This window comes from Quercus robur, chromosome 10 (assembly GCF_932294415.1).
Source record: "Quercus robur chromosome 10, dhQueRobu3.1, whole genome shotgun sequence".
Classification (NCBI taxonomy): Eukaryota; Viridiplantae; Streptophyta; class Magnoliopsida; order Fagales; family Fagaceae; genus Quercus; species Quercus robur.
Genome location: NC_065543.1, coordinates 32,297,880 through 32,369,968, shown reverse-complemented (window position 1 = coordinate 32,369,968; position 72,089 = coordinate 32,297,880). Strand labels below are relative to the sequence as shown.

General features: G+C 35.1%; 5 protein-coding genes and 1 non-coding gene across 8 annotated transcripts; 3 read left to right on the top strand and 3 right to left on the bottom strand.

Annotated features, from left to right (window-relative positions):
- The first annotated feature begins 12,980 nt into the window (after nt 1-12,980).
- LOC126703024 (reticulon-like protein B9) lies at nt 12,981-29,186 on the top strand. 3 transcript variants are annotated; one of them, XR_007647916.1, is made up of 7 exons: nt 12,981-13,165; nt 14,017-14,197; nt 14,670-14,811; nt 14,905-14,974; nt 15,079-15,273; nt 15,532-15,568; nt 29,054-29,186. XR_007647916.1 is itself a non-coding variant. In XM_050401922.1 (6 exons), the coding sequence occupies exons 1-5, from the start codon at nt 13,063-13,065 to the stop codon at nt 15,246-15,248; spliced, it is 666 nt and encodes a 221-aa protein (XP_050257879.1). In that variant the 5' UTR covers nt 12,981-13,062; the 3' UTR covers nt 15,249-15,273; nt 15,532-15,703. The 3 variants fall into 3 exon arrangements, 2 of the variants coding, with proteins under 2 accessions (XP_050257879.1, XP_050257878.1); XM_050401922.1 differs by lacking the exon at nt 29,054-29,186 and having other exon boundaries at nt 15,532-15,703; XM_050401921.1 differs by lacking the exon at nt 29,054-29,186 and having other exon boundaries at nt 15,079-15,703.
- Nucleotides 29,187-37,911: 8,725 nt separating this feature from the next.
- Nucleotides 37,912-37,992, top strand: TRNAL-CAG (transfer RNA leucine (anticodon CAG)). Its single transcript has one exon. It is a non-coding gene; the product is annotated as a tRNA-Leu (tRNA).
- Nucleotides 37,993-45,262: 7,270 nt separating this feature from the next.
- Nucleotides 45,263-46,180, bottom strand: LOC126702977 (uncharacterized). Its single transcript, XM_050401860.1, has one exon. It carries the CDS (start codon nt 45,971-45,973, stop codon nt 45,485-45,487), a length of 489 nt encoding a protein of 162 aa, XP_050257817.1. The 5' UTR covers nt 45,974-46,180; the 3' UTR covers nt 45,263-45,484.
- A 7,324-nt stretch (nt 46,181-53,504) lies between these two features.
- LOC126702058 (uncharacterized) lies at nt 53,505-59,120 on the bottom strand. The gene is made up of 4 exons (XM_050400669.1): nt 58,715-59,120; nt 57,713-58,108; nt 54,565-54,979; nt 53,505-53,874 (listed from the first exon to the last, which is right to left on the bottom strand). The coding sequence occupies exons 1-4, from the start codon at nt 58,974-58,976 to the stop codon at nt 53,667-53,669; spliced, it is 1,281 nt and encodes a 426-aa protein (XP_050256626.1). The 5' UTR covers nt 58,977-59,120; the 3' UTR covers nt 53,505-53,666.
- Nucleotides 59,121-66,259: 7,139 nt separating this feature from the next.
- Nucleotides 66,260-66,877, top strand: LOC126704068 (uncharacterized). Its single transcript, XM_050403105.1, has one exon. It carries the CDS (start codon nt 66,260-66,262, stop codon nt 66,875-66,877), a length of 618 nt encoding a protein of 205 aa, XP_050259062.1.
- A 246-nt stretch (nt 66,878-67,123) lies between these two features.
- Nucleotides 67,124-68,610, bottom strand: LOC126703156 (uncharacterized). The gene is made up of 2 exons (XM_050402084.1): nt 68,304-68,610; nt 67,124-67,606 (listed from the first exon to the last, which is right to left on the bottom strand). Exons 1-2 carry the CDS (start codon nt 68,509-68,511, stop codon nt 67,287-67,289), a joined length of 528 nt encoding a protein of 175 aa, XP_050258041.1. The 5' UTR covers nt 68,512-68,610; the 3' UTR covers nt 67,124-67,286.
- Nucleotides 68,611-72,089: the final 3,479 nt, after the last annotated feature.

Sequence of the window (72,089 nt, the reverse complement as noted above, 5' to 3'; positions counted from 1 at the left end):
GCAACGCGCGGGTTCGCAGCTAGTCTTAGATAAAAAATGAATCTTATGGTCTACAATGTTTCTTTATTACAAATTTGTCCATAGTATTAGCAAGAAAATAAAATATAAACTATTAGTTCATTTGGCATATAGTTTCATAATACAATGAACATACTAATTATTATTGCTAAGTGAAATCTTGGAAATCATTCATTGTTTTCAAAGACAATAAACATATTAATTGTTATCGCTAAGTGAACTTTAATTATTATTGCTCAAAATTCTTTTATCTATTAGTTTGTTTTAACTATTTACAATTCTTGTATTTAACAATTCAACTTAACTTTGACAACTATTGTTATTTGTAATTGTATTAAGCTTGTTTGGGTCTTGATTATAAGTCAACTTATTACTTCATATTTTTTCCTACTATTTGCGGGTCTCATATGAGTTTTTACTTATTTTATACTTCTAGGAAAAAGTTAGATAAATTATTCCCAAATAGATACTAAGAAATTTTTTGTTGTGTTAACATCTGCTTTTGTCCTCACTCAATCACTCTTGGCCTGTCTCACACGCCCTGTCCTCACTCAACAAATAAAAAACTAAAAGCACTTCAAATTCAACAACTAATTTTTATTTTCAAGATTTTAGATTAAATTGGCCTGTTGTTTGGCGCTTTTTTTTTTTTTTTTTTTTTAAATTTTAATGCCAAGACATCTAGGATTATATTTAAGATTATTTTAGTTGTGCTTACAAAAAAATTAGGATTAAAGTGTTCAAAATTTTATTTTAAAGGATCAAAACAATTAAAAATTTTATAATATATTATATATTTTTTTGGCCAAGTTAGGGGTTCATTTGAACCCCCTAACCTATGGCTAGCGCCGCCCATGGCTTAAACTCAGTAAATCGATCCTTAGACCAAGGTAAAATTTGCCCGAGTGTGCCTATTTCTAGGGGTGTTCACGGCAACCCGTAAACCGACCCACCCGCCCAAATCGTCTGGACCAATCCAAAAACCGGCCGACCCGACGTCGGTGATGGTCGGAGACGGGTCTCCGCCCCTAAAAACCGACTGACGCAGGTCGGATGGCGGGTTTTCTTCTTCAAAACCCGATACACCCGATCCGACCGAGGAAACCCATGAAAGAATGCTGGAGTTATGTAGATCCGTTCAGATTCATCAATATTCCGGTGAAGGTTTGGTAGTTTTTGGGTTGATCCGGTGAAGATCTAGGTTTTATTCCTTAGATCCGGCGGTGAGATGAAGATTGTGCTTCGATTTTCACTTTAGATCCAGAGATAGAGATGATTTTTTCGCTCAAATCTGAGTTGATGTGGTTTTTGCTTCGATTTTTGCTTAGATCTAGTGATTTTCGCTCAAATCTGGGTTTAATGTGGTGATTTTGAGCTTCGATCCGGCGAAGATTTGGTGCTTGTGCTTCGATTTTCACTTAGATCCAGTGATAGAGATAAATTTTTCGCTTAAATCTGAGCTTCATGTGATGTTTTTGCTTCGATTTTTGCTTAGATCCGTGATTTTCACTCAAATCTGGGTTTGATGGGTTGATTTTCAGCTTCGATCCGACGAAAATCCGATGATTGTAAGTCAGTACGAGGCCGACCGACCCGACCGTTGTCCACCGGCGTCCGATCCGACTCAACCCGAGGTCGTCTGCGGTCGGCGGCGGGTCGTTCAGCCATTCACCCGATGGAAGCGGGTCGGTTGCGGGTTGGGCATAAACCCGACCCGGACCGACCCGTGGACACCCCTACTTGTTTCTTTGTCCAAGTCTCGCTGAAGGCATTATTGTTGTGCCTAGAACGGTCAAAATGCCATGTCACATCTTTCTCAAAAAAAAAAAAAAAAAAAGCCATGTCACATTTTTTGCGTCATTTCATATCGATTTGTGTAGTGTTTGTAAGTAATGAAATTAATGTTGCATTTTTTTAACCAAAAAAAAAAAAGAAGAAGTTAATGTGGCATTTCCAAATCGTCCAATAAAAGGGTATAAAAAGTGTTTAAAAAAGAAAAATCGGTGTTCAACGGAAATATATATATATATATATATATTTTTTTTTTTTGAGAAATTTTTAACTCATACCAAAAGAACATATAACATTTTTCATATTATAGAGCCTTTCCACGTTTTCAATGAACCACAAGAAACAAACTCTACACTAAATGCAAACAGAAAAAATTGGATTCTAGATCCTAGTCCTACAATGCAAACAGAAAAAATTGGATTAACCTTGAAAGTAAGGCTTACCACATGTTGATATATTTCATATTCACGCCTATAATTTTAATATTGTCAATTAAATAAATCCTTCAACTTCCAACTTGTTTCCAATGTAACCCTTTCGTCTATCTCCATCCACTTTGCCTTGTTAATTGCTACAAAATGACTTGGTTTTAAAAAAAAAAAAATTAGCTTTCAAAACTATAAAAGTGCAAGAAACTTAAATTTAAACATTAGTGAAACTCTACAATTCATTTTCTAAAAAAAAAAAAATCAAACAAATTAAATTTGAGACAAGTTAATAATTTTCTAGCACTTTACCAATTCCACTTCATCCTATTCCTAGGCGTGGAGTGGTCTTCTCATATATTTGACACCTACTTCACTCTCTTTGTCACCTTCTTCACCAAAATCTGTCAAATTGTCTTTACCTCTCAACCATACATTGTCTCTACCTCCCATAACTAGAAAAAACTTAAGTGCTCTGAGAGCAATGCTCCCTCCTCTCACATGAGGGGTGGGCCCCACGCATGGGTCTCACCATGGGGCCCACCCCTTATGTGAGAGAAGGGAGCATTGCTCCCAGAGCATATAAGAGTTACCCCCCATAACCACACACCTTCATGCTCTAAAACATCATTGGTGAGAATCATTCAAGTTTAGGAATTAGCAAAATTTAAAAAAAATAAAATAAAATAATCATACAAGTTTAGGACTCTCACCATCATCTTCTTTGGCCTTATCCCAGATCTTCTTCTTCTTCTTCTTTTTCCTAAATGAATTTTAGAATTCAAAAAATGTTAAAATTAGTTTAAACTTTAAAGTTAGTTTCTTACATTTTTCTGGTATTAGAATCTAAAAAATGAGTAAAACTACACCGTTTTGTTCTGGTTAACGGCACAGACTGGATGGAGGTGAATGAAATGGCTATATTGGAAACAAGTTATAAGTTGAGGAGCTCAATTGGAAAAACTGAAGCTATAGGGATGGAAATGAAAATAATCCAAACTTATAGGATGTTATTTATAATTTAGCCATAACAATCAACTGGTTAAGTGCATTACATGTGACCAATCTCACAAATGACAAAATTGAGAAGAGACGGACAATTTTGTCAATTTTTGACTTTGAGGTTTAATAGCTCTAAATTGAGAATATTGAAAATCTATTTGAACTGACAACAACTCCAAGAGTTATTATTCTTATTATCTATATATATATATATATATATATAAAACTGAAGCCTTTGCTGGCACCACAATTTTCTACGTCAGCACAATATTTAAAAAATAAATAAATAAATAAAAATTATAACTCCTCAAAACCCTAACAACCTTACCCCTCTCTCAACTTAAGAAATATAAAGCCACGATTTCTGCAAACTCTCTCTCTCTCCAGATATAGGAAGCCCTAAAGCATTCAAGATCTACAATGCACAGTATAGATTTTAGCTTATAAAGTTTAGCTTTTGTAAGGTTAGTTTTGTTTATATATTAATTAATACATAGTACTTTGTTCACCATTGAATACTCATATAATCAATTTCCAATTCAGTGTTCAAGAATTAAACCAAAATTCTAACTGCGCTATCATAAAATATTATTATTAGTATGAATTTTATGGAGTTGCGGTGTTCAAGAATTAAACCAAAATTCTTTTAAATTATCTATAATATTTTGTCCTCTGAAAATTAAAACTCTCTCTCTCTCCAGATGTAGGAAGCCCTAAACGCACGGTATAGCATTCAAGATCTACAACTCACGATATAGATTTTAGCTTATAAAGTTCAGTTTTTGTAAGGTTAGTTTGTTTATATATTTAGTCCTTACGTTTAGGTTTAGGTTCAGGTTTAGGTTTTAAGAGATTTATATATTACTACTATGTGGCTAAATTTCCCGTGACATCAGTTTTATGTTTTTAACCAAATACATTAGAAAAGCAAGAGAAGGCGCATAAATATTTAGTCCTTACGTTTAGGTTTAGGTTTAGGTTTAGGTTTTAAGAGATTTATATATTACTACTATGTGGCTGAATTTCCCGTGACATCAGTTTTATGTTTTTTTTTTTTTTAATTTGTTTAATGTAAGGTTAGTTTGTTTACATCAGTTCTTTATCTCAAAGATAAGACTTTTATTTCTACTGCAAAAACTATTTAGGTATGTATCCCTTGCAAGCACACATGAACTTAAATTGTCTTTTAATATATGCATGCTTTATTATTTTCTAATAGTTTTCCCGTGCATCGCACGGGTTAGCGACTAGTTATTATTATTATTATTATTTCTAACAAGCTAAAGTAAAATTTCCGCAAACAGTGGGATTTGCAACTAGTTTAGGCTTTTGGAGTAATTATTAGATACTTTTGGAGTTACTTACATCAATGGTAAGTCCTATTGAACATATATGTATATATATATATATATATATAAAAGTAGAGATCTTATGTGAAAGAGCATAAAGTTTTGTCATGTGGTACTCTCTTTGATAAGGAATTTGTTCACATAAATACTTTACTCAAATGTCACATCAGAGATAAGGACTAATTGAAATTAAAAGATAATTCCTATAGGATGTTATTTATAATTTAGCCATAACAATCAACTGGTTAAGTGCATTACATGTGACCAATCTCACAAATGACAAAATTGAGAAGAGACGGACAATTTTGTCAATTTTTGACTTTGAGGGTTAATAGATATAGAAAATCTATTTGAACTGACAACAACTCCAAGAGGTTTTTTTTTTTTTTTTTTTTTTTTTTTTTTTTTTTTTTTTTTTTTTTTTTTTTTTCTAACACGCTAAAGTAAAATTTCTGCAAATAGTGGGATTTGCAAGTAGTTTGGGCTTTTTGAGTAATTATTAGATACTTTCAGAGTAACTTACATTAATGGTAAGTCTTACTAATCATCAATATATATATATGTGTGTGTGTGTGTGTGTGTGTGTGTGTGTAAGTAGAGATTTCATGTAGAAGAGCATAAAATTCTGTCATATGGTACTCTCTTTGATAAGGAATTTGTTCACATAAATACTATACTCAAATGTCACATTAGAGATAAAATTGAAATTAAAAGATAATTCCTATAAAAAAAATTAAAAGATAAAAACTCTTTATTTTCTTTAGATTCATTGTATTAGGACATTTCTCAAGTGCCACATTATATATAAGGACTAAATAAAATTTAGAAGATAAAGACTCTTTATTTTCTTGGGTTTATTGTTTCAAGACCTTCCTCCCTCTCGTAAAGCATAAAACTTTTCGTGTTTCCACTCACCAATTTCACCTCTTGCACTTCTGCCACTTTATATACACCTACCCATAATCTCTCATCTTTATGCCATAGTTTAGGTGCTTTTTTATTTTGTTTTAGCCCTCATAATTTCTTGGTTTTTTTTGTCATTTTTTACTACTATTTAGTGTAATATTGGTATGAGCCTTAACCATAAAAGTAAAAAATGATGATTATTTTGGATTTTTCTTTGTTTTAAATCAAGATTATCTCAGCTTTAGTTGCAACCTCAAGTTTAGTTGCAGCTATTCAAGAATAGTGTGCAAACGGTGTACAAACCACAATCATATTGTTAGTTCTCTCCATCAAAGCTACAATCAAGTAGTTCTTCACATAATTTTTATGTTCTTTCTCATGTATCTTTAACATGTAGCACTTACCCGCCTGTATCTTTTTTATTACATTTGTTAGTGCTATTAATTATAGTTATTGTGGTTTGTTAGGATTAGTTTCATATTATTTAATTTGGTGGTACAATTTTGATATACGATAGTTAGTTAATTAGTGTGCCCTACTTCTCTATACAAAGATAAAGCTCATGTTTAAAATTAATAATACAAGATTAGCTCTCTCAATTTTAGCTTATACTTTTCTTGAATTTTAGAATTCTCCCTTTTTTTTTTCTTTTTTTTTATATATATTAAAGGATATAAAGGCCATGTTAGAGCCAATTAAATATTGATAGATGGAAGTATATTTAGCTAATTTTTCTTTGTTTGATTACGTTCTCTTTAATTTTGTACACAAATAATTTTGATTCATTTAGATTATTAACAAAGTATTTGAGTAGATGTGGTAAACAAGCGAGTCTAGTCGAACTCAGGTCGAGTGAATCGGGTTGTGGGTTGGGTCGAGTTGACCCGTATTTTTCACTTGAATTTTTTTTTTAAAGAAAACAACATGTATTTGCCATTTGGAAAGTCATGCAACAAATTACTTGATGTAAAATACATTATTTTGAATTTACCACTCATATCAAGAATGAGCACAGTTAACAAATTAATGCATGTTCAATAATTTTAAAATTATACAAATCCTAACATTACTAACCAAAACAAAATAGCACAAAGGATAAGTAAAACAAATATATAAGTTTTATTTCAACACAATATCAACATCCCAAAACATAACCAAAAAGAAAAAAGAAAAAAAAGACAAATGCCTTATTGTATAACTAATTTGACAAAGAATGAAAACATATAAGAAATTTACAATCTTGAAAACTAATTTTATAATCTATTATCAACTGTGGTTAGCACTCTATTTCAATTTGAGTATATACATTAAAGTCTGATTATTTACTTATTTATATATGGTCTTTTTTATGAATATCATATCATTATTAAGTAACACAAACTCTAAGAAATATTACAATTTATTTTGAAAAACCATTTTATTTTGGACATGAATTGTTAAAAAGCAACACATATTCCAAGAAATATCATAATTTATTTTGAAAAGCCATTTATTTTGGGCAAGAATTGCTAAAAAATAGGCCTAAGAATTCATAATTTATGCTAATTTCATTAATAGTATGGCTTCACTCTTTTAACACTTATGAATATGTCTCATACATGTTGTGGTGGTCCGTTCCCAACAACCTTGGGCTTTTAACCTATACCCCCAATTTACTTGTACCCTGGGTTGGGCTTATCCCATAATGGGAGGTCCAAGAAGCAGTTATTGATGTCACTGATGGATTTTTAGTGTTACTTTGACACCAAACTACCTTAATTTTGGCTCAGCCAGGAAGGGTACTAAGTAGCCTAGCTCTTTCTTTGAAATCTGAACAAGATTTCCTTCTCCCTAGGATTTATGTTTCCTCACTACTCTCGTGTCTCACTTCCCAAAATTTTTCAACCCCTTCTTCCTACCTCTCATCCCCTATTTATATCCCTCTCCCAGCAGTGGGGTCATCATGATAAGGGGATATTCCATATGTCAGTGGATCCCTTCGTATCATATCACTGGTTAGAGGGGACCCACTTCCTGCTATTTATGTGACCTCTTAGTAACTCTTGTCTGGCGCTAGTTATTGCTCGACAGACAGATTCTCTCAAGGCATTATCTCTTGATCACGACATGTCTTGGGGTAATTAATTCATATGTTCAACCAGCTCCAAACAGTTCGGCTAGTGGGTTGAGATGGGCTAAGACTATCCAATGAGTGGGCTTGCAAATTAGGGCTAGCCTATTATTCTTGATCTCTACAATAGTCCCCCATGATCCCAATTCCAGATCATGGGAGTTTGCCCATTTAGTTAGAAATGATACCTCCATAAAGGCCTTTAAGGCCAAATATGATATTCCCCCCGATGTATTCATTGAATACTATCTGGAGGGGAATACAGAGGGTCAAAGAGTGCCGAGGGTGATCTTTATTCCCCTTATGTTCATCCTAGAGGGTGGGGTTAGGTTCCCTTTAGACTTCTTGTTGCTAGGAACCCTTAGGTTTTACGGGCTCAACCTCGACTAGTATCTGCCCAACTTTTATAGGGTGGTCAGCAGCGTTAGTCGATTAAATTGGCTCTACATCCTAAGACTCACCCACCATGACATAAACTTCCTCTATAGTTGTTGTGGTAGCCTTAAAAACGGCTACTACCTTAAAGTCCAGGACCCCCAAATAAGGTTGATTTCTTACCTTCCGGACTCTAATAAGAATTCCTAATGGGAATTCATAAAGGTGAGCAGGAACTGGCTTATTGATAAGCTTTCTTGCCCGACTTTTCCTCATAGGGTAGGTTGGTAACCCCAAAGTTTTATTTATTTTTTTCTTTTAAAAAAAACTTGCTATATTTTATAATTTGTTTTACTAACAGTTTTTCCTCGGCTTGCCATTGCAGATTCTAGGCATACGAAGTCGAACCTTGGCTTTGTTGAAGTTCAGGATCTAAATAGGATCCTACATTTTGAGGTGTTCATACACACCTATGGGCAGCTCTGAGATTTTCATCTTATTCTCAACAACACCCCCTCCTACACTGGGTTTCAAGATCCAAAAGACTCACTCTGAGCAAAGCACCCCCTGTTGTCATACATAGATGTACGACTGAAAGGGGTACCTGCTTGAAATCTTGAAGAACGAGGCTCAACAAAGAGGCCTTTATAAAAGAAGGGCCGAATACCCAAAGCCATTCAACGATGGTTCGAGGGACCTAGTTTTCCAAGCAAAAGTCTGGCATACTCCCATGAACGAGCCTGAGGAAGTTCAAGCTGCGAAGGTGATGGTCTAGTGAAGGGACGTTCAATTGTCAGATTATTTCTCGAGAGCCCAAGTTCTCGTAGGGCGAGCACCTCCTCTTCGACCTACAATGGTGGCCCTCGTCCATGGACAAAAAAGGCCTCTTGCTGACAGCCTAAGGGGCCAGGCCGAAGCTCAACTTGTAGGGTGTAATGCTCCTACCACCCCCGTTATAACCAATCCACCAGTCTCCTAGGCAAGCATCCCCACTCAAGGGTTGGCTGACCCTACGCCAACTGTCGGGACAGAGGGGGCCTCATCCCCTACCCCCACCCTTTGGGCTACCACTATTCCTTCACACTAGGTGAAGAGCCCATTCCTGCCACAGTGTTCATACGAACGTGGAGGAAGGGCGCAGGTGGGTGGTAGCTGAAAGCCTTGGGAATGCCTTAATGCTGCTCGAGGACATGCATTTCGGGGAGGAAATTGCAGATAAGGATATTGTCCTTAACCTTAAGTGGCACTCTATAGCGGTAACTGTTTTTCTTCGGCCACTTTTCAATAACTTAATATATATTTTCTTTTAGCCTTAATACTAACGTGTTCTTCCTTAGATTACAGGCCGCACAAGCATTGCATTTGCTCGAAGATCAACTGAAGAAAGCTAATGAAGAGGTAGATGGCGAGAAGGCCTTACAGCAAGTCATGGAGTCCACCCTTCAAGAAAAGACCCAAGATGTTACTCAGGCTAAGAAGAAGCTGGCTGCCACCGAGAGGATACGAGACTCTACCGATCAGAAGGTGGAGATCTTGAAGAGGAAGGTTAAGGAATCTAACACCAAGCTGGCTTAGACTTTGAGTGTTATCACAGCCAGAGACGAAGAGCTTGCGGCCACCAAGAAGAGTTTGGAGTAGGCCAAGCAAGTTAACTATGATATCAGCTTTGATGATGCCAAGTTTTTCACCGCCAAGATCATAAGGAAGGCTAGGCTGGCAAGGTATTTGGAGGGATGGCCATAAACCTCCCTCTGACCTCCCCATTCAGGGACCTGTCCTAAGTTCCTCTACTCGAGGATGTTTGCACAATCAGTGCATAGAATTATTTACTTGCTTTTTACCCCAATGACATGATACTTAATTGTTGATAAAAAGAAAACGTCGAGTGTTTGCACGACACTCGGCCATTAAATACTTACACAACTTCCCCCCTCTTTTTAATTTACGTAAGTTTTTACCCAATTGGTGACTGAAATTATGCCGAGGTCAGGCTTCTGTCCTAAGTCAAGTTTCTACCTAGTTGGTGACCGGAGTCAGACCGAGGCAAGGTTTTTGTCCTTAGTTAGGTTTCCGTCTAGTCGGTGACTGAGGTCAGGCCGAGGCTAGGTTTTTGTCCTTAATTATCTTATACCTTTTGTCTTTATATCCGAAACTCATCTCACATTTCACGACCTACTAACTATACACTTATACAAGGTGAAACATGAATGATCACCCTCGGAGCTGCCCGTCGATGTGTACGAAAACCTCAAAATATAGGATCCTATTCGAATCCCGAACTTCAACAAAGCAAGGTTCGGCTTTGTATGCCTGGAATCTGCAATGGCAAGCCGAGGAAAAATAGTTAGTAAAACAAAATATAAAATATAGCAAGTTTAAAAAAAATGCAAAAAATAAAACTTTAGGGTTACCAACCTACCCTTCGAGGAGAAACGGGCAAGTGAACTCATCGACAAGCCAATTCTTGCTCACCTTTATGAATTCCCCTTGGGAATTCTTGTTAGAGTACGGGAGGTAAGAAATTAGCCTTATTCGGGGGTCCCGGACTTTGAGGTAGTAACCGTTCTTAAGGTTACCACATTAAACTATAGAGGAAGTTCATGTCATGATGGGTGAGTCTTAAGTTGTAAAGCCTATTTACTTAACTAACGTAGCTGATCACCCTATAAAAGTTGGGTAGACACTGGTCGGGGCTGGGCCCATAAATTCTAAGGGTTCTTAGTAACAAAAGGTCTAAAGGGAACCTAACCCCACCTTCTAGGATGGCCATAAAGGGAATATAGATCTCCCTTAGCACTTTCTGATGCTCTATATTCCCCCCGGACAATATTCAATGAATACATCTTAGGGGAATATTGTATTTGATCTTAAAGGCCTCTGCGACGGTATCATTTCTAACTAAATGGGAAAACACTATAGTAGGAATAATGCAAAAAAAGGAGGTTAGAAGACTTACGAGGGAGAAGGACATTCTCAGGTAGAGGAGTACTCTCGGGAAGATGGAGGCTTAGGACTTGGGAAATTCTAGTATGAAGTTTGAAAATGAGAAATGAAATAGAGAAAGTAATTCAGAGAAACCCAAGCACTATTTATAGGGGAGGAATAATTAATGCTTCAGGCGGGAAAATTACCAACCACTCTTGCCTTTCAATCCACGTGCACCTCGGTAACTAAATGGTTAGGCAATCTTGACCATTGATCTTAACAATTGGCCCAATGCATGCGAGAAAGGCAAGTTGTCAAATCTGGCGCATTTATTACCTAACATTTGTCATTCCTAAGAGGCAACACTTACATCATGGGGGGCTATTGTATGGACCCAGAATAGTAGGGCGGCCCCGAATTGCAGGCCCACTCATTGGATAGTCTTAGCTCATCTCAACCCACTAGCCGAACTGTTTGGAGTTGGCTAAATATATGAATTAAGTTCCCCAAGACATGCCATGATCAAGAGATAATGTCTTAGGGGAATCCACCTGCCAAGCAATAACTGGCATCAAGCATGAGTTACTAGGAGGTCATGTCAACAGTAGGAAGTGGGTTCATTCTAACCAGTGATATAATACGGAGGGGCCCACTGACATATGGAATATCCTCTCATCATGACAACCCCATTGAGAGAGGGATATAAATAGGGGAGGAGAGGTAGGAAGAAAGGGTTGGAAAATTTTGGAAAGCTGGACAATAGAGTAGTGAGGAAACATACATCTCAAAGAGAAGGAAATTCCGTTCAGATTTTAGGGAAAGGGCTCAAATGCTTAGTACCCTTCTCAACTGAGCTAAGATCAAGGTAGTTTGGTGTCAAAGTTACACTAAAACTCTATCAACGACATCAATAATAGCTTCTTGGACCTCCAATTGTGGGATAAGCCCAACCCAGAGTACAAGTCAATTGGGGATCCAGGCACAAAAGTCCAAAGTTGTTGGGTACGAACCACACATGTCTATAATTTTAAATATATATTTTTAACTCTTCTGTAATTAGATCATCTTGGCATGTACTTTGTTATTTGATATATAAAAATCTTTACTCATTACAAAACACTTCAACCATTCATCTTTCAATTCATTTGTATGTTGTTATGTAAAGGTATAAATTGTTTCCTTAAAGCTCACAACAAACTATTAAACAAATATTGTCTTAATTTTATTATTTTTTTACACACAAAAAAAAGTTTTAAAAATGGTTCGGGTCAAGGGTTAGGTTGAATTGACCCACAAAAAATGAGTTGGGTCATGGGTCAATCCATTTTTTCCTTCAAGTCAAAAAATTTAGGGTCAGGGTTGGGTCAGCAAATTTAGACCCGTTTTGCCATGTATATGTTTGAGATAGGGGTCTTGGGATTTGGTGGTGAGAATAAAGTAGTTGAGAAAGTGTTCGGTTTTAGAAATAAAGTCTACTTTTTATCTAAATGTTATTTTATTATTTTAAATATTAAATTTATAATATGGTATAGACTCCTAAAAATTTCTAACAACTATGCAATTACAATCTCACACACACACACACAAGTCAGAAACTACTTCTAAGATAAGGAAAAATTATAAAATATGAATTATAAAAATTAAGTTTCAAAGTATTCAACAATATTATAGGAAACATCATAAATACTACATAACAAAATGATTATTATATATGGGTCTTAAAAAATTAAAAATTATTTTCAACAGAAATTATCAAGCATCGCACATCGCTTGAGAAATCATCTAGTTAAATTAATGGTGGATCTATCATGTATGTGAGAAAAGTGAGCACCACGTCACTATACTCTAGGAATACTAATGATTTTCCAAACTTTAGAGTATTTCTCTTATGTCATACCGGTTAGTAGGTTTCATATTTGCAGTAGATCGCATGTATTTGTACAACTCTTAATGAACCAATTAGTGACTTAAACAGAATAAGAACAAAAACTCTTTCTTAATTAGTAGCGGGCATCCAAAGCAACCTCCAAAGCCAAACGCCAAGCCATTCCTTACTTTACCATAGCTTTCTTAACTATCAAGCGTAGAACCCCCTCAGCTTCTATATAACTCGGAGAAAATATTATCATCAGCACATAGACACAAACTTCTGAAAATAACCATGACAGGTCATGGTTCATCATATTCTGAATACGATACATCACGTTCAGCAAAGCTGTTTGGACGTGGAAGGCCAATACATGAAGTTCTCGGAGGAGGAAAAGGTACTGTCTATTATTTATAGTCAATCTGGTGAAGTTGGCTTTCCCTCTTTGTTTCATGAAGAAAATTAGTATCAAAAGTTTTGGCATTTTAAATTATGCACCATGCATTATGTTTTGACAACTAGCAGTAGCAGTGGTGAACATGACTGACTTGCAATGTTGTGAAGAAAGTTAAATGTGAATAGTATTCTATTCAGCTTTAAGTTATATTGATCATAAATATCCAAGGATTGCCATCTGGTAACAGATCTCAAATCTATTTTGCCATGTAAGTTTAGATTGCATATGAATCATAATCATAACCGTTAATTAGGAGTAAAGCTCAGGTAGTTGATGAGATTTTGACACATAATTGTCAAAGATACTTTGTTAATTAAATGCTCTATTTTATTTTTGTGACTTTTATCTAAGAAGAATTTGTAAAGGTGAAGCTTGTGTCCAGTGCCTTGTTGCAATGGACACAACACGATTCAGACACATGTCTAGTCTTAAATATGTGTCCACATCGTAGTGTGTTCAATTCAAAAAATATTGGACATAAGCCATATCCAATTTGTAAAATCTCGTATATGATAAATTACCAATGTCTTAAAAGTTTAAAATATTAATAAATGATTAATTTAATCAGTTAACCAATATTATTCTATTGTATAAGAATATGAACAAATGTTTTCAATTTATCTGAGTCAGAAGAACATATTTTAGCGCAATATAATCCTATTTAATTGTGTTTTCCAATGAATTGCTATGACATACTGCTGCTAACTAAATCTTTCCTATGATTACATATATAGCTTCATCTAGTTAGCATCATTGTCATGATCCTAATAAACTAGAAATTGAATTTGCAGTCGCAGATGTGTTGTTATGGAAGAATTGGAAAGTATCAGGTGCACTTTTGATTGGAATGACATTCATATGGTTTCTTTTTGAAGTTGTCAAGTACAATTTCATTACCCTTCTCTGTCATATCTCCATCACCACATTGCTCGTTTTCTTCATATGGTCCAACAGTGCAGATCTTTTCAAATGGTACTTTGTTTTTTCGCTAACTAGATAACTTATATGCTAACACTGTTTTACAGCTACTGCATTTGTAAACGGATTTTGTATGAGCATAGTAACACTAGTTAAATATCATCACCAGTATTTGTGATGAATCTTGGTACGGAGATATATATATTTTTGAATTAAAAACCCGTAAAAAATTCACTAGGCATGCCACAAATGGAGTTCGAATTACGTTGATGATTAAACCAATGCACACACTTCACCCTAAAAATCAAAGATATAATTTCACATTCATAAGTATAGTTCAATATTGAGCTACGTCATATATTTCAAATTCAAGAATTTTCCATTGAGGTGTTTGACTTTGACAAAGAAAAAAAAAAAAAAAAAAAAAAAAAACTAAAGAAGCTAATTGCATAGGATGAACATTTTTTTTTCTTGAGAAAATTTATCCAACGCATTTCCTTTATCTTAACTATTAAATTTTCTTCAGGAATCCTCCCAATATCCCAGAAAATATCTTGCATGAGTCTGAAATGAGAGAAATAGCTTCCACCTTCCACAAAAGATTCAACCAGTTTTTGTCGAAGTTCCTAGAGATTGCATACGGAAGAGAGATACCACTCTTCCTTTTGGTATATAAATAAACCATTTTTCCTCTATTAGACTGAAATTCAACATAATTAAGTACTCCTATATATATAAGGTCTCCCTTTATAAATTTTCAGGCAATTGTTTCTCTCTATGCATTATCAGTGGTTGGAAACTATTTCAGCTTCCTGAATCTCCTTTATTTGGGTAAGAATTTGTCACTTTTTTTCTTCTTTGTCCATGATGTTACATAATTAATTCGAGCTACGAACTAAATTGGTCTTTCTATTTGCTGTATTGTGGGCACGAAGGCATTCTTAGCATGGAAACACTGCCATTTCTGTATGATCGATATGAGGACCATGTTGATTATTTCGTCGGCGAAGTGATCCAAGACTTGAAGAGGAAGTACAAAACGATTGATTCGAAGTTCCTGAACAAAATTCCAAGAGGGCCCGTGAAAGAAAAGAAAATCAGATAAAGATTGTGACCGCACAAACGATCATGTATATAATCACTTATATTCTTCTTATAGGAGTCGCACATTCTTAAGAAAAAAGAAATCTAGTCAAAATAAACAGTCATGATCATAACTTTTGAAAGTTTGTATCATGAAAGTGGGGAAATTCTATAGTTACTTGTAAATAATAATATTATGGTAAAGATAAAAGAAGTATAAGGCCTTCAAATTTATGTCAGCTCTAGAAAGGACCAACATGTTCTTCAGTTTTAATTAATTATGAGTTAACTTCTGTGGATTATAGGTGTAGGATGAAGATGGTTCAAAGGAGGATATATAAGGTGAAAGACTTTTCATGGAGAGAGGATCGGAAAAATAAAAAGAGAACACTGTAGCAATCTAAATTGTCTCTGTATTCAACTGTGATCAATACATATAATTGTAGCCTCCTTGGATTGAAAGTCTATTGACATCAATACCTCTTATTTGTACTTGATTGTCACTTAATTCCATATTAGCCGTTGTTCAACTCATTAGGGCCTAATTCTTTGACCCACTATCTACAAATTTATTGTATTGAGCTCATTGGGCCGAGATCCCATATACTTTAGGTTTGGGCCACAAATCGGGACTCTACAATTGGCGTCGTCTGTGGAAAGAACTTGTGTGATAGTGAAAACAACGGTCAACGATGGCAAATTCAAGTTCACATTAGGCAGAATCCATAGCATCTCAACGTGAAAATCCTTTCGCCAACCTTGAGCGTAGGAGAGATCAGGAGGGCAGCATGCACGTTACGCACACAAGCAAAAGCCACTCTCGAGTTGGGAGTCACGTCTCTCAAGAACAACACAATAAAGCCATGCAAAGGGAAATCAACCAGCTTAAGAAGAAGTTACACCATGCACAATGAAAACGATCTCCCACCTCGTCTGATTCCTTCCCTGATGATAAGAAGGATAGCGATTATCAATGTAGATCAAGGACTCCCCCTAGCGAATTCTTCTCATATGAAGAAGAGCATCATAGTGAACACCGATGCAAAAGCCCCATTCACAGAGGATTGAGAAATGATGTGATAAGCAAGGCTTTGAACCAGATTGCCAAGTCGCCATTCACGCGTAGGATCAAAAGGGTAGCTCCTCCTCAATGTTTCCATCAGCCAACATTCACCATCTATAATGGACGAACAAACCTGATGGAGCATGTGAGCCATTTCAATCAGAAAATGGCTATCTATTCTAAAGACGGAACCTTGATGTGCAAAGTGTTCCCATCTAGTTTGGAACCCGTGACGATGAGATGGTTTGATGGCTTGAGGACGGGTTCAATAAATTCCTTCAAGGAGCTCACTCAGGCTTTTGGTTCCTGTTTTATCACATGTACTAGGGTCTCTCGGCCCTTAGACTCCTTACTGTCTTTGTCCATGCGAGAAGAGGAGATCTTGAAAACATACTCGGACATGTATTGGGAGATGTATAATGAGATAGAGGATAACTTTAAGGATGTCGCCATCGGTACCTTCAAGAGTGGCCTCCTAGCCAAGCATGGTTTAAAGAAGTCCCTAATAGGAAAACCAGTCACCAGCCTGCACCAGCTTATAGACTGTATTGACAAGTATAAAAGGGTTGAGGAAGATCAACAACTGGTTAAAGGAAAGGTTAAGATTATCCCTCAAGAGAAGAGGGATTTCAGGTCGGACTGATTCAATAACAACCGGCCTCGAAGAGATTTTGCTAGACATTCAGGGTTTACCAACACCCAGATCGTTAATGCAGTATTCTGAGAACCGGTGCATCAGGTTCTAGAGAAGATTAAGAACGAGCCATTCTTCAAATGACCAAACAAGATGGTCGGAAACACCTTGAGACGTAATCAAAGTCTTTATTGCCAATATCATCAGGATCAGGGGCACACTACAGAAGACTACAGGAATCTGTGGGATCATTTGGACCAGCTGGTCCGAGAAGGAAAATTAAAGCACCTGCTGCACCATTCTAGTGGCCAAGTAGGGCAGACAAGTTCGGATCCACGGAGAGATTCTTCTTCAAGACCTCCTTTGGGAACGATCAATGTCATCTTTGCTGCCCCCGATAGGATTGGTTCTTGTCCCTCCAGAGTAATGTTTGTGACTCGGCTATCAACCAAAGACATCAATTCAGAACCAGAAAAAGCCAGAATAGAAGCCTCGTTAGTCCTGGGCTTCTCGGCCGATGATAAGATCGGATCTATCCAACCCCATGACGATGCTTTGGTGGTCACACTCAGGATGGGGGGGTACGATGTGAGAAGAGTGTTGGTAGATCAAGGAAGTGCTATCGAGATAATATACCCCGACTTATACAAGGAGTTGAATTTGAAACCTGAGAACTTAACAGCGTACGATTCCCCACTAGTAAGTTTTGAGGGGAAGACAGTTACTCCAAGAGGTCAGATTAGACTGCCCATACAAACCGGTTCGAATGTGGTGGAAGTGGACTTCATTATGGTGGATGCTTATTCACCTTATACGGCTATTGTAGCTAGGCCTTAGCTTCATGACTTAGAAGCCGTTTCTTCTACCCTTCACCAAAAGGTGAAATATCTGTCCAACGGCCAAGTTAAAGAGATTGTAGGGAATCAATCCATGGCTAGGCAGTGCATGGTGGCTGCCATCTTACATAGGCCCAATGCGAAGTCCTCAGCCTCTGCTGAAAGAAACTTATAGCAATCAAGAACTTCGGTATTGCCCAATAATGGATTAACCAAGGAAGCAAAGTGTGTGGATCTAGAAAAGGTTGTTGTTGGTGATGATCCGGAGAAGTTCTTTCAGGTCGGCTCCCAACTGCCTCCCCAAGAGAGACAAAAGATAATCGAATTCCTGAGAAAAAACGTAGATGTATTCGCGTGGAATGCTTATGAAGCCCCGGGGGTGGATCCAAGTTTTATTTGTCACCATTTGAATGTTAATCCATCTGTTACCCCAAAAAAACAACCTCCTCGGCATTCGTCCAGAGAACATTCTGATGCTGTCAAAGACGAGGTGACAAAGCTTAAGTAGGCGGGGGCTATCAAAGAGGTTTTTTATCTTGAATGACTAGCCAATACTGTGGTAGTAAGAAAAAAGAACGGAAAATGGTGAGTGTGTGTGGATCTCACGGATTTAAATAAGGCTTGTCCGAAAGATCCCTTTCCTATGCCTCAAATAGACCAACTAGTAGATGCTACCGTAGGCCATCCTCGGATGAGCTTTTTAGATGCTTTTCAAGGATACCATCAAATACCACTAGCACTAGAGGACCAGGAAAAGACAGTTTTTGTTACTCCCACTAGAAACTACCACTACAAGGTAATGCCCTTCGGCTTGAAAAATGCAGGATCCACCTATCAAAGAATGATGACTAAGATGTTTGAACCTCAATTGGGCAAGAATATTGAAGTCTATATAGACGACATGGTAGTAAAGAATAAGGTGGTGTCCGAGCATGTAGGAGACCTCGAAAATATTTTTGAAATACTGAGAGAACACAAGTTGCGCCTCAATGCCTCCAAATGTTCTTTTGGTGTGGGATTAGGAAAATTCCTGGGCTATATGGTAACCTACCGTGGAATTGAAGTTAATCCCGACCAGGTTAAGGCAGTAAACAATTTACAACCACCTCGGAATCCCAAAAAAGTTCAGAAACTAACCGGAATGACTGTTGCTTTAAACCGCTTTATTTCTCAATTCGCAAACATATGCAGAATTTTCTTCCTATTGATGAATAAATGGAAGAGATTTGAATGGATTGAAGAGTGTGCTTTGGCATTTCAGCAACTTAAAGAATATCTATCTCGGCCACCTATCATATCCAGTCCTGGGACGGATGAAGTCTTGTTTTCATATATTGCGGTGAGTTTGGTATTGATACGAGTTGACAATGGAGTACAACGGCCAGTCTATTATGTAAGCAAATCACTGCATGAGGCCGAGATTCACTATCTACCGTTGGAGAAGGCCATCCTAGCAGTAGTGCATGGTACAAGAAAGCTTCCCCATTACTTTCAAGCACATACAGTCGTCATCCTAACTCAACTTCCACTCAAAACTGTACTTCGAAGTGCTGATTACATGGGGAGGATTGCAAAGTGAGGCACAGTTCTAGGGGCTTTTGACATCAAATACATGTCCCGTACCTCTGTCAAGGGTCAGGTACTGGGAGACCTCATGGTTGAGTTCACTGAACCCCCGTTAAAAGAAACATCAACAAAATAGAACATGGATGGAAAATCGGTTGGCACAATCTCCCTGCAAGGACCTTTATTCTGGAAGGTATACGTTGATGGTGCGGCAAATCAAAGGGGCTCTAAAGTGGAGCTAGTTCTAATCTCGCCCGAAAAGCTCACCATAGAAAAGTCACTAAGATTGGGCTTCTCAACCACAAATAATGAAACTGAATATGAAGCCTTGCTGGAGGGAATGTCTATGGTTCAAAAAATTGGAGGAAAGGCAGTACAGATGTTCTCAGACTCGAGGTTGGTCGTCGGCCAGGTGAAAGGTGATCTAGAAACAAGAGACGAGAGGATGCAAGGATATTTAAGTCAAGTTAGACGTCTGCAATCAGGATTTGAATCCTTCACTCTTTTGCACGTCCCCAGGAGTGGAAATACACACGCCGATTCCCTAACCACATTGGCAACCTCCTCGGTGCAGAGCCTACCTCGGGTTATCCTTATAGAAGACTTGTGTAAACCCACGGAGGTCAAGGGACCAGTGGTTCATGTTCACCAAATTAGGGTAGGGCCAAGTTGGATGGATTCCATAGTACTATATCTGAGAGAAGACATCTTGTCGGAAGACAAATCAGAGGCTGAAAAGATAAGGAGAAAAGCACCTCGTTTCTGGCTATCCGAGGACCAAAAATTGTACAAGCGCTCTTTTTCTGGGCCATATCTACTCTGCGTTCACCCCGAAGCAACAGAGCTACTCCTTGAGGCGCTGCATGAAGGAATTTGTGGAAGCCACACGAGGCAGATCTTTGTCTCACAGAGCCATCACTCAGGGCTACCGGTGGCCAAATATGCAGAAAGAAACACAAGAGTAAGTGAAGAAGTGTGATCAGTGTTAGAGATTTGCACCCAGTGGCAGAGCCACATACAAAGGTGGGGGGGCCAAGGCCCCCCCAAAATTTAAAAAAATTATTTTATAGTATGTATATTATTTACATTTTTAAAAATGTAGCATGTAAAAATTGAAATTGGCCCCCCCAAATTTTGAGTTATTTCAATGGTGCTCTTAAAAGAAAAAGGAATTGTATTAAAATCAAATAATTTAAGAGGTTTAACAAATTAAATTATGTAGAAAATGATAAAATTTTGTACATGTCTAATAGAAGAAATACATGACTTTTATATACTCATTAAAATTTAGAAAATGATAAATTCTCTTAGTAAATTAATTTATATACATGTGTGTGTAGAAGTTTGTCTTAACTAATATATTAGCATTACAACTTGACCCCCCCCAAACCAAAATTTCTGGCTCCGCCCCTGTTTGCACCAAACATACACTAGCCAGGAGGAGTTCTGAACCCCCTGTCTAGCCCCTGGCCTTTTGCTCAATGGGGCTTAGATATAGTTGGCCCTTTCCTCAAAGTAGCAGGGAACAAGAGGTATTTGTTGGTTGGCACTAACTATTTCACTAAATGAGTTGAAGCTAAACTTTTAGCAAATATCAGAGATGTGGATGCAAAGAAATTTATTTGGAAAAACATTGTTACCTGGTTCGGGGTTCCTCATTCCCTCATCTCGAATAATGGTCTTCAGTTTGACAGTAAGTCCTTCAAGAGATATTGCTGTGAATTGGGAATTACGAACAAATATTCTACTCTGGCTTATCCTCAGGGAAATGGACAAGCCGAGGCTATTAATAAGGTCATAGTTAGTGGACTCAAGAAAAGGTTAGATGATGCGAAGGGAAAATGGGTGGAAGAACTGTCACATGTCTTGTGGACGTATTGAACCACGCCTCGCAGATCAACAAGGGAAATCCCCTTTTCGATGACTTATGGAGCCGAGGCTGTTATTCCCTTAGAGACAGGCTTCCTGACACTAAAGACGAGCTCGTTCAGTCCAAGTAGTAACAATACTTGCTAGAAAGGAGCTTGGATCTTATCGAAGAAAGAAGAGAAAGTGCAATGGTCCAATTGGCATACTACCAACACAAACTCAATCAAGGTTATGATGCCAAGGTAAAGTTAAGGCCATTAGTGCCTGGTGACTTGGTATTGAGGAAAGTTCTGGGCACTGCAAAGAACCCAACATGGGGAAAGATAGGACCCAATTGGGAAAGACCATATCGCATCACCTTTGTGGCTGGTATAGGGGCCTATTTCCTTAAAGACTTAGATAAACGTGTAATATCACGCCCTTGGAATGTAAACAACTTGAAAAGGTATTATTATTAATGAAAATTTCCTTTATCAATAAATTCTCTTGTTGTGTAAAAACATTGTGCTTTATGTTACTCAATCTGTTCAAGTATTAAACAGAACCTAGGTCCTGCATGGCTCCTCGGACCACAGGCTTAGAGGAAATTAATTACTTTTGGCATCTGCTCAAGTATTAAACAAAACCTAAATCCTGCATGGCTCCTCGGACCACAAACTTAGGGGAAATTAATTACTTTTCATATCTATTCTAAGAGATGGGTTCAAGTTACACCTAGTGTAACTCTTTAGAGTTACACCTTTTTAAAACCATTAGATTTAAGTAGATCCAACGGTTAAAAAAAACCCTCATTATTATAAATATTTTTATTAGAATCTCATTAATTACCTTCATTTATTGCATTCTAAACCTATCTCTAAGCCCAACAAAATACATAATATATTTTTATTACTCTCTCTCTCCCTCCGTTTGTCTCTTTCTCTCCGTTTGTTTCTCCGTATCTCTTTGAAATATTACGTTATGTTTGATTGCAATTTTTTCCTTTTGATGTGATTTCTTTTGGGACTGTATGTAATCTATGGATTCATTTGCCGAGTTCTGTTTTGGATACTAGAGGAAATTAAAGCAATTTAATGGGTCTGTGTCTTTGAGCAAAATTCAAATACCATGGGAAGTAAGGCACCAGGTTGGGGTGAGCAATGGAGCGCAGAAGGTTATGGTGGCAATGATGATGATGACAAGCTCATGAACAAGGTAGGAAACAGCAGTGACAGCAAGATGGGAGATATGAAAGCAGCAGCATCGGCAGGACTCAGCAAGGCCAAGGCAGCTGCATCAGTGAGCGCCCAAAAGGTTAAGAGCGGAACCTTGGTGGGATTCAAATGGGTCAAGAATCAGTACCAGAAAAAGGTCTCTAAATGAACAAAGATTTGCTCCTCTGATTGGATGAATGAAAATTTGTATTTGTTCCAAAAAAAATAACCAAGAGCATTTTACATGAAACTTTATACATACAAGGTGGACAATGTGAACAGCTCTCTTTGTTGGCTTGGTAGTCAGTTGCTCACTTTTCTTATCCCAAGCCCGAAGGTGGACAATTTGATTTAGTTTTGCTGTTCCTCACCCCCTATAATATATTAATATTGTTGTGCTTTGTGATGTACATTCTGAAGATTTTGTAAAATCCTTTTAGTGACATAATGCCATGGCAGTGCTAGCAAGCTCTACCATAGTAGCAGATAGCTCCTACAGGATAGCGATGGCAGAATTAAGACTATGATCTCAGTTTCGACTCAAAATTTCAATCATAGATGACTATTTCTGTCTCCCAGAATGGTCTGTATAACAGAGGAGTCCATAAATTTATTGGAACTTTTCGTAATAATCTCACAAGAAAACACTTTTTAGTTTTTAATAGTAAGGGTTACCATTAGACCATAGAAAAATAGAGAACAATACACATTACAACATCTCTAAACACGAGACAATCACCAAACTAAGAATTGTTGTCAAATCCCTCTAGGGGGTCTGGGAAGACATATTTTGCAATAGTAAAGCTACTACGTTTGGCAAATACATTTGCTTCTCACGCAAATGTGAAGACAGATTTTGCATAGTAAAACAACCACGGTTGACAAGTACATTTGCTTCTCACGCAAATCTGCTTCCCATGCAAGCCAATTATGCAGAGGATCAGGCCTTCCCCACTCAACTTCACAATATTGATACATGTATTAATATCACCTCCAAATCGACATGCAAATCCACATGTTTAAGTGTGAAGTTGTGACTGATGTGCTTAATTTTTTTATTCAGCAAGTACTCATGGTGGTCTCATGTATAATTGCTTAAAATCCAAGCCCAGGATAACGCTAAAGCATATTGTGAAGTTAAGTGTGGGTGTATCAATAGGAAGACTAGTCGCTGACCACAGCTTGTAAAATTCTATCATTAGATGTGCCATTATTTATTAACGATGCCAATAACAATTCTGCACCAGGTCTAACTTCTAAAACTATTATCTCAAACTAGATGACTAGATGGAGGCCATCCTTTACCAGTGGCGCTCAAGAAACCAGGCCATGTGCCATTATCATCCCTGTTTTGCTTTCAACCCTCCACTTATATCAATTGATTCAATGCCTCCTCCCACATCCCCTTTTTTTTCCCACATACCCATCGGTGTTGAGCTTATGCGAACCCTAGAACTCTAAAATACAGAGTCAAGCGTGCACACATCCATAAAGCTGCACAAACAATTCGTTTACTTAAAATAGTCATTCACCCTAACCATAAAAGAGGTAGTCAAACTGGCAAAATTAGACATTGATCCAAACCATCTGGAATTTAAAAAAAAACATAATACTAAACAGTTGACGAACTAAAAAATATAGTCATTGATCCAAACCATAGTGTTTTGCCTAGAACATCAATCTAATGAACTATAGAGAATTTACATCTAATCTAATTCCATCATTTTCTTAGTTTTATTTGCAACTCCTATTCACATAGATGCAGCTTAATCACGATTCAGCAAATCCCAAAGGTGTTCTCGCCACTGTAGGTCATATACAGGAAACCATCTTCTTCCTTATTTTCCTCATAAATTGCAGACATCATAGCCGCTGCAATAAATTGAAACCATCTTCTTCCTTTTTTTCCTGCCGGCAAACTGTGGAGGTGGAACAATGGTGGAGGAGCAATGGAGGAGGACATAGAGAGAGAAACGTAGAGAGAGAGAGAGAGAGAGAGAGAGAGACAAACGGAGAGGAAGAGAAACGTAGAGAGAGAGATAGGTTTAGAATGCAATAAATAAAGGTAATTAATGAGATTCTAATAAAAATGTTTGTAATAATGAAGGTTTTTTTAACCATTAGATCTACTTAAATCTAATGGTTAAAAAAAGGTGTAACTCTTTAGAGTTACACCAGGTGTAACTTGAACCCATCTCCTATTCTAGTATTAAACAAAACCTAAATCTTGCATGACTCATCGGACCACAGACTCAGGGGAAATTAATTACTTTTGACATCTGTTCAAGTATTAAACAGAACCTAAGTCCTGCATGGCTCCTCGGACCACAGGCTTAGGGGAAATTAATTACTTTTGACATCTGTTCAAGTATTAAACGGAACCTAAGTTCTGCATGACTCCTCAAACCACAGACTTAAGGGAAATTAATTACTTTTGACATCCGTCCAAGTATTAAACAGAACCTAAATCCTGCATGGTTCCTCGGACCACAGGCTTAGGGGAAATTAACTATTTCTGATATCTGTTCAAATATTAAACAGATCCTAAGATATGTCAGATCTCTCAGACCACATATTTTGGTGAAATTAATACTCAAAGGCATGTACATAAGTGTTTAAACAAAACCTAAGGTCAAAACAGATCCAAGGCAAATTTAAACTTATGTTTATTTATATAAGTTATGAGCAATATACAGATTGTCTGCCTCTTTTATATTCCTTCACATGATATAAGTCTATTAATATCAATCTTCATTACATAAGATTCAATTCACAAGAAACACACTTAATTCACAAATTTGCTCCTGGCACTTAATCAATTTACTTATACTATTAAGCAGCGTATAATTGTTGGCTTTTATTGAAGGCACAGTAACAGCAATTCAATACTATGTATAAAAATAATAAAATTCAAATTACATAAGGCAAAAGAATAAAGGATGAAATGAAGAACATTCTCATTAAGTGATAAAGAAAGTACATTGAATACATTGACATAATGTCATTTAAAAAAAAAAAAAAAAAAACTTAAATTACTACAAAAGGAATTAGAAAAGGAATCCTAAGGGTTAAGCTTTAGTAGGAGGATCTTCCTTCTGGCTTGGTTGAGAAGTAGGAGCATCCTTGGCCTTGGGGTCAACTTCCTGAGTCTCGGCCTTTGCTTCCTTCGCCTTAACTGCATCTTTAGCCTTGGCAGAAGGCTTTTTCCCCTTGTCTTTGCCTTTGCCTTTCTCCCCTTCAGCCCCCTGGCCTTGGTCACCAGCCTGGCTGGATCCCTTTGAAATTTTAGGAAGAGGGAAGGCATCTGGTATAGCCAAAAGCTGCTCAGAAGATTCTGAGGCGGGGGCAGGAGGAGAGGAGGTAGCAGTCAGGACTTCACGGATCTCCGGATGGTAATAGACACTTTCGGGCAACCTCCAAACAGAGTTGGCAGGGACTCTTGCAACAATCAGGGCCCTATCCCATGTCATGTTGCAATAGTCCCTGCACACCTCTTAAAGCTCCTCGGCAAGCCTTACTTGCGTCTCCTCCACACCAAGCTGGTACGAAGCCTTTTTTCAGCCTCAGTTGCTTCCCTGGCCAGTTAAGCTTCCTACTTGGCTTTCTGCAACTCAACCTTAAGATCTATGACCAATTGCCTTTATGTGGCTAGATCTATTTCGGTCAAGTGTAGTTTTTAGCTCTGATCCTCAGCCTCCCTTTCAGCGGTTTTCAAGCCAGCCTCAGCACTTGAATGAGCTTGGTCCGCCACTTTAAGTTTCTCGGACAACTCAATTTACTCCTGCCTAGTAGCCCCCAATGATTTCTCAACATCGGCACGAGTGAAGGCCTCAGCATCGACCTGTTTACGAGCGTCACGATACCACTCCTCGGTCACAAAAACTTGTTGAGTAATCTGCCCAAAGACCACAAAAAATAATATGAGTTAAAAACAAAAGTATGATTTAGCATCTAAGTTCATAAATGGATAGATAGTTTACCATAGCAAGGTCCCTCTTCAGGGACAGGAAGAGGTAATTTTGTGTAAAGCGCCTGTAAGCGTCCATATCCTTGGGAAGGAGTAGAGGCTGCTCCAGGGCTTCAGTTATATATCCCACTCGAACCCTTTGAAATTCCCGGACAGAGGCAATCCAAGGAATGGGAGCCCCGTCCACTTCCAGCCGAGGACTCCATGTGCATTATGTCATGCGCACATCAGCCCTATTTTGTTCTTCTCGGCTATCCACGGACTAGGATCTCCTGTCTCAAGTATCAGGGACCATCTTTTGTTGTTTCATTCCCTTCCGAGGACCTACCTCGCTTTCCTCAAGCGTCTTGAGAGGCCTTTTCTTCTTCAAGTCAGGATTAGGCTTCAGGCCGAGGTCGATGGGGATCTGGGGAGGAGGAGGGGGAAGATTGGAGGGAACTTGGGACTTAGGGGCTCCTTTTGATGTTGACTCCTTGCCCCTGGAAGCCATGAGCTCTCTTAAACTCTTATTGCCCTTGTTTAGCGCCATATTGTCTTCCTTTTCTTCGTAGGAACTATTTGGGCGGGCGATCATTAGAATTGGAGTATGAACACCAGAATTCCTATCTGATTCACCCTCAGCATCTGAGATGTTGATTAGAGGAGCCCTCGGATTAGTTTCTTCCTCAAAATGGAATTTGTCTATCTCCTCCTCTAGCGTTAAACGAGACGAGGCAATCCCCTCTTCAGGTATGGCCGCTACTTCAGGAACAATTTGTGGAAATGGCAATGCAACTGGTGGAAGGTTCTGTGGAACTGGCAATGTAATCGGGGGAAGGTCCCTCCGAGCCAAAAATCTTGGCTTGGAGACACCAATCCGAGCCAATCTTGAACTTCCAGCCCTTATTGCTTGGCCTACGTCCTGGAAGTAGCGGGACAGGGGCTCATAGTCCAAGATTAGATGAGCAGCCCGCAGCAATCTGTCTTCACTCAAAAAAATCTCTGACCTCATAAGATAATTGAGAGCATAAACGTTAGTAAAACTGAGCCTCAGAGCAATGTGGTTTTTATCTACAGAAACATCTGAGAAGGAGATCATGGTTAGATCGACAAAAAATTATCACCAAAAGAAGATGAAATGTCAAAAGAAAAAAGAATAAAACTAAAATGGCTAAATCCCATTCCAAAGGGACTGATCCTAAAGGTACCCCACCTGGATCTCCTGCCCGAGTTGGATAATGAAGACCGCCACTCCACTCCCCTGAAACAATCAGGTAATCATCCTTCATGCCCTTATTAGACTTGGGGAGACAGGATATCAGCCTGACGACCTCGGACCTGGACTTAAGGTAGTATCCCGCACCGGTGAGCTTGTGGCACTCACACATGTGAACCACATTGTGCCACGTGAGCCTTAAGCCCAGCTGCTCATTCAGAATATCTACGCAGCCCAAGACCCTAAATAGGTTAGGGGCGCACTAGTAAGGGGTTAATTTATGATTAATCAAATAGTCCCAGATTATCCTACTCATGGGAAGCGTCATTCCTCCCTCTATGAAAGCAATCATAGGAATGACGACTTGACCCACGTCCCTATCAGTAAGTACTCAATCCGGAGGACAATATTCTAAAACCACCCCCTATGGGATATGGTACTTAGCCCTAAAACCCTCCATATCGGCCGGTGAGTCTACTAAGTGTTGAACCTACCCATCTAAATAAACAGAAATGCAGAGGAGAAAGGCTGAGAAGAAAAAGGATAATATAAAGAAATAAAGACTTACGAGAACACATATGTTAATCTCTAAAACTTTCAGAGATTTTTTGAAGACTTCTTACAGGAAATAGTTATAGAGACTTAAGAGTTTAATGCGTTTTGAAAGACGGGGCGCTGGAATTCTTTGAAGCTCTTGAAGATTTGTGAAGAAAAGAGAAAAATGGGTTCCCTCTAGGCTTTATATAGAGGGAGAAGATGAGTGGGAGTACTCCCGCTCAAAATACTAGGAAAAATGTCAGTCATTGGATTGGCGTTTCACCATTGGATGTGAGGGACATAAAGCCGCCTGGAGTAATTAATAACGCCCCGTGGACTACGAAGTGTCAGTGACAATTATGAGGCATGTAAAACCGCATTCTCACACGTGTAAATCAAAAAATCAGTTGATCTTATCACTTAAAAATCAAAATCCCACTTTTTCTCCTCGGATGGGAGGGAAAAATCGGAGTTCTAAAGAGCTATTGTAGGGACAAGGGCCCAAAGTTGTATATTGGGCATTGGGCCTTGTCCGAGAATATTGATAGGTCCAAGGAGGAGCAAGTAGTTGTTAAACGTTCCTAATTAAAGTCTCAAAGATGGGGAACAAGTAAGAGGTTGTCCAAGGAGGAATTCCTCCTCGGATATGATGAATGTAGTTCATAATATGTACTCCATCTGTTAGCGTAATCCTCCAAGAAGCTCCAATGATAGAGACACGCTTCATGAACATACGAGAAGGAAGAAAACCTAAAAATATCTAAGGGAAAGCTGTCACCACTACATTAAATGCACTGCAGCTACTATTCTGGCCACATTTATGTGGAGAAGACCTCTGAACAATACTACCTTGGCTACCACAACTCACAGAAAACCAGAGGGGGTGTTTGATGGGACAAGTACTTAAGTAAGGGCTCGGATGATCAACAGGTGTAGGGCGAAGATGGTCCAAAGGAGGATATATAAGGTGAAAGACTCTTCATAGAGAGAGGATCGGAAAAATAGAGAGAACACTGTAGCAATCTAAATTGTTTCTGTATTCAACTGTGATCTATACATATAATTGTGACCTCCTTGGACTGAAAGTCTATTGACATCAATACCTCTTATTTGTGCTTGATTGTCACTTAATTCCATATTAGCCGTTGTTCAACTCATTAAGTCTTAGTTCTTTGACTCACTCTCTACAAATTTATTGTATTGGGCTCATTGAGACAAGATCCCATATACTTTGGGTTTGGGCCACAAATCGGGACTCTACAACAATCATAGCACACAGACTTGCATGCAAAACCAATAAATTGAATTATACTTCTTCTTTTTTTTGAGAAGGAAATTGAATTATACTTAAACCTGACAATACTATAAGTCTGTAAATCCATTAAAATCCTAGTTTATGACAAATCCATAAAATAAAATTCTTCTATAGGTATAGATAGTGAGAAAGGAGGTGAGATTCGAATTACAAATATAAAACTCCATTAATTTAAAGATATTATTACTACTAATCTATCACTTGAATCTCAAAACCATTTAATATGTGACATACTAGAATTGGTATACAGATTCTTCTACACTGAGTGTCAAGTAAATTTGAAGTGGGTATCACTTAATCGTGCAGAAGATTCACATAGATACAGAAACTGCAGTTGTGACTCTGATTGGAGACAAGATTCACGCATAACAATGAAGCTAGGTTATGAAAAAAAAAATCAACAAAAATTACAAGGATGCAGAACTTTTTGTAGTTTATCTAGTAAAGGCCAAAGTCAATTTCTCATTGCCCTCCACAATCTACTTAATTGTTGTGCGACTGCAACCCAAATAATGTTAATTTTCAATTCTATTATTGTTTTCTTTTGCAGAAAGCCAACTAAAGGAGGACTCCACTTAGGCCCAATAATTACATTTTTAATCCCTAATGGGACACTAATGTGGAGATTCTATTGGACTAGTACCAACCTCCCCAAGTCAAATTTCTCAAAAAATAAAAACCTCCCCTAGTCAAAAAGTTGGAGAAGTAGTCCAAAATCATTGTGCTATTGAAACTCTGGGAGCCAATTTGATAATTGTAGGTGCTGACTAGACCCTTTAACCAAGACAAACGATCATGAATCGACCGTTGGGTCAATTTAAAATGTCACCCTCTACGTCATGTTAGATTCCACCCATGTGGTCATAAACATTGTATTGCAATTAATGAGTAATGAAAATGTTAATAAAAAAAAAAAAATATATATATATATATATATATATATTTAAAGAGAACAAAAGTCCAAATCTCTCCTTTTTTTTTTTTTTTTTTTATGTTGTGGGGGGGGGGGGGGGATTCATTCTATAATAATTGAATTTTTTTTCTTTTTAAGAAAAAGAAAAGTTTCCAACTTGACTGAATGTTTTATTTGAATCGTTTGAGTATTCAATTTTAAGTCATTCATTAAATAATAACTGCAGTACTCGTTTTCAGAATCAGTTTTAGAGAAAAACATGTACATTTTTTACTTTGAAACCTTAAAGGAACAGTACACATATCCAAAGATAGAGTTCTACTTTTCTTCGTTCTCAAAGAAATTCATAAACTCTATATTTGAATGAACTTTACATTTATCAAAAGTTTTGAAACTCAAGTGACATTTTTTATTGGTTTTAAGGGAGATGTCTTGTATTTAAATCATTCTTTCATTTATAGAATTTAAAAAAAAAAAAAAAAAAAAAAATTGAGGCCTACGTTTTCTACAAAATTAGATTGAATAAATTTTAGTCTCTTTAATATATTTACATATTTATCTATAAAATTAATGCTACTCATTTAAAATTAGCTATTGAAAAAAATAAAAAAATAAAAAAAAAAACTAAATTTTTATTTTGACTATTTGCTACATCAAAAATTTTTATTTAAGAGATATTAACAAAGATTAAATTAACACGACATTAAAAGGTTATGAATTAAATTAACGCAATTAAAATATTAGTAGCCAAATTAAAATATGGCACAAAGAATAAATATCAAATACGTAATTTATCAATAATTGATTAATTAATCCAACGAACTAATACACTAGTCTTTTGACAGTTGGATACTCAAAAACAGTATTGATTATTATGTTTTACGACAAAAAAGAGTGGGATATATATGAATATATGCCCATTTATTAAAGTTTGTAGTGATACTGTTGACCCACTATATTCCTTCATGTTAAAACTCGTGGCTTTGCCTGCCAATTCTAATGCAAGCAAAGAGAATCACATAGAGTCTTAGAAAGAGATCTAGAGAGAGAGAGAGAGAGATCACACTTGAGTGTTTTAAAGGACTATAGGACATATAATTGTTGTAAAAAACATTGACCTTGGAGCTTCTATAAGTAGCCCAAGGGGTGAAAGATGCTCACCCTTGAAGAAAATTAAGCCACTTTACTCAAAAACGTCACAAAGAAAAGAGAGGAAGTAAATGGTGAGGGAACCTAGAGAGGCTATCAACTTGGATGGAGGTATTGGTGATATTAGTCATGCTTGGCTAATCTTCTGGGTTGCTTTGGTTACCATTTCTGTAATCTCAGTCATAATCTTCTCTTGTGCTGATGGTGTATCCAAGGACAAAACTTCTACCGGCGACACCAACTTATATGGTGGTGGATGTGCTGCTGGATGTGGTACAGTTTGTGGTGGAGGATGTGGTGCATGACTTCTTCCTTTTCTTTCACTGGTTCTAAGTTCTAACACAAAACCATGAAAAAGAGAAGTTGGGCACGATCCAAATTTAGCTAGAGCTTAGAAGAGAGACTAGGATGCCTAAGTACTAATCTATATTATTGACTGTCATAGTTAAGCCAATTTGAATCCAACAATAATTGTTCTAATTGGAGAAGCTTCTTAATTTCTCTAAGCCATGCTTTTGTGTTATCTTATTAGAGAATTAGATTCCATTTAATCATGCAGCTTCTATTTCTTTTTGTTGTTAATATATTCTTCTTTTCTATATGTCCTATCTAGCCATGAGTATAACACATGGCCCTTGCATATTCTCTCCGTTTGTGGTTGAATTACAAATCCAATTAATCCGCTTTTCACAACAGAGAAACCCCCAGTACAGTAGTGCTAGATGACCTAAAGTTCATTGGCAAAAAAACTCTAATTCCTTCTTGCATGAAATGACAAAAATTAGTTATTTCAAGATCTTAAACACATGCTACACATCTAGAAGCACTTTTTAGCTTCATCTGCCGGTACTTGATTGAATTGGTGTTGGATTTCATTTCATATTCCATATGCATCAGTACTCTATTGCATTATTTTTCATGTCCTTTCAATTATATATATATATATATATGTGTGTGTGTGTGTGTGTGGTGCAAGTGGAGCACAAACCAGGCATGGAAATTGGACCATAATGATTACATTATACTCATCCAGCGTGTTCATGTTATAGAAGATGTTGGTTCCCAACTAATATTATCACTAATATTATCAATCCAAGTAACAATCACACACAAGAACACATATATTTACATGGAAAACACTTTTTCTTTGAAGGGAAAAATCATGGGACAAACTCCGAATCAATTTTACTATTATTAAATCAATTACAATATTTCTTGTGTATGTCTCACGGCTAAAGAAAAATCTCTATTATTTTTATTTGCTCTCACATACACTTTCTTTGTGTTTCACAGCTAAAAAAAATATCATTATTTTTCTTTAATCCCACACACACTCTCTTTATGTCTCACGGCTAAATAAAAACTTTTTTTTTCTCACACACTAATTATTTATCTTAAAGGCGGTAACACTTTGCTCTCTCCTCTCTAACTTTCTTCTCTTCTTCTTTTTCCTTTCCACATAGTTCTCCTTAACTATCTTTTAGAAGACGGCATCACGGCAACACTTTACTCTCTTCTCTCTAACTTTCTTCTCTTTGTCTTTCTCTTTTCAACATCAAACAAAGCCCCACAAATTCTCCTTGATTTGTGTGCATGTTTCTCTCCTTGCGTTATCTCCCAAGCAAAAATCTATTTTTCCTCTCTTTTGGTTTCTCGCTCTATATTCTCTCTCCCCATTGGGAGGACCTTTGGACCAAAGTCATCAAATTCTTTGTAGCATTGTTTATTTATAAGAATTTTTTTCTATTCACTTTTTAATAAAGAATATACTTTCCTTTCACACAAAGGAAACCAAATTAATTTTTCCTTTTTCAACTAGGAAAACTAATTGACTTTCCAAGTCACAATTGGAATTTAAGACAATTTCCCAACAATCTCTACTTGACTCAAATTCTATCAATTGTTTTCAACTATCTTCTTTCCTCTTGGGATAGCTCTACCATAATCAAAGCAATCTCTTATCTTCCATCTTAATTCACACAAAAAAGAAGCATCCACTAAATCAGCCAAGGTTTGATACCACTATAATTGGGTCCCGAATAATATTATATATCACCAATATTATCAATCCAAATAATAATCACATACAAGAACACGTATATTTACGTGGAAAACTCTTTACTATTTATTGTAGAATCGCTATAAAAGATCGAACTAACAACTGATCATCAAAAAATTTCAATTAAAAGGAAAAAATGACAATATGTGTTTCGAACATCGATCTGATTAGTCACAACTGAGATTACATGTTACAGCTTGCAGAGACCAAAGAAAAAATACCATGCACCTGTGGAAACTTTAAGCTGGTTTCCAAAGCAGCATAAAGCGCAAGAGAAAAATGACATATTTCCACTAGCACTAACAGTCAACGATCCATGCATGTTTTTTGCAGAAAGAATAACTGAATATACTAATTAATTGAAAAGTTTCTTCTTTTTAAGTTTATATATATATAGGTCAAAATCACAATCTCTTTCAGAATTAGGCACATTTCCTTTAAGGTAAAGAAGGATAAGGAAGTGGTCAGTTTGGATGGTTGGAATGCCATAAACTTTACCAGTACGAAAATTCCCCCCCCTTGTTGTGCAACTGCAATATAAAAGTACAGATATTTATTTCTCAGAGGGACAGATATTTCATTTTTAGGTTCATATATATATATATATATATATATATAATATAAATCGGATTCTCAAAGTATAAAGCAAAGACATGAATCATGATTACAGTCACAGAGACAATTTAGCAAGAGATTGATGGGATTGACAACTTGTGTGGCAGTGGTAGAGAAAAGATCAAATTATTTATTTCTCTAGGGTCTTTAGCTAAAAATTTTAAATATCGAAAATTGTAATTTGTTAATAGTTTAAACTCGGTTCTTTGGAAAAATAAAAAATAAAAAATTTAACTCAGAAGAATTGAAATTCTTGAAAGTTGACATCTATGTTATTCAAATATACTTGAATATTGAATTCATATTATATTAAAGATAACACTATATTTTAAAAATGTGAATTATAATTATTTAAAATAATCTTATACACATAATTTTTCTTTTGATGCATTACTTAAACCTCAGCATTACCTTTCTCAAAAAAAAAAAAAAAAAAAAAAAAAAAAAAAAAAAAAAAAACACCTCAGCATTACGTTATAACATAGGACCACCCAGGCACTAATAAAACTTGTCACCACCCAATTATACATATTATTTATTAACTAAAGAAATACATATAGAATTTGAATTTACACTTAAACTTTTGTCCCTTGAAGCCTACGGTTGTATTTATTTTGGCCCTTGAAGTTTTAAAACTTTCTTTTTGATAATCTTGAGAATATGTTTTAATTGAATTTCGAATAGTGGATTTGTTTAGAGTTGATCCCATGGTTTTTCCTTCTAAGAAGAAAGAGTTGTGTTCTTGTGTGTAGTTAATATCCTAGCTTAAAAATTCTGACCATAATAGTTTTGTAAAATTGATATATCCTTTGTGGAATTTCTTAATTCACATAAGATTATATTGTGGCCCAATAATTACTTTATTAAGGGTTTATAATACCAATACAAACTACAACTATATATGCTGATGATGTACAAAAAATTGTCAGTGAGTTGATAGTCCAAATGAAGAGCTCTAGAAAATCTAAAATGGTGAACATACTCTCAGAAAGCATTAATGTGGGGTCGGCTTATTAGCCGATAACCCTCCGATGATTAAGTTAGTACCTCACAAAAGCTCAAAGAGCTCTAGAAGAATAAGAATAAGGGAATTTCACTCATCATACCTTGGAATGAAGGAGGTCTAGTGTTTATATAGTAGTTTAGAGCTAATCACGTTCCAATGATTTTAACCACTTTTCTTATAGGAAGTGCAATGGGAGGAATGGAATTAATGACTAGAGAGTTCAATTCCCATATTCACCTTATATGGGTTGGTGGGAGGATCTTTTGGCATATATAGTACACAAGAGTTTCCATATCTATGTAGATGTGGTGTACGTTTGGCATGATTAATTTTGCTAACTTATTTTATTATTTGGCTTATTTTTGGTACTATTTATGAGACCAACTGTACTATTTCAGCTAACTTTTACCTTTATTTATAATATTTTCAGAAAAAATTTTCAGTCCCAACAAAATAAGTGGATTCCAGACCTGTAGAGTGGAAGGCACGCATTTGCACTGAAAAACACTAGGGTGCCACCGAACTACTAAGATGTCGTTGGTTGGTTGGGGTGTCTTCGAACAACTAACTTGAGTTAGCCTCTTTTTGCCTTGTAGAAATATTCTTCATAAATTATGATAGGATTTAACAATGTTTTAAAAACCGAACCATTTAAAGAACTAGGAAATCAAGAGGTTTAAGTTTTTTATGGTTGGACCAAGTTGAACCCTAATGATGTCAAAATTGATTTAATAATAGTTAAAATACAAATAAAAGTATTAAATTACTAAAAAATATCTAAAAAAATTTAAACAACTTTCAAACGAATTATTCCTCAAAAAAAAAAAAAAAACTTTCAAATGAATTTCCACAACTTAAAGTATAAACAAGTATTTAAAAAAAAAAAATTGTGTTCAGTACTCTTTCAAATAAAAATCATTATATTAATAATGAAATAAAACTCTATTCAACAAATGGACATTCTCATCATCACATGTAAAAACATAATTCTTGAATCACTAATTAAATTATCAAATAATAGATTTAGATGTAATTTATAATATAATATAAAATAAGATATATATATATATATAAGGGAAAACTATCATTCCTCTAAAATTAAAATAAATATAATATAGGTTCCATAAAAGACATATTCAGGTTGCTTACCTTAGTGTTTCTCCAAAAAAAAAAAAAAAAAGTTGCTTACCTTAGTGGTTGGTGTGTCGTATTGAGAAACCTAACCCAATCTACATTGTATTGTGCTTAAAATTTGCCATGCCTTGTATAAGTTGTGCTTTCAAATTTATTTAATAAATTTTTAAAATTCACATATATAATATGCCTAAATAATATTTCAAAATGAGTTAAAAAAAAATTATTAACCCAAAATCGAATCGACTCAAGGCTCAAAATAAAATTTCAACCCAATCCAACCCATCAAGATATGGAAAATGAATTCAAAATGTCAAATTGGATTGATTCATCAGAGTTGTGAGTTTGATCCATACCCCTACATTTATAATTTGACCAGAAGGATCAACAATACCGTTTTATGTCTACAATGGCGGGTTGTTTTGAAGCAAAAGGATTCCCATTTTTGTCATTGTTTTTGGTATGAAGTTTGGGTCTTACTCTCTTACAGCGAAAGATTACAATTTAAGCCACATCTATCACATTAATAAGAACTAATTTTTATTGGGTACTATTCAGTATTCACTTAATCCAAATCCAAGTCATAAGATTTATGATTTATCACAACAACAGGCTCTAGTTATACTGAACTAGCTATTGACTTATGACAATCTTACAGCAAATTAACCTCTTTCTTACTTATGTTTTTTATTATTTATTTTTTTTAAAGTTCTGGCCATGCCAACCTTATTCTTTCCATCTCTATTTCTTTTCTTTTCTTTTTTCAAGTGCTAATGTTAATTTCTATGACATAGAAATAGAAGTTAGAAGCCTAGAACAGTGAGTTTGAGGTTACACGGTAACACCTCATGTAGCTGAAATCCCAAGTTTGAGCCTCATGGATTCAACCCATAACTCAAGTTTATTTAAACAGGTGGGACACTGTGCCTTATAATGTCTAGAAGTTTGGGGAATAGTGAATAGCATAGTTTTCAAAATCATATATCGAATCCACAGTTGAACTGTCAAATTTGTGAACCAAACAATATTTTGGTTCACTATGAAATAAATGTCTAACTTGCCAAAAGAAAACCGATTAAACCATGAAAAACTGACGGTTTATCATAAAAATATCAAACCACATAGTTTCATTCTAACCATTTTGGTTATTCAATATATATTGAGTTATTTTTATTTTTATCATTATAATCATATTGTTCTTCAATTTGGAACTTTTTTATTTATGAACTTTTAAGTTTTATTTGCTTTTAAACTTGAAGTAATCAAAAAAATCAATTCAATTGTCATAGTTTTAGTCATTATATTCAATGGTTGAACCAATGACCCAAATTATTGAATTGATGAACCATTAAACCATTTTCTTGATGATTTAATACTCGGTTTGGCTCTGATAATTATAGTAAATAGTCTCATCCCATCCATTTATAAAGTAATTCTTGTTGCCCACAAAACATAAGGATCTTTTTCACCAACCCTAATTGTAACAACAGAATTTAACTAAAAAAAATTGTCGCAATAAAATTTGCTTAAAAAATGAACACTTGTTTTATTATAAATTCCACTTTATTTATTAAAAGAAAATGGCGTTTACTTGAAGGATAGTTATAAAAAATGTAGAATGAAATATCAACGAAGTCAAGATGGCCGAGTTGGTCTAAGGCGCCAGTTTCAGGTACTGGTCCGAAAGGGCATGGGTTCGAATCCCATTCTTGACAAACTTTTTTTCCTATTTAGAATTTATTTACGTTTCCATTTCGGTGTCAGAGAAAAATATGTTATTGACAATTTGAGTTTGACACTTTCTGTGAGCCAGCTTCTTGGATCACCGAGCAATGAAAATGAGATTTCTAGTCTAATTACCTTTTTCCTTTACCCAGTAATTGAGGTTCAGCCCAACAAGAAATTGATGACATGGGTGTAAGCCCCAACTCCAAAGGAATCACAAAAGGTAGCCCAAATTGCAATGTTATGAATTAAAAAAATTTGGAGTATAACAAAAATCTCAGCCCAAGAATAAGGATAGCATGACGGATATTCTCCTTAAAACACTCGTTATTGAATGCCTGTTAAGCTGTTTGGTTTCAGCCCATTATGCTACTGGTAATATCAGATGCTGGGGGGTCCGAAACTTACCTACGCCAAAAGTTTTTTTTTTTTTTTTTTTTTTGAGAAAGAAGCTGACTTATTTTATTAACTTGAAACAATTATATCCAAATCTAAAATTGAAACAATATGCGATGGGACATCTTCCATCCATACTTGAAAATCTGGTATGCGTAATGCATTTTTCGCCAGACTATGAGCAACTCTATTGCCGTTTCTCTTAACATGAGAATACAACAATTGTTCAAAACTATTAGCAACCCTTTTCACATCGTCTACCAGCAAACCTATTGGAGATAGGCTACACTCTGTTGACTTCAAAGCTTTAATCTGATTGAGAGAATCTCCTTCAAGAGTAGCTCTTCGAAAACCCAATTCACGCGCAAATGTCACTGCCTTCAAAGCAACCAGCACCTCAACCTCGTCAGGCTTGTAAGCTTGATGAACTTTTTCTGAACAAGAAGCCAACACAGCTCCATTATTATCCCGAATTACCACTAATTCCACCACTTGAAATTGATTTCCCTTGTAATATTTTTTCAAGGCATTAATTGGATTAACTCCAATTGTACGTGCTAGCTGGCTGGTAGACTCCAAATCGGGTGTAACAATCCTTGCCAATAATAATGGAGCCTACGCCAAAAGTTAATTAGTGTTTTAACATAAAAATAAAGAGCAATCATTATAAAGCGAATATTTTAAGTTTAAATTCTATTGTATACAGGGACAGAATCAGAACTTGGAATTAAGAAAGCGGCTCTGTTGCTCGCTCAGTGCAGTGGCTCTGGCTTTTGGTTCCACTGCTTAACCACTAAAGATTTTTGTTTAAAATTTTTCAAAGGGCCATGTTGTTGTTTTGGGTAAAATAGGTTTGTAGGGACACGATTTTTAACAACCCACAGATGACGTTGAGCACGTATGTAAAGGGCCCGAACAATATGATTTGTAAAGAATGGGTTTGAAAGGCTAGCCCTTAATCGCCAAGCAGCAGTCTGGTTCTGATTGTATGGGAACTCATACAAAAGTGGGTTTGGCCGGAATAGCTAGGCTTTACATCGATATAACTTTAAGGGTCTGGTTCCTTGGATCTGGTCTCAAGAGCCTCCTTTTTGTCTCAGCTTTCTTTCCCTTTTATACTAGTATTCCCCTCCCGTTCTTCACCTACGTGTCCATTTTTCCTTGTTTGGGGCAGTTACTCGTCTTATCAATCCATACGTCAGAGTGGTTAGGAAAAGTTGGATAGCATGGTATGAGTATGGGCTTGTCAAGTGCTGGGCTCCGCATTAGAGTGTTGGCAGCTTTCTCCCTTGTACTGCTCTTGTACCGAATTTGTCCTTTTCTTCAGGCGTTTTTGTGAGATGTTGGACATGAGGTCGTCCTCGGCCACATCCTTGGGCCTTCAAGGAGCTTTCATTGAGCGTCCTCAGCAGCAGGGCTTATCGGACTGGGCTTTGGGCCCTTAACACTAAGTGGGCTGGGACCTCAGATTTCGGGCCCCACAAGGTTAATTGGGCTTAAATTTTTTTAGCTTTATTATTGGTAATTTTTGTTGTTGGGCTAATTTTTTTGGGCTTGTATATTTTGTTTTAGTTTTATTCTATTAATTTTTTTGGCCTTTAAAATGTGAAAAATGCTAAAACTACAAAATTTTTACATATTGCTAATGTGGTGAGTGGTTATTGGGAGGTAAAAAGTGATATAAGTGTATGAACCAATAAGAATTTGCTACTTCAATAATTTGTAAAAATATTGTAGAAAAGTTTATGGTTATAACATTACTCTTAAAACAATTGATGGCATTGTTAAGGGGGGCAAAGTGTAATTTTATTGAACAAAATTGCTAAAATTAGTACCTATTAATATACTAATATTAAAAAATAAATAAAAAATAAAAATTGGGGGAGGCCAATTGCCTCTCAAGTCCATATATAGCTCCGTCCATGATCGTATCTATCCACGCATGCGAAGTTTTGTTGCATGGCCTCAGCACATTTGTGGATTAATTCATTCCTTGACCACCAAATCCGAACATAGAGAATCATAGTAAACAAAGTAAATAGGTTCTCCCCATTTTTCTATATATATATCAAGATATTTAGAAGGAAAGATTAGCATCATCGTTAATCAATAAAAAACATTGAATTCTTGAGTATAAAGTATAGTGGCCACTCGGAATTACATCATACCAAAAACTATAGTGAAAATATCAGAAAAAAGTTAACCATATCTATTATTGACTATATATTAACAAATTATACCTCACGACACTGTATATTACGTACGTCGTGAGGTATAATTTGTCAAGTAGGTCATGATGGAGGAAAATCATCTCATGGATTCACAATGTGGAATGTGGATAGTGGCGGAAGCATATGTTGCCAATTGCCATGTTGGTGCTTGGGGGCCATGAAGCACCCCCAAAATTTTGAAATGTTTTCACATTATATCATTATATGTAAAACTTTTGATTTGGCCCCTCCTAAAGTTTTTATAAGAGTTTTTTAACTAAAAGAAAAATCTTTCATATCTAGTTAATTATTCGTTTTATCATAATTTTTATTATCCTAATGTGCACAAAGTCATATATCATGTTTGGATTTATTAAAAATAGAGAATCATTATTATTACTTTAAAAACTTTCTTCGTACATATTCAAAGAAAACTAGATAATTTTTGTATATTTATTGAAATTTTTTAGAATTTTAATTTATATATATTATCATGATCTGTTTCTAGCTCCGCTACTGTATGTGAAATTCATATAAGAGATGCTTTTACAAAGCCACTCCATAAGATACCTCCTTGTAATAAGGAGAATTTTCTGTCCAATTTTTAGAAAGAAAAAATGGCCGGAGGGACATACTTGTTAAGCAATCATCATTGAATTCATATCGGAAGAAATCATAACCGGTAACAAATAAATAAGTCTTCGTTGGGAGACTTATTGAGAAAAAAAACTGTAATTTTTGACGAGGAAAAAGTGTCCCTCAAGCCCAAAGTGATCTTCAACAAAAGAATAGAAACGTACAACATAAAACAAAAATGTCGGGTGGGAGTAGTTATTTATAGCAAGGGCAATGGAAAAGTCCAATTTTTTTTTTTTTTTTAAGTGCTTGTCCACAAACAATTGCAAAGCGTTCTTAACCCCAAAATCACGCTACACGTTTCCTTGTCAACTCCTGTTTTTCATCGTTTTTTTTTTTTTTTTTTTTCCTCTTCACGGGGTTGGAATTGTTTTAACAAATGTTTCTCACAAATGATATACGCCATCAATGAGATAGTACCCCCCCCCCCCCCACCCCCACAAAAAAAAAAAAAATTGTATAATTATTACCATTGATTGAGTAATTGATCGAAGGAGTACATCTATCAACAAATTCGATAAATACAAAAGATCATTCTAACATATTGGTGTCATTATAAGACCTTGGTTGTTCAAAAAAATGTGTGCTATATTCTAAGAATATATGATGCCACATGTTCCAAAATAACTGTTAAATGATGAATATGACTAATATACTGGCCTATACATGCACTGGAACAATTCTTCCGTTTCCAATGCATGCAACTAATGCTCATTAACATCCCCAGATACCCACAGCTTTGGCCTATTGCTTGCAAGATGGCAATGTCATTGTTGTTTGGTGACCATAAATACTCTTTAGTAAATTAAAACCATTGTGTTAACAACTTTTTATTGACTCTTAATTGCAGTTCTTTCTCCGATCCTCACATATTCATCACATAAATCAATCATTGCTCCAAATGGGTGCATTCTTAGTGTGGCGATCATCTTTTGAAGGGAAGACAACTAGAGCCTTCCAACATTATTTCTTCATTGGACCAAGTATGGCTTGATCTTAGCTCAGATACAATGTGAAGTAAAAAAGTGTGACTTGTTCTAAACCCTTTCAAAATACATTTAGGGGATATATGGGTGATTCAGCAGAGTAGTTGAGAAAAGGGTTTTGATTGCCTTGCAAAGAATCATGCTTGATGAATGATGATGTTGAACAGAAGAACGATGTGAGCTTAATTGTTCTTCTATAGCAAATCATATAATTATCTCCAATTCATTATCATCGAAGGATGAGGATTCATTAGCAATTATGTTGAAAACAAAGAATGAATGAAAGATAATTTTGGGCTGAGAGAAAACAAAGAATGATAGAAAGAAAGTGATTAGGTTGAGGACTCAAATTTGAAAGGAAATAGTCTTATTTATAATAAGAGAATATGACCGTTAAAATACAACCCTTAAAATATGACTGTTGGGGCGTTAGAAAACATGAGCCTCTTTAAAATATAACCTTTATAAAAATGAATAAAGAAATCTAGTAGATATAGAATACTGAAGTTGATATAGGTTTTTGTAAATAGTAGAGTAGCTAAAATAGAAAAAAGGGAAGAGGGTATTAGACCAAATTTGGCTAAGAATGTATTAAGCCCAGTGTCAATGGTCTTATTCCATGTGAATTTCACTTGTTTTTGGAATCAAGAATCTAAAAACATCTATTCGTTGTTAAATTACTAATTATCCCAAAAATTTAAACTATTGAGATATGGTAAATTTAATTATTTAATCACATATTTTTAACACTTTCACTCACGTGTGGGCCGAAACTACCTTTTAATTAATAGGTAAGACCTAATGCATAGGAATTTAAATGAGAGGTAGAGTGGAAGAGACAAGAATTGAACTCAGGATTTCATGCTCTGATACCATGTTAAATTTTGGATTATCCCAAAAGTTTAAGCAATTGGGATATGATAAATTTAATCATTTAACCACATATTTTTAACGTATGTTTGTTATGGTACTTTCACATTTGTTCTTCCCGCCCTTGAAACAATTTTTTGAAGATAAGGTGCCAAATGAAATTTTTGGGATGCATATTTCTTGCACCGACTATATATAACGTGTCTTGCAGCACATGAGTTTCATGTATATATAAGAGCCACATGCAATAAAAAGGCAATAGTAGGGCAATCAATTTTTGGTTTTAACCTATAGGAAAAAACTTTCATCCAATGCTCTAGCGCAATTTAAATAGGATATGGACCAAACATTTGACATTTTCTACGCATTATATTAACACAAGCCAAGTCCTCGCATTTAGAAAATTTAGGGCCCATTTGTTACCCTTTTTTAAACAACGATTTTCAATGTTTAAACAGCACTATACGTATTTTTACATACTTTTTCACTCACACGCAAGGACAGAGTCAGAATTTGGAGTTAAGGGGACAGTTTTATTGTTAGCTATATGCAGTGACTTCGGCTTTTGGCTCTATTGCTTAGCAGGCAAAGGTTTTCTTTTATTATTATTATTTTTTTATGTGTGTAGAGTGTGTCTTTTGTTGGTAAGGACAAAATTATTTTGTTTAAAGTTTTTTAAAGGGTTAAGTTGTTTGTTTTTGGTAAAATTGGTTTATTAGTCTCAAATTTTTTTTTTTTAGCTTTGCTATTGCCTATTAGTAATTTTTTGTTGTTGGGCTAATATTTTGGGCTTGTATATTTTTTTTGTTTTAGATTTTAGATCTATAAATTTTTTTATGGACTTTAGAAGGAGGAAAATACTAGATCTACAATTTTTTTTACAAATTTTTGTTGTGATCAGTGGTTAATAGTAAGTAAAAAATTTATATAAGTGGTGGATCCAGATGCAAACCAGTAAGAATTCTACCTCAATAGTTTGTAAAAATTTTGTAAAAAATTTTGTAGCTGTAACATTTCTCTTATAATGATCAATAAGTGGGACAAAATGTAATTTTATTGAAAAAAAATTACTAATATTAGTACCTAAATATATAGTTATATAATTATATTATTTTAAAAAAAAAAAACTGCCCCTTAGTCCATGAATGGCTCCATCATGCTTATACGTATTTTTAAAAAATACAAATAATGTTACTAAAACAACATTACACCAAACGAGTCCTAAGGTTTTTCAAAACCGATACCGAAGGGTCTTACTGCCTTCTACGCATGGCTAGATTGTCATACGTGTAAGAAGAACTTATTGAAAGGCTCTTTCGCATTCTTTCAAACAATCGGTGTGCAGAAATTTTATCCACGAGTGAGTACTGAGTAGTGACCTACATCACTTAAATTGAGTAATTCTCCTCCACTAAATTTCACGCCACTCACGCCACAACTTTATCATAAAGGTTCCGTATTTAACACGAGCGGGCAATATTCACGCTTTGTGCTAATAAAATTTCATATAGCTATCAAAGACGATGACAATTTCAAAAATAAAGTTTCAATGTGAAATTGACACACTTTTTTTTTTAATAATAAGCTCATATTAAACATTTTTTTTTTATACGACTCATATTAAACAACTTGACTAGAGAGTAGAGACGAATATAGAAAAATTGCATTAGTTTACGGAACAATTCATGCTTTGGTAGGTCAAGAATGATTAATTTTAAAAAAAAAAAAAAAAAAATTTGATTGTCCAATATATAATATATTTCCAAGGCTAAGAATAATAGTAACATAAGATAAGATTTTTTTTTGAGAATCAACATAAGATAAGATGATCAATACAAAGAGACGATTGATTGAATCATCTTGTCATATTCTTTTCTTGTCCGGAACCAAGTGGGGCCATAAATTAATCACCCAACAACTCAAACTGAATCCTGATAAACAACCGAAATGGGACCTAAAAACAATCATTAATCAAACTACTGAATCTTAATATGCACCGCACCGTTTTTGAACCATTTGAAACTTTTACTAAGTGTTTATAAAATGTAGAGGACAAGAGTCGAAGTTCAAGCCTCCAGAAAAAGCTGCACACATACATACATACATATATATATATATATATATTTTTTTTTTTTTTTTTTTTTTGCTAACCAGGCAGTACATACACTTTCAAAAGTGGAACCAGCAATTTGATAAATCAATGATCTAAATCTAAAATCAAAATTTTCCCAGATATGATTCAAACCCCATATGATCATATGCAGACCCACTTCATATATCACACCATTAATATCAAGAAACAATGAGAATTTGACAATTTAGGCAACAAGATCAGAAATTGAAACATATATGAGGTAGGTAACATAAAACCCAGAAATAAAATTCTAATGGGAATTCAGGGCAGCAGCAGACTTGTTAGATTGAAACCCATTAGCCTTCTGTGTCACTCTCTTCTTTGGAACACTCACAGTCTTGGAACATGTACGAGTACTACTTGGCTGAAAATCAGAATCGTTGTCAGAAAATGAAGAGTACTCAGCAAAACCCTTCATCCCTGATCCACAGCAAGTCCACTTCTTTGCGTGTTTTGCAGCACGCCACCCAATTTGGCATGGAAGTTTGAAGCAACCCCAAACAACAGCTAGAGGGCAACAAACACAGAGTAAGCAAGCACTACAGAGGCACTCTGTGGTTTTATCGCAGCATTGTGAAGAACCAAAAGAGGAACAAGAACAAGAAGTGGAATTGGATTTGGAAGTGGGAGTGGGAGTGGGAGTGGGAGTGGGAGTCTTAATTGTTTCCTTGTGATAAAGTCTTCTACTATCAAGGGATACTAAATTTGCTTCTTTTCTGAGAAGGAATTTGCTTTCCATCCTGCCGAGGAGAGCTTAACTGTGGTGTTTGTCATGTGTTTTATACTGTGTTGAGTACTTGGAGAAGGAAAGCTTTCAGGAAAGACAACTTCCTAGCATCCAAGCTTCAACGGGAAGGGGAAACATATAATTGCTCTCTCTCTCTCTCTCTCTCTTTCTCTCTCAAGATTTAGAAAAAGAAAAAAAAATCTGCTCTGACATAGAAACTTTAAGTACAGATATTCATCTTAAAAGGCTTAAAATAACGTTTCAAATTATTAAAAAAAAATTATAATTAACGTTTCAATCTAACAGTAACTTTTTTCCTTTTTTTCTTTTTTGATAGGATTAGTAACTTAATTATATATCGATTAATTGCTCTCTCTCTCTCTCTCTCTCTCTCTCTCAAGATTTAGAAAAAGAAAAAAAAAAATCTACTCTGACATAGAAACTTGAGATGCTTCTCTGACATAGAAACTTTAAGTACTTTAACCCAAAAAAAAACTTTTTTTTGAAAGCAACCCAAAAAAAAAAAAAAAAAAAAAACTTTAAGTACACATATTCACCTTAAAAGGCTTAAAATAACGTTTCATATTATAAAAAAAAAAAAATTATAATTAACGTTTTTGATAGAATAGTAACTTTATTATTGATCAGACAGTAATCTATATTTATATATATTAATAAGTAAAATTTTGAGAAAATTCAATTAGAATTTAAAATTAGAATTGTGTTATGTGTCTAAATTTATGTGGGAACAACTCCATAATTATCCATTTAAATTTGTGTCGTGTACCCACTTAAGTTTTTTAATCTTTGTGCAAAGTGAGTTAATGAATGCAAAATATACTAAGAATCTAATATTAATGAACTATAAAATTTATAAAAAAAAAAATAAAAAAAAAACCAATCACATATACTTAATAAAAATCATCACACAACAAATATCACTACAGGTTCTATTTTATTAAAAATTAGAAGAAAAAAAAATAATCATAAGTAATATTAAATTTAGGTAAAAATTTTAATGTGACTAATTACGTTTACTTTTAGAAAAAAATAATTTGACTAATTATTTATATTTTTATGATAAAAATTGTATTTAATTTTAAATGTATCTATATGTATGCATGTGTTACATACCATTTTTTTCAATAATTTGACTAATTATTTATATTTTTATAATAAAAATTGTGTTTAATTTTAAATGCATCCATGCGTTTACATGGGTTACATACTAGTATATATTAATTGGTAAAACTTAGAGAAAGTTCAATTAGAATTTGAAATTAGAATATAATTTTGTGTCATGTGTCTAAATTTATGTGGGGACCACACCATAATTATTCACTTAACTTTGTGCTATATGTCCATTTAAGTGTTTTAATTTTTGTGTCAAGTGAGTTAATGAGTGCAAATTAATAAGAATCTGATACTAATGAACTATAAAATTAGAAGAAAAAAAAATCACATGTGCTCAATATAAATCACCACACGTTCTATCTTATTAAAAATTTGAAAAAAAAAAACAATGATCATAAATATTATTAAATTTAGGTAAGAATTTAATATGTGATAAGTTACTTTTTTTAAAAAAAAAAATTGATTATTTATTTATATTTTTATGATAAAAATTGTGTTTAATTTTAAATACATCTATGTGTTTGCATGAGTTACATACTAGTATATATATAGGCAAAACTAAGAGAAAATCTAATATTGTTCTAAATTGGATTCCAATTGTTATCTAATTTTGCGCCATGTCTCCTATTTAAGTTTTTTTTTTTTTTTTTTTTTGTATTAGGTGAGTTAATGAGGTGCAAAAGACAAAGAGTCTAATATAAATAAATTATCAAAAACCCAATAAACAAAAAAGAAGAAGAGTAAACTCATGTATATATCCAAAATAAATTAAAATAAAAAAAATAAAAGAGAGAAAATTATAATTTGAATTCATATATATGTGTAATTGTAATTTTTTTCTAATTGTACCGTACATATGCACGGGCTATACACTAGTCTACACACACACACACACACACACACACATATTAATAGGTAAAGCTAAGAGAAAATCTCATTAGGTTTCAAATTGAATTCCAATTGTTGTTTAATTTTGCGCCACGTGTCCTATTTAAGTTTTTTTTTTTTTAATTTTTATTCTAGGTGAGTTAATGAGGTGCAAAAGACGAAAAGTCTAATATAAATAAATCATCAAAAACTTAATAAATAAATAAAAGTAAACTCATGTATATATCTAAAAGAAATTAAATAAAAAATAAGAGAGAGAGAGAGAGAGAGAGAGAGAGAGTATAATTTGAATCCATATATGTGTGTAATTGTATTTTTTTTTTTAATTGTACCGTGCATATGCACGGGTTATACTAGTCTATATATCTATATAATAGGTAAAGCTGAGAGATTCAAATTAGAATTCCAAATTAAAGTTCTAATTTTGTGCTATGCGTCCTAAATTATTTATTCTTAAAGAGTTTTATTTCTTAATTTTATAATAAAATGTGGGACCACATCATAAATATTTATTTAAGTGAGTTATTAAGTACAAAAATCAAAGAGTTTATAATAAATGAATTGTTAAAAAAAAAATGCTTCACAATAATTATTTTAAAAAAATGGATAATTTACATTTTATACCTAATAATATCCTTACAAAATTTTTTAAAGAGTTAAAAAAATTTAAAAATGACTATCAATAATATTTGAATTATATATATAGAAATTATATTATGCATCTTATTGTATATCTTTAAGCGTATCCATGCATATACATGGGATTACAAGCTAGTATATATTAATAGGTAAAGCTTAAAAAAAGTTCAATTAGAATTTGAAATTAGAATCTAATTTGTGTCATGTGTCTAAATTTATATGAGAACCACACCATAATTATCCAATTAAGTTTGTGTTATATGTCCATTTAAGTTTTTTAATCTTTATGCCAAGTGAGTTAATGAGTGTAAAATATTAAGAATCTAATATTAATGAACTATAAATTAAAAAAAAAAAAAATCACATACACTCAATATAAATCACCACACAACAAAAATTACCACACGTTTTATCTTAATAAAAATTAGATAAAAAAAATGATCATAAGTATTATTAAATTTAGGTAAGAATTTTAATATGTGACTAATTACATTTACTTAAAAAAATTGACTAATTATTTATATTTTTATGATAAAAACTATGTTTAATTTTAAAAGTATCTATATGTATGCATTAATGCATGTTTTACATGCTTTTTTTTTATAAATAATTTGACTAATTATTTATATTTTATAATAAAGATTGTGTTTAATTTTAAATGCATTTATACGTTTGCATAGGTTACATGCTAATCTATATAATAATAATAATAATAATAATAATAATAATAGGTGAAACTGAGAGAAACTCAAATTAGAATTCCAAATTAGAGTTCCAATTTTGCGCCATGTATCCTAAATTATTTATTCTTAAAGAGTTTTATTTCTTAATTTTAGAATCAAATATGGGACTATATCATAAATATTTATCCAAGTAAGTTATTAAATACAAAAAAAAAAAAAAAAAAAAAACCAAAGAGTTTAGAATAAATGAATTGAAAAAAAAAAAAAGGTGCTTTACTATAATTTTTTTTTTTAAATGGACAATTTACATTTTATACCTAATAATATCCTTACAAAATATTTTAAAGAGTTAAAAAAATATAAAAATGACTATCAATAGTATTTAAATTATATATATATAAATTATATTATACATCTTATTGTATATCTTTGAGTGTATCCATGCATATTCATGGAGTTACATACTAGTTTGTATAATGAATGAAATTTTTATTATTAGAGTATTTTACTAATTGAATTACTTAAAATCCACATATCGAACAAATTAATATGGCATAAAGATGTTGATTACAAAATCTTATTCTTTAAAAGTCATATTAATGCAAGATGCAATTACCTGTTACACGTCCAACTCAAATAAAAAAAATATATAAAAAAAAAAAAGAGGATATTTGATTGTATATCTTAATCATTTACCAAAAAACTAGTTATCCTTTAATGATCCTGAGATAGTTGAAATCTTGCCAGTCGTGATAATGAATTTTTAGGAAAAAAAAGAAAAAGAAAAAAAGAGTTCTCTCTCTCTCTTTCAAAGAGAGACGGGCATACCTTTCTCAGCCTTTTGGCTAAGATCAAGTGTGAAAGAGAGACAGTTCAGTGTCCTCTTCACTGACGTGCACTCGAGCTTTTCCCAGACATTTCTCTTATACGCGTCGGTTTTCTTTTTTAGTACCCCATTAAGTATCTATTCTTGTTACTTATTACTTTAGAGTAAACGTTACATACACAAAAAATTTAACAACTTTTCTTATTTGTTAAATTGACAAATTTTTACTGATTCTTATCTTTATTTAAGCACATAATTGACATCACTTTTATTTATTTATTATAAATAATTTATTGTATCAACAAATATCAATTTTTTTTTTTTTTGTCAAATTATTTGTCTCTAAACTTTCTCATATTGTTATTACCGATAGTATTTTTTTTTTTTTTTTTTGGGTCAAGATTACCGATAGTATTACTTTATTGGCTGTGAGTCGTGATTTGAATGTCTCTTACGTCCTGAATTTTTTAAATGTACCTTTGTCCTTCATTCCATATTTGTACTGGATGGAAATTTTAATGAAAAAATTTTCTTATATTTTTTTTTTTATTAAACGTTTTACTGTTTATTAATAATCGTACCATTTAGAACTAAAGAAACTTATTTTGGAACCGATGGAATATTATTTTTTCTCCTTTCACTTTTTAACCTCTTCTTAAACTTTCTCTTGCTATTTGGGGCCATTGGGCTTTCAGCATAAGCTTAGAATATGCTTTAGATGACTTTCGCATACTATCAAGCAATAGTACCGCTTTATAGAAAATGAAAACTTCAAGCCAATTATACATTAACAAAAAAAAATTAATAGATTTGTCATATCACATCAGATAGATATAAGAATATATACAAAGTCCAAATCATAGGTGCCATGTGTCACTGAATTGGTCCCATGAGATTGTCATCAAAACATACAAAATTTTGGCATGTGTCTTATGCCTAATTAAAATATGATACTTTAAGATATACTCAAATAACATTAACTGTCATTTAAATTTTCTTCAAAGTTGTTATCAAGTCGACAATACAATAATATTGCAGGAGGTCTAATCATAACGAAATTGAAAATTCTAACATAAAATATCCTCATAAATAGAGATATTCTATCATTTACAACATTTTTTTTTTTAAGTATGGAACTTTGAAATCAAACTATAAAACATAAAGTATAAAGAATTCTTGAATAACCCTTCAAGGCCGGATGGAAAGCTCATTGATTTGAGGTATGACATAATTTCAAAAGTCCCAATCTTAATTTACCACACTTTCAATCTATGAAGGTTTTAAGATTTCTTATAGATTGAAAGTGAAATAATCGTCAAAGACTGAGACATGATTTCCCTGTTAATAAACTCAAAGTCCAAAGATTCACCTGTAAGCTTATTGCAAGTTTGCAACTTTCAAATATATCCTAGAATACAACTGTACAAAGCTAAGATTAGAATTTAAAAATGCCATTGAAAATAAGAATCAAAGAGTATTTATTTGTAATGTCAAGCTTTAGTTCTTGATAGGAGTGTGTGAAAAAAAATATATATATATAATGAAAAAAGAATTGTTTTAAATTATTTTAATAACAAATATTATAAAATTGAAGAGTAGAATGTGGTCTTAGCGGTCACTAGATGTTGCATATGCCTATCTATAACAATTATATATGAAAAAGTTTCTTTGAAGTCAGTTTGGAAGAATCTCCTCACACCCATTATATGGCAACTCATAAATGATAAAACCATTCATGTAATAAATTTGAAGAAATTTGCGAATCTTTTTCTAAAGAAAAAACCATTTTTGATAGTTAAAGTTTATCCCAAATTTTTTTAATTTGAAGTTTCAAAAGTAACTTCAGCATATTATTGAAGTTCAAGATCCAGTGTTACTCTTAGTATTAGACTAAAATAACAATATGTTTTGTTTTTGCTTAAGTTGGATTTAAACTCAAGTTCTTTATTCAGGATAATAAACTTTACTAATTAAACTAACTAAAATTATATAATTAAAATTTGTATCACTATACACCAACCGATTCACTAGCAACCTATGTAGTTAAAAAATGTTACATGACCGTCATGATTGCTCACATTATTATATTTCTAAATTGATTAATAATTATTTATCATAGTGGTTACGTGACATTTTATATCCGATTAAGCTGCTTACATGTAACTTTTAAGCCAAAGACTTTTTTATTATTATTATAAAGGTACCAAATCACTTGACACATCAACACAAATTGTCAAAAGCATCACAACTTGCTTGATAATGTTGGCTTCAGACACCTTTATATATATATATATATGAGTTGAGCAATATAGTTAACAATTAATAATAAAAAAAATCTAATGCAAAATAACATGAAGATTGAAGAATGAAACTTCATATCATTATTAAGATTCTATGACAAAACGTAATGCGCAAGTTAAACGTAGCTTATAATCATTCCGTTCTAGGCGTGTATCTCTGCACTCAAAGTAAAGGCATGAAATTGTTTGGCAACAAGGGCACGACAGTATAATATTACACAAATTAAGACTAGAAAGATAATCAATTTAGTTTATGTATATGAATATCTTTATTTCCTACAAAAATGAACATCACCATTAATAACCTTTATTCAACATCTGTTAGGAATTGAACAAATTGGTTTGGCTAGTCAGACGCCAAGATGTTGATAACTCAACCTTTTACATGTACAAGAATCCAAGTGGTCAAGAAAACAATCGTGGATATAAAGCAGGAGCAGGAAACAGAAAGCAACGCAGAAGCAGTAAACAGAAAGCAACCACAATCAAAGGCACAGTCGGTTTTAGAATCTGATTTCCAGACCCAGCATCATCATGTACGGAAAAGAAAATGACAATGCAGTCCAATAAGTTATATTCCAATTTATAAGAATAAGTTTTCCCCAAAGCAAAGCATAATTCCAAATGGATGGGGTGAAAGAAGTAAAAAGCCACTGCTATGAAAAGCTGTGGGCGCACAGTACTTGGTTCAGCACAACACTACATGAAATCAACTTGGTTCATGCCAGGCTTCTTTACACCAGCACAGACTCAGAACAAACAATCAAAGAAGAGTATCGCATATTACTTTTCCTTTTGGTAGATAACTTGATTATGTGGCATGTAAACAAGTTAAGCAAATGTTCAAAACACCACCAAGGAAAAAACATAGGTCACGCCATTTTGGCAGTGACAGCATAAAACTAATATACAAGAGATGATGTTATTAGTAAAAAACAGTATCACTTCTTGAGTATAACTTCACATGAACCATAATAACTTCAAAAATTAATAGCATCCAAGATGCTTTTTCACCAACAGGACATAAAGAGTCCTCAGTGGACAAATCAGCAACTAACAAAATACATGATACCTGCAGAGAAAGTCACATTATTTTTCCTTTTAAACCTGTGAAAACAACCTCGATTGCAATAAAATTATCGCGGAGCAGTCACAAATCAAGTGAAAGAAGCAAATTTAAAGGAATCATAATACCAAACTAGGAAATGTGTTTTTCCAAGGGCAGCTGTTCCTAATCAATTTTCAAGCAAAACTGTGTCAGATTCACGTATTCTCATGGTCTTGGCACGCAACCTGTCCATAAACGCAGAATTGGCTCTAAGCCTCCCTTTGACATATGAAGTTCGTGCATCCTCTGCTAGCTTCCTTGCTTTCCCAGCTTCCTCAATGAGGGAATAGAGAGTCCTCAGGCAATCCTTTCTGTTTTCCTCTCGATGCTCAAACCTTCAGCCAAAATAAACAATGCACATATAGTGTAGTTGGAATAAAAATAGCTAGAAGCTTCAGCATATAGAGGAAGACCCAAAAAAAAAAACATTAATAGTTGTAAAAAGGACATGTCAATTAAGGAAATAACATTATATAATTTCCGATAGAATAAAATGGCAGTAAAGAATAAATTTTTTTTTTATAGATAAAAATGGCAGCAAGAATACATGGGACCAACCCTAACTAGTCTGTTGAGAATCCATAACCAAGCTTATAAATTTTGGGACTAAAGGGCCTAGTTGTTGTTGTAGAAGCTACATCATGTATATATCCTTTGTGCTTGAGCTAAAAGCATTATTTATCATGTATACATCCAGAGTCATTCCCTTAAACTAAAAAATAAAAAGAACGAGCTAGAAGCATTGCAAGGTTTTATACAATTTCAAGCCTAAACAACCTCACGATGCCCTCACCAAAGGGGCAACCTTTTTTTTTTGTTTTTTTTTTTTTTTTTGAAAGTGGAGAAGGGGAGATATTCTTTTCAATCTCCCTACAATATTAAAATAAATAAATAAAATGTTTCACCAAGATTATTAGGATTTCCACAGATGACTAAGGACCATAAAAAGTTAGAATGATGATATGTTACTAAAAGCAATCATTTTGGATAGGAAATGAGAATCCCATGTTGTTTATTGGACTTACCTCTCACTAGTGATTGTAAGCTCATCCTTTCCTGGATGGTATCTTTTTCCAACCAATTCCCTGATACGGCGAAATTGATGTTTTGAAAGCCCAAGCTCTTTCACAGTAACAGACATTTTCACTTTTCTGTTTTTGGGGTGCCATGCATCACCACCAGGAGCAAAGACTACCCGTGTTTGCCACCTAAGGATTGGTCCCTCGCCAGGTGGGTCATCTAAGTTCTTTTTCTTGTCTGGCACAGCAGTCTCATCAAACTGGGGAGGCCCCTCAGCTTCCATTATCTTCTGACTTTCAATTACCATCTCATCCTCAAATTTCTTAAACAACTCATAAGCTTCTTCGGCTTCAATCTCTCCCCTTTCACACATATCCCCTAGCTCATTGAATCTCTCTTCCACCTTTTTCTTTATCTCATCTGAAGAAAAAATTGCACTTATAGACATATCCAGCAGATGCCAATTTACATTAAAATAGATAATTATTGTCACTGATATTCACAACTTATTGTCTATGATATATATCTATGCAAACAATAAGAAAATTTGTGATGATATATATTTGGTTGTCTCAGTAAGACTCTGTGAAAGATCTGGCCTCTAACTAATCACAGAACATTTGTTTTATAAATCTCAAAAGGCAAAAATATGCAAGTCTAAGTAGCCTGTAGCCAGAAAAACTGTAGGTTTGGCATACAAACACCTTTGATAAGAAGCATTCTCTCAATAATGGGAAAAGTAATTGCAGGTAACATAATATCATTCCAAATAATCAAAACTAAGCCTACAATGTCAAGTTCTTACACTTTACAGATTCCGATCAAAACGCTCAGTTATTACCAATGTGTTATAGACTATAATGATGTTGAGTTGAGATCCTCCAACAACAAATCAGCTGCTTCATCATACTGGAAGCAATGCATCCCTTTAAAACTGTGTGCGTGTGCGTGTGTGTGTGAGAGTGTATACAGAGATTTCTTCAAAACTTCCAGAATTCATTTTGTCAAAAACAATCCTATATGCCCAACAAAATATGGACAACTGTTACAAATGAAAATTTCATATTCTTCCTATCAGTTATGGAACTTTATTACATCTTCAGACATTGAACCATTAGTAGCTCAAATGTTCTAAAATTCCTGTTGCAAATTACACACCCAGAGTTTATTTACAGGTGGTGAAGTGGTCCATATAAGAACATGCTGGTTCATATCAAAACATGCTTGATAGTGAATAATTAAATCAAGAAAGCGCTCATTCTATGCAAATTAAAAAAGGGACTAAATGCACTACTGACTGCAGAGGCAAGCCTAACTGCAACAAAGTTTTTCCAATTACCTTGCTTTTCTAAATATATAATAACAATTCCTCATGATATTCTCCTTTATGTCCATCGGGGCTTCATTTTTTTTTTAGTGAACAGATCAGAACCTAAGACTACCCCATTCCATCCCAAATCCCAATTCCAACTAAGCCAAAACCAAGGACAATAGTAACAGAAATTAATTATGAATCCATATTCTACATCCTACCTCTCATCCACTAATAGCCTTTTCAACCAAGAATTTTCATTACAACTAAGTCACTGCAGTTATCCTCCATGCCCAATAAAATTCCAATATGACTCCACACCACGATAATTCAAGCATTTAATTTGTTTCACTTTCCCATTATATGTATACTGACAATTGGAGGCTTGGGATGAGTTGTAGACCCACCTAGATATCCTGGGTTCAATCCCCACTAGGAGTTCCCCTAAATTACCTAATACATGGTTCTGGCAGGTGGGAGGTTGTGTATCCATGGTTTACACCCCAGGGGGTGGTTCCAAAGGACCCTACCTTAGTGAGATTCCACATCATTAAAAAAAGAATGTATACTTGTGAACAAAATTATCCTAGTGGTTAACAATCAAATATAAAATCACGCCATACTAGGCTCTAAGCAAGCAGAATGTAGAACAGGGGCAACACAAAAGCGTATATGAAAATCTGGTAAAATATATAAATGTCTTGCATGTCATTTGACTCATTTCTATTACCATGTATCTCTGTCTAAATCAATATAATATTGTCTGCACAATTTTGCACACATATTTCTATACATTCATCAGAATCCACTTACAATAGACAAATAGCAACAACAGCAGCCAAAAAATAAAATATAATAAATAAATAAAAAAGATAAATATGTGGTGTTAAGCTGGCCAAAAATGATTTTTAAATCTCCATGCATATACTTAATGAAGTGTCAATAAATTCAATCTGAGGAATACAGGCAAACCGCTCTCATCTAGTCTCAACTTGTCACTTCACATATAACAAATCCGGATCAAGAATCACAGGGTGCTTATGTAACTTACCTATAAAAAAAATTAATACAAGAACAAAACAAATCCAACCATCATGTGATAAATTATCTACTGGGAGAGCCATGACATTCACACTGATTTAGGCCAAAAACAACAGCATTGCCTCCAAAGACGTCGCCTTCAAATCTTATCTGTCCTTGTACAATCCCAAGGCCACTTCACATTGCAGTAGACATGGTTTGTAAATTTAAAAATGCATCAAAAGTGAATTGCTAGCTTTAAAAATGAGTAGTTGATTTTATTTTGACATTAGAATTTGTACTTCAACTCAAAAGTTGAGTCTTTAGATGTTCTAAGGAAACTACTCGTAGTAACTGAGAAAAAACAGGCAGTGCATCTATTTGCCTCTTGAAAATAGGGATTCTTTAACCAATACTAGCATTGGCAATCAACTAAATCTTTTACGGCCATGATTTGAATCACCCAGCCTACATGTTCAGGATCATATTAAAATATCAAAATGGCATAATGGTATAAGCATTTGCAAATGTCAGTGCAGGAAATCAATTCTGATGTAGAGACACAAAACATTCCAAGCAACAATGTAGAGGCAATAAACATCTGAAAACCATTGTGTTCCAAAACACCAATCCATGGAGGACAACAAGGACAATATACTATGATTCAGAAACTAAAATGAGAAAATTATTACAGTGGTGAATACGATGAACCAATTGTCACATAAAGAAACATTTTAACATGGAACTATACATCATTTCTAGTAAAAAGTAACCATATAAATTTGAAAGATAAAAAAGCAAATTAAAGCAAAAGGGTGTACCTGGGAGGAGGTTGTCCCATTTAAGCATATCCTCTAAAATCTCCTCGCACTCCTTTGTGTCCTTCATGATCTTATGATCAATGGCATCCTTAACAAGACCATCCCACTTCTGGTCATCCATGTTAAAGAACTCATCCTTAACCATTCTCTTCATGACTATAGGCTTCACATCATACAAATCATCAATCTCCTCATCCGTCTCGTGCATTTCCTCAAAATCCGATTCGAATTCTTTGTCCTTAACATCATCCAATGGCTCCATCTGAAACTCATCTACCAACTCATCATCTGTCTCCTCATGCTTCCCAGTCAACTTCCTCTGCAGAATCGCTTCAAGGATCGATGGGAGTGCCTCCTCATCACCTTTAAAGTACTTCTCTATCCGCACTTTCAGCTCTGAGGACAGAAAATTTACACATTTTTTATTAAAAAACATATCAAACAATTCAAGCTTCAAAATGCAACAACCAAGAGACAGGTCCATATTGTTTAGGCAATATCCAGAAACCCCAAAAAAGAAATAGAATTTTTATACCAAATTTAAATTGAATTGCAAATGATTTGTACCAAAGATCCACAAATCACCCAAAAAATTCAGAAGTTTCAAATAATTAATGAAAAGTTCAAAACTCCAAACCACCCACTATAAATGAAAAAATATATATTTCACAAATTCCTTCAAATAAAATTACCACATTCATCTAATTAAAATATAGCACATAAATCAGATGCAAAAAACGAAAAGCTTTGTTTGTTTCCTGAGAAAATTTAAGGTGAATAAAAAGAAATTTGAATCTCACTATTTCACTGACACTGAAGATAAAAAATTTCCCTTTTTTAACATACTTAACCATGTCATTTTTGCTAGAAACCATTGAAAGACCTCGCAAATGAAATAATAAACAATAAAAAAAAAATCAACTAATAACTTGAAATTTATGAATTTTGTTGCTCCAACTTTCTGGGCAAACAAACAGAGTAACATGTAGCCATGCTGTTTACCTTTGTTACTGACGTCCTCGACGTCAATGGAGACATCTTTCTTCTGGGGTTGTGCCAAGCTGGTCTCTGGATCTGGAGCAGAGCTAGGGTTTTCAGTCGACGAGGACGAGTCGTTCTCGGAGGAGTAGAACCTGAGTCTGAGTCGGGGCCGAGTCGAGGCGGCGAGTGAGGAAGGACTTGGAATTGGGTTGTTTTGAATGGGAGGGGAGTGAAGAAGATTGCGAGTGTAGAGAGTGACATTTCGAAGCAGAGTGCGCTTCATTGTGTGGGTTTAGGGTTTAAGCTTTTTGTTTCAGGAAAGTGGTTTCAGAAATGGGGTTTTGGTTTTTGATGCACACCCATTCTCTCTTTCTCATACTCAATAGTTGTTCTTCCTGCAACACTTCCTTCTATTTTTTATTGGGCCATGGTTTCTGCAACAACAAAATGAACATGGGCTTTGCAATAGTTTTTTTTTTTTTTTTTTTAGGCATAGTTTCTATTCTCTCATAATTCCTTATTTAGTTTTCAAATTCTTTTATTTTTTTAGAAATGCTATGTTCATAATATTTTCATAACAAATTTTAAGTTACAAATTGTTACTAGTTGTTATTGTTAGAGCAAAAAAAAATAATCTCAATGGTAGGTTCAAATTTGAACCAATAATAACTAACCACCTATAATTTGTTATGAAAATGTTAAAGATATCGCATTTCTCTTTATTTTTAGCAACTTATAACTCAATTGATTAACACCTCCTCCTCCTATTTCTAACAAAAATATCGGGTTTGAATTCTCCCTCCCCAACTTTCAAATTATCAAAAAAAAATCAACATTTTCTCTAGCTGCCGAGTATAAAAAAAAAATTGAAAATAATATAAATTTCATATAAATTGAAACTTAGAAGCTATGTATTCATGATTCAACATGTTTAAAATCACAAGATAAATCTAAATCATAAAATTAGTCATGTAGAGTTATAAACTCATGTTGTGACTCATGTTTGTGACGGGACGAGCCTAGTGTAGTGAGCCTTTTTGGTTATATCGGGCTAGGTTGCCTCCTGCGATACTGGGCCCAAATATTCTAAGTAAGGGAGTTGAGACCGGTTCGGCTTGTGCGCAAACTATGCCTCGTTCGCTAAGAGCACGCTTACGGCAGGCAAAACTGTTTTAGATGAGTCATGGCAGGCAGATATGATAATAATAAGACAAAAGAAAGTACTTTGACTTCTTAATTAAAGTGAATAGATAATCCCTAATCAAGAAAAGATAATCACAGTTTAACAACAATTACTTTTAGGTTAATCAAAAGAAGAAAGAAATCAGATCAAATCTGATCTGCTGGACCAAAACCAGAGAGGGAAGAACGTCTCTTCTCAAAGTGAATAATCTCTCAGGGAAATCCTGCCGTGAAAATTAATCACTTTAAGTGAAACAGACCTAAATGGTTGGTGCACAAGAGAATTCTTTCTTTCTGGCAAAGAGCAGGACTTTGAGAGAGAGATAGGGAATCAACCTATTGGTGCATGCCTGTCGCTCTAACTCTTTATCTTTTTCTTTCCTTCTCTTATAATATTCCCCTTTCTTGTCTTTTTTCTTTCTTCTCTTTTTCTCGATACTTGTTTTCTATTTCCCCTTTTTTCAAGTTCCTATTTCGTTGTCCTAGTCTCCTGTACACGACAAGGGCCTTTTTTTTATAGTGCCTACCGTGACCAGGTTTTACTATTTTAGTCCTTAACCACCTTTGTCTATTTTGGGTGTACTTGTCGACCACCACTGGTTCGTCTGTGTGCCACTCCCCATCACCAGACAAAAGAAAACTATTTTGTTTGTTTGTCTGTCGTGGCACCCTTCCCTACTATAGTATGGATGCCTTCTCTCTCCCTATCTCTCATGGCATGCACCTAGTGGTTTCAACTCAGTTTTGCTTCTTTTAGGTGGTATGTCATCCCAGCAGGACACTTCCCCCAAAAGAGGTCGAGCAGGAACCTCAGAATAGGTTTTTTTTTCCTTCTCCCCACCGCCAAACCATGCCCTCTTACCTCTAACCCATGACCTCATCGTGTCCTGTATTGGCTGGATACAAGCTGGTAATGTCTGGGTCTTACGCGTGCCTCTCTTCCATGTATGTCCAAAATCTGCCTACTGCTCATGCGTTTGCCATGGTTGGCCTGCACAATCTGCTGTCCGTTTTTTGACTATTTTCTGGTTTCCCTTTCTTTTATGACTTGCTCCACTTAGGGGCTGGGCCTTGCTTGACGATGTGCTTTGCCTTTCTTCAGCCCACCCTTTTTCCTACTACCATCTCCTGCCATATCACTCTATCATTCCTGCTGCGAAGTTGTTTGTCCCAATCCTGCTCGGCCTCTTTGGGTCTGCCGTTTATTCTTCTCCCAATGGCTCAATACGGCCATTAGTTCTTTTATTACATCACTAGCGGGCTCCTGCGTCCCATTTGTTTTCTCTTAGGTGTCCCTGGCCCATTTGCTTTCATTGGGCTTCCTTGACCATTTTCTTAACTTTGCATTGCCATGGGCTTTTACTAAGTTCTTTGGGCTTCCTCAGCCCATTACATTATCTCTCATCCTTGGGGCTCATGGGTTTGCCATCAACCCCTTACTTTCTTTGCTTTCATTACTTTGAGCTTGTCGTGGCCCATTCTTACTTTTCCACATCATATACTGCCCATGGTTTGCTTTTATTTTTTCTCTCTTTTTGGGCTCCTTTAAGCCTATTTGCCTCCTCAAGGCCCATTTGTTTATCTCATGGGCCTGTGATCCATTATTTCTGCTGCTTAGGCTAGTAAAATCCTAAGAAACTATATAGACTTTTTCATCATTTTCACTAGTAATTTTTACTTAACCAACAAAGCCTCCTTGGATAGGATTTTTTTGTAAAATAACACAATTTAGCTAATAATTCGTTAGTTAGAATCGTTTCCAAACTATTTAGGAAACTAGCATCTCGAGCCTTTTAGACTTAAGTTCACTATAGCAACTTAAGTTTTCAATACTCAAGTTCCATGTGCTAGCAAAGCTAAGGTGGATTAAAATCCACATGGAACTCGAATTTTAAAGACTCAAATTCTAGTTCCTGCACTGAGTTCATGTTCTTTCTTCTTTTTTCTTTCTTAAGACCCAAATTAAAGATTCAGAAAATACCCAAAACCCAATTGCTCGAGTTCCTGCAAATCTAGTTTAGAGAAAGAGAAAATGAAAATCCAAGGTGGAGAAGTCATCCTTATGATGGTGGTGGCTGGGGTTTGCCGTTAGATCAAGATAGTCAGCTTAAGTAGGGGTGTCCAGCCATATCCGGAACGTAACCCACCCGCCCAAACCGTCCAATCTGGCTCGAGAATCGGCCGACTCGACATCGGTAATGAGTCGGCGGCAGGTCTTTACTCCCTGAACCTGAAAACGACGGGTTGGTTGGCGGGTTTGAGGCTGAGAAACCGATATTTAACCGACCCGATCGTATCTGACCAGAAAATCGCCCATTTTCTATCCAATCTGTTAAGATTCGGCCTGAACTCGAAGGAAAATTACCCATTTTTTGTCTGATTTATTGAGAATTGGCCTGAACTCAAAGAGTCAGGCAAGATCATGTCAAGATTTGGTCAAGTCTCGCCAGATCCGGCAACTTTTGGCAAAATTCGGCAGATTTTTGCACAACCCGAAACCGACCGAGGACCGATCTAAACCCGGCAAAAATCCGACCACCCGAAATGACTCCGTTCACGGTTGGTGGTGGGTCTAAGCATAGGAAACCCGAAATGATTAGGTCAGTTTCGGGTTGGGTACAAACCCAACCCAGACCGACTCGTGGACAGCCCTAAGCTTAAGAGAAGAGGGTTTTGGTTTGGGTTTAGAGAGATGAACTTAAGATCGAATCATCGTCGATGGTAGTGATGATGGTTGGAGGAAGAGCCAAGGAGGCTCGGCCATGGAAGTTCAGAGGACAAAGAGAATGGAAGTTTAGTCCGAGCCAATTTCCCTTGCCATAGCCTTCGTCGCTTGGGTTTAGTCTGAACCGTGGGGGTTGCTTTGTTGTTGCCTCTCCAGGTTTGTTGTTTTTGTTGCACTGTTGTTTTTGTTTTTGCTGCTTTTGGGTTGTTGGGTTGCTTCATTCTTTAGGTGCTTTATTGTTTAAGGAACTCAAGTCTTAAAGACTCGAGTTCCACGTGGATAATTTTCCACCTCAATCTGCCAACACATGGAACTTAAGTCTTAGTGAACTCGAGTTTAAGAGACTCGAGATACTAGTTTCCTAAATAGTTTGGAAACATTACTAACTAATGAAATTGTTAGCAAAATGGTGTTATTTTGTAAAAAAAAAATCCAATTGACCACCACCTTCTAAGTTCTTTATTAGGTGATTGGCTTGGTCAAGAGGATCATTATGGTTTGATTAAAGTAGAATTTCTTACTATGGTTCTATTATGTCCCTCAAATTTTAGTCACTCTCAATTGGCATTGTTTATGGCGATCATCACAATAGAGTAGAATTCCTTACTACAATTCCATTATGTCCCTAATTCACCCACCCACAAGATATACGTTGGACTAAAGTCTGAAACCCTAAAAAGTTTGGCCTTTGCTTCACTAACTTTGTGTTTGATCTCTTATTTATTGCACTAGTTGATTGATTATTGACTAATTTTTATTCTAGTTCCAATTTATTTTGCTAATATGGATACTCATCAATGATTATCTCTAATCCCCTAACCTAATATTATTATTAATCAAAAGTAGCATTAAGGACATCAAACAGGAACAACAGCTTGCACATCTTTCAGTTGGAGCAAATATAAATGCTAGATCTTCATGACTAGTTTCTGCCTTTTCTTTCAAGGCTAGACCACAGTAAAATGGCACACCATAGCAGCAGTTCTGTAGATATACTTTGAATGCCTATTTGGCATGTAATGGGGTAATGTTTAATTACTAACCCTATGGTTTGGGAAGAAATAGTTCGATGGAAAATCATCAATCTGAAAGGAAAGGGCTTTAAAGCTATTTTATGTAAAGTGGCTAGGTAGGTTTCAACTGAACACATTTGGATTCAAATGAAAAACACAAACTATGAAGAGGAAGTACTCACTGAGGAGCACATAGTGAAGAATAATGGTTGGGAAGTCAAAGCAAGGGCGGAAAAGGTTGCCATGGCAGGAAACACTATCCTCCACAAAGATTTGTGTACTAACTGGGGGTTCTTGAGGGTTGAGTATTAATGCAATTCTCTAATTAGTTTTGATTTTGACTTTGTATCAGGTTAATGTTGTATTCTTGTATCTAGACCAAGGTTGTAGCAGCTGGTTTAAATTGTTAGACTGTTAGAGCATTCGCATCCGGGAATTCTATCCCATCCTATTTTATCATCCCAAAAAACTATTTTATCAATTATACAATATCAACAATACATCCAGCATCCCAACTTTTATTTTCCTATTCTACTCATTAAAATAATATATCTACACAATAAAATATATTTTTTCCTTTTTTGTTTTTTCCCAATTTTCTCCTCCACCTTCCTTCAACCTCTATCACCGCGCCTCCACTGCCCAGTCACCACCATCGCACCTCCACCATGTCACCACTGCCCACCAAAATCCCACCGAAGCAAAAACTCATATTTAAAAAATAAAAAATAATAATAAAAAAAACCCACAAAACCCGTCGATCCACCGGCATGGAGGCCCAACCCTCGGCACAAAGAAAGAGAGTGAGAGTTGAGAGCAATTCAGAGAGAGAGAGGGAGACAAAATTTGAGGAAAGAGAGAGTTGAGAAGTCTGACATAAAGGAGAGAGAAAGAATAAATCAAATTAAAAAACATATCCAATAGTCTATAGTGCCATTCTACATGTAGAATGACACTGTAGCAAGATTGTAAAAAAATAATTGGTGCCATATCCAATATATTTGTTCAAGTTGTTGAGTGGTCTTTTTTTAAAGAAATCATGGTGCAAATGGGCTTTCAAGAGCGGTGGATTGCTCTAATCATGGAATGTGTCACTTCGGTAACTTATTCTCTCTTGGTTAATGGTGAGCCATGTGGTAACATAAAACCAAGTAGGGGGATTCATCAAGGTGATCTATTATCACCCTATCTTTTTTGGTTGTGCTTGGAGGGTCTTCATAGAATGATCCATAAGGCAGCCATCAATGGAGACATTCAAGGGGTATCCATTTGTCGAAATGGTCCAAAACTAACACACTTATTTTTTGCGGACGATAGCCTCTTGTTTTGCAGGGCCACATCACATGATTGTCAAAAAGTGTTGGAGATTCTATCCTCTTATGAAAGAGATTTAGGGCAAAAATTAAATAGAGCTAAAACGGTGCTCTTTTTTAGTAAGTCCACTCCCATTGACATGCAACAAAAAATTATGGATGATTTGGGAATGACTACCTTGAAAAATTATGAAGAATATCTTCGTTTGCCATCCATGGTGGGGAGGAATAAGAGAGCAAGTTTTGAGCACTTGAAGCAAAAAATTTGGAAGCGCCTACAAGGTTGGGAAGGAAAATTATTATCACAAGTAGGAAGGGAAGTGCTAATAAAATCTGTCATTCAAGCCATATCTACATACATAATGAGTTGTTTTAAACTCCCGGTCACTTTGTGCCATGAATTAGAAACTCTTATTCGGAAGTTTTGGTGGGGTCAAAGGGGAGATAGAAGAAAAGTCCATTGGGTGAAATGGGATGATTTGTGTCAGCATAAAAATCAAGGGGGTATGGGATTCAAGGATCTCACAATGTTTAACGAGGTTATGTTGGCTAAGTTGGTGTGGCGACTCCTCCATGATGAAAATTCTCTTTTCCATAGAGTGTTCAAAGCAAGATTTTTCCCTAGAGGAACAATCTTAGAGGCAAAAGACTCTCCTTCAGCCTCTTATGCATGGAGAAGTATTCTTATAGGCAGAGATGTGATAGCTAAGAGAGCAGTATGGAGAGTAGGGGATGGTAAACAGATCAAGATTTGAGCTCACAGTTGGCTTCCAACGAAACAAAAGGCCAAAATCACTACTCTGGCGATATTTGGACAAGAAAACTCTTGTGTTGAGGTGCTGATTGACCCGGTCCAGAGAAGGTGGCGAACTGCAATGATTGACCTTGTTTTTGAGAAAGCTGAAGCTGAAATCATTAAGAGCATACCTCTGAGTTCTACTAGTCAGCCTAATGCCACTGTCTGGCCTTTTACTCCATTAGGTCGTTATTCAATACAGTCAGGCTACAGGTTCTTGCAAGATAGCTCTGTTGCAACACAAAGATTAGCTCATGATTTAGAATTTTGGAGAAATCTTTGGGGTATGGAGGTGTCGAGCAAAATCAAAAACTTTGTGTGGCGAGCATCTAAGGAATCTCTACCAACAAAGAGAAATTTGCTCTGTAGGAAGATCACAAATTCTGCCCTTTGTGAAAATTGTAGAGTGATGAGGATTGTGCACATGCTATTTTCTATTGTTCTAACTTGCAGGTGGTTTGGAGCTCGGACCCATAATGAAGTTGGCTTTTAGCGATGCAGGGATGTAATGTCAAAGAAATTTTCCAAAAAGCTTTTATGGAAAAGAAGGATGCTGAACTTCTAGCCTTCACAGGTTGGACCATTTGGAATCGTAGAAATCAAATCAGGTTTAAGGAAGTTATGTGTCCTATAAACCATATCCTCCCACTGTCAAAGGAAAGGAAGGTAGAGTTTCAAAACCTCCACCCGGCAACAAGAACGGTCCAACATAGGAATCATACGAGATGGAAGCCGCCGGAGTCAGAAGCTTACAAGGTAAACTATGATGGCGCGACCTTTGCAGAACAAGGAAAAGCTAGCATAGGAGTAGTTGTACGAAACTCAGAAGGAGCAGTCATGGCTTCTCTGTCACAGCAGGTCCCTCATCCAACAATAGTGGCCCAAGTGGAAGCTATGGCAGCCAGGAAAGCAATTGAGTTTGCTCTAGAGATTGGCCTTACAAGAGTTATCATCAAAGGTGACTCAGAAACCATCTATAGAGAACTTAATAGCACTGATCCATCCCTAGCTTTACATGGGCATGTGATTCAAGACATTAGATGCTTAGCTTCCTCTTTTGTTAGTCATAGTTTTACTCATGTTCGCCGTCAAGGAAATAATGTAGCTCATGCTTTAACAAGATGGGCAATTAACTCACCCAATTTAACTGTCTAGATGGAAGATGCACCACCAGACATTTAGTGTGTTGTTCAGGCTGATTTGGCCTACGTTGATTACTTGATTAATGATAATGAGGCAGGTTTCTAAAAAAAAAAAAAAAAAAACAGTTGTTAATTGGTGTTTCTATCCAAAAATAAATAAATTAATTAATTAATTAATTAGTTGCTGTGGCTTTGTTTTCACTAATACAGCTTTTTGAGTCCGGTTGATATAACAGTTTTGATACTTGGAAATAGGAAATACTGAAAGAAAATTTTCACAGCCACATACATTTTATAACTTAGATTGGTCAGACAAACAAGTGCAATTAATAATTCAACTTGCACATATTGAATTCTCCAACATGATACAAGCATCAAGCATGCTTGGGATTAAAAATCAACAAATCTGTAGAGTGTTCACATTACTCATCCCTCGCCATTCTCTTCATGGCAATCTCCTTTGCATTATGCAATTCATCAATATATTCATCAGTTTCACTCAATTCATCCAAATCAGACTCAAACTCCTCATCAGACGACTCCTCATCATCAATATCATCAGAAGACTCCTCATCATCAATATCATTGGAAGACTCGTGTGTCTTCCCAACAATTTCTTCCATCAACTCCTTGTCAGCTTCCTCATACTTACCTGCCAATTTCCTCTTCAAAATCGCTTCAAAGATCGATGGTATTGCCTCTGCATCGCCCGCATAGAATTTATCTATGAGCTTTTTCAGCTCTGCAAGCAAACCATTCGAATTTTATTAAATTGTAATTACAGAGACCAACAAATAAGACATTCTAAATGAATGCAAAAACAAATAAGATTATTCATAATAGGTAACTATCATAATGCAGATAATAAAACCCATAAACCCCTATATTTAAACAAATTCATGCTTTAACCCAAAAAAAAAAAAAAAAGCAAACTAAAATCTTAAAAATTATACTGAAAATAATGAGAATTGGGAATACCCAAAATTGAAAACATTCGGATTTTCCCTACCCTAAAATAATTATAATTCATAATTCTCAATCCTGCATAGTCAAACAACTTGAGAATCCCCCAAAAAAAAAAAAAAAAAAAAAATCCAGAGTAAATTGCAAATAGTTTGGGCCTTGAATTTCTTTAACTCACAAATTTTATTATTAAAAAAAAGAGAGATTTTAATCCCAAAAAGTCAGAATAAACTGCAAAAAATAACAGAATAAGTTTCCTTCTAAACAAATTAAAATTTGTAACAACAAAAAACCCAGATAGCAACTCAAGTGTCTAACTAATCTACTAATCTCAACCGCTAACACAACATGTATGAAATAATTTCAGTATTCAGAGACTATGAATTTTTCCTCATTTTCGTGGTGAGGTTTCCCACTAACCAAACAGAGGGTAAGTTGAAAAAATTAAAATTGTATACTATGATTTGGAAAATTACCTTGATTACTGATGTCTTCTGCATCAACGGCGGAATTGGGTTTCTGGGTATGGGTCAAATTGGATCCATTTCCATTTGACGAGTAGAGCCTGAGTCGTGACAGAGTCGAGGCAAAAAGTGAGATGGGAAAATGATTGGGCTTGTTGGCGTAGAAAGTAGTAACACTGCTTCTCATCAGTAATACAGTTCGCTTCATGTAAATGTTCATGGCTGCTCTGCTCCTTTGTTTAGGGTTTTAGCCTCTCTTTTTGTTTTTGAGGGTTTAAACTTTAAGGGCTTTAATTACACTACTTCAACATTTTTGTTTATTATTTTGGGTTAAAGAGTATCTATTGAATTATTTATATAAAATAGGAATATTGACAGATGAATTTATTTTTAGAAATATTTTATAGAAAAATAATATAGTAGTTAATTCTTTTGACAAATTTTTTTTTTTTTTTTTTCATTTTTCAACAAATTTTTATATTTTTCATAAAAGTGGTGTCAAAACTTTTCTAAAATAGTTTGTTAACAATTGCATACACTCATTAACAAGACATTTTATTTTTATTTTTTATATATAGGATCATATTAACAGGTGCTTTTAGAGTAATATGGTTTATTAACAATTGTCCTGAAGGCACCCATTCACATTATCCTATATAAAAAGTTATTGTTATCGGGAGTCCACAATCGTAATTATTAATAAACCATTTTAGGAATGTTTTAACACTACCTTTATGGAAATAGAAAAAGCTATTAAAACATTTTTTTTCTTTTTTCTTTTTCCCTTTTCCCATAAAACATTTTCTAAAATATATCACTAACAAATGGCTTTAGGATATCCAAAAGTGACTAACTTTTTCAATTTTACATAAAAAGTTTCATAAAATTGATTTTGAATGTATGTCCAACATACATTAACCGAACCCATATAAAATTACTCAACTTTGCAAATCTAAGTCTTCTTCTTCTTTTTTTTTTTTTTTTTTTTAAGCTTCAAATCCCAAGTTTTCAAGCACAACAATTTATTATATTTTGTGTAACCTTGCATACCACATCTCTCTATATCAAAGTAGATTTGACTTAGGTCCAATGCATCAGTGCATTGTATACGATATGATACAGGTGTCTATACTTGTGGGTGCAAGGAAAGGGAAATTAAAATGGATTCGCCACCTTGTTATATGGTCTAGGAAACATAAATATAGCGTCCTTTCAAGGAAGGACCTTTTGAACTTAGTACTAGAGTTTGGGTTCGGAGTTTAGATACGCTATTGAGAAGGTGTTAGGCACCCAAGATCCCCCAACCTTAAGGTTGGCCTCCCATTATTGTGTCCAATATCTTAACCCTATTAAAAACCATTTAAATACTTGTATTCTAGACTCACACACACACACTCACTAACATGCATCTAGCAAACAACATGGCATCCTTAACCCCAAACACAAACTTATCCATCTATCCAAATAAAAGGGAGCCAAACATATAAAGGAAAACCCTAGCATTCATCTTAAACAAAACAGTAATTTAAACATGGTAGCAAGCATACCAACAAACAAAACATATCAAAGACAAAACATTAACATATTAGAAACCCTAATCATACATCTATAAACCCTAACACAAATGCATGAACATTGCTAATGCATGACTTTCCCTTTACTTACCCCTCAGCTACACAGCACCTATGGTATCAATGCATGAACATGTGAATAAATGGTATAGCATTAAAACTAAGAAAACCCTAGCCTAAACCCTAATCTAAGCATGTGATAACAACAAACGTGTTAAAAGACAAACAAACAGTCATGGGGCTTGGAACATGTGGAAAAGAGGCTTATTTAAACAAACATGTGAAGGCAAAACAGAACAAACAGAGAATTACTGTTTTCTGGATAACAACATCATGCATGCTAGAACAGGTTTGTATACACATGAGTTCAGCTTGCATGCGCAGGCTAGATCATGCGTACACAAATCCTTACCTAGAAACCTTAATCAACACAGAAACAAAGCAGAAGCCAAAACATAAAATCTAGCAATCTATCATGCTTAAAGATATGAAGAAAACCTAAAACTAGCCTAAACAAACATGGGTAAACATAAACTAAACAAAAGAAGCAGATTAAAACAAAGATTAAGGCAGAAAAGAAAAAGAAAAGTTTTTAAAGCATACCTTATAGAAAAAGCCCTTAGGCTTGATTTTTGACCGTTCCCTTCAGTGAAATCTATCACAATTCAATGAAATAGTGATTAGTAATTTTCAACTCAAAGGATTGGGACCAAGAAAGGTTCCAATCAAATAAAAAGAGACTTGAGGGTGTTTTGTGAAAAACTTCCTTTTAATTCATTATTTTCTAGTAAATCTTAGGGTTTTCTCGTGGGATTTCTGTGTGTTTTGAAAATATACTACATAAAGCTTTTTATAATGGAAAAAATGGGGTTTGGAACGGCTCCTAGACAATGTGGGATTTGTTCCAAACCTCAGCTATTATTACAAAAAACTTGTCTTTTTTATGCTTCTGAAACCCTAACTGCGTACGTAGGGATGTGCCTACATACATATGCTTTAGCTCGTGTAAGCAGGCCGCAACCCATACATGCAAACCATGGGCTACTTTGGTTATTTTATTTCCAAAAATAGATTTTTGTTCATTCAAAAGGTTATATTTTCCATTTTAACACTCCTCAAGTCAACTTAATATCTGATTGGGCTCTAAACTGGCCTTGGGCTTTAGAGTTTGAGCATCATTGGGGAATGGGGGTCTGAGTCGTAAGGGGTACAAAATGCAGTGTCTACAAATGCCCCTCTTTTGATTCGTGAGCTTCGCTAACGAAATCAAAAGAATAAGAGACAAAACATTTTGCTTTGACGTATGGCTTGGGCCCAACCCACGCACACGACACACATCATGCATACACGGGGCAGGGTGCAACTCCAAAGAGCTACATCAGATTTGTATGTTCGAAGTCCCACCTTTGTTGCTTGAGAAACGAGCAACGATAGGTTCACTATCCCAAAACTTGTTTTGCCACTTGCAAGCAAATGGCAAGTGACTCACTATCCTAAAGTCACTAAAAGAAAAAAGAAAACAAACAAGGGTGCTCTTACGAGCTAACCCAACAAACAACAAAAGGATATAGCCTCTGTTGTGGCCATCCGGGGCTCTTGCTTTAAACTTCTCCAGGTGACTTGTTCCTCTTGTCATCTTCACTTCTTTCTCTACCTTTTCTGGTAAGGCTCTGGCCTCGGGTTGGCCTTGGCCTTTTTCTCTATCACTATCTCTAACTTTTTCTACCATGCCTACATGTTTAATTCTTGGAGGATATGTGCACAAGTAGGATCCATTAGGGATGGTGAAGGACTCGTTAAGGAGTAGTCATCCACTAGAAGAATCTTCTGCTTCCTTCATGGTTCATGGAGGATTTTGAGGAAGAATCTTTTACTTCCTTACTGGGGGTTTTTGTATGGGACTCACTGGGGAAGAATCTTTTGCTTTCTTATTGAGGATACTTTGGGGAAGAATCTTCTGCTTCCTCATTGGGGACTTGCTTTGGTGTGCTTGGGTCCATTGGGAAAAGATCTTCTGCCTCTTCCATAGGTATGATGCTTGATATGCTTGAACTATTGAGGAAGAGTCTTCTACTTCCTCTTATGAGGATAATACTTGATACATTTGTGAAGAATCTTCTGCTTCCTTCACTAGGGAGACTTTGCTTGAGATGTTTGAAATGTTAAGGAAGAGTCTTCTACTTCCTTACTGAGGATGATGTTTGACACGCTTGACCCGTTGGGGGAT

Bases quoted from the DNA above. Each gene is read 5' to 3' on its own strand.
- LOC126703024 (XM_050401922.1), top strand. From the start codon at position 13,063: ATGACAGGTCATGGTTCATCATATTCTGAATACGATACATCACGTTCA. The intron at 14,812-14,904 runs GTATATAAATAA...ATAAATTTTCAG, and splicing joins AGATACCACTCTTCCTTTTG to GCAATTGTTTCTCTCTATGC. The intron at 14,975-15,078 runs GTAAGAATTTGT...GTGGGCACGAAG, and splicing joins CCTGAATCTCCTTTATTTGG to GCATTCTTAGCATGGAAACA.
- LOC126702977 (XM_050401860.1), bottom strand. From the start codon at position 45,973: ATGGAAAGCAAATTCCTTCTCAGAAAAGAAGCAAATTTAGTATCCCTT.
- LOC126702058 (XM_050400669.1), bottom strand. From the start codon at position 58,976: ATGAAGCGCACTCTGCTTCGAAATGTCACTCTCTACACTCGCAATCTT. The intron at 58,109-58,714 runs GTAAACAGCATG...TTCTGTCCTCAG, and splicing joins CGAGGACGTCAGTAACAAAG to AGCTGAAAGTGCGGATAGAG. The intron at 54,980-57,712 runs GTACACCCTTTT...TTTTTTCTTCAG, and splicing joins ATGGGACAACCTCCTCCCAG to ATGAGATAAAGAAAAAGGTG.
- LOC126704068 (XM_050403105.1), top strand. From the start codon at position 66,260: ATGGAAAAGAAGGATGCTGAACTTCTAGCCTTCACAGGTTGGACCATT.
- LOC126703156 (XM_050402084.1), bottom strand. From the start codon at position 68,511: ATGAACATTTACATGAAGCGAACTGTATTACTGATGAGAAGCAGTGTT. The intron at 67,607-68,303 runs GTAATTTTCCAA...GTTTGCTTGCAG, and splicing joins AGAAGACATCAGTAATCAAG to AGCTGAAAAAGCTCATAGAT.